Source organism: Alosa sapidissima, chromosome 10 (genome assembly GCF_018492685.1).
Source record: "Alosa sapidissima isolate fAloSap1 chromosome 10, fAloSap1.pri, whole genome shotgun sequence".
NCBI classification, from domain to species: Eukaryota; Metazoa; Chordata; class Actinopteri; order Clupeiformes; family Clupeidae; genus Alosa; species Alosa sapidissima.
Genome location: NC_055966.1, coordinates 4,991,579 through 5,063,667, shown reverse-complemented (window position 1 = coordinate 5,063,667; position 72,089 = coordinate 4,991,579). Strand labels below are relative to the sequence as shown.

General features: G+C 41.0%; 1 protein-coding gene and 1 long non-coding RNA gene across 2 annotated transcripts; one reads left to right on the top strand and one right to left on the bottom strand.

Annotated features, from left to right (window-relative positions):
• Positions 1-13,924: 13,924 nt before the first annotated feature.
• Positions 13,925-63,222, bottom strand: LOC121720679 (aromatic-L-amino-acid decarboxylase-like). The gene is made up of 14 exons (XM_042107035.1): positions 63,140-63,222; positions 61,856-62,064; positions 60,127-60,240; positions 59,479-59,598; positions 57,053-57,187; positions 53,863-54,006; positions 53,237-53,303; positions 52,988-53,082; positions 50,876-50,943; positions 50,643-50,719; positions 35,272-35,291; positions 34,869-34,967; positions 14,383-14,484; positions 13,925-14,201 (listed from the first exon to the last, which is right to left on the bottom strand). The coding sequence occupies exons 2-14, from the start codon at positions 62,054-62,056 to the stop codon at positions 14,001-14,003; spliced, it is 1,443 nt and encodes a 480-aa protein (XP_041962969.1). The 5' UTR covers positions 62,057-62,064; positions 63,140-63,222; the 3' UTR covers positions 13,925-14,000.
• Positions 63,223-66,049: 2,827 nt separating this feature from the next.
• Positions 66,050-69,396, top strand: LOC121720684. Its single transcript, XR_006034603.1, has 5 exons — positions 66,050-66,382; positions 67,484-67,540; positions 68,149-68,565; positions 69,042-69,086; positions 69,264-69,396. It is a non-coding gene; the product is annotated as an uncharacterized LOC121720684 (long non-coding RNA).
• The last annotated feature ends 2,693 nt before the right edge of the window (positions 69,397-72,089 follow it).

The following is a 72,089-nucleotide window of genomic DNA, read 5'->3' as shown; positions in this document are numbered from 1 at the left end:
CATAGCAAGTAGGCCTATACACTATTTAGAGACAGGCGCTAAGTTTACCGCGACAACAGCTGTCACTAATTCACATCGTCGTATGCTGCGCCGATGCACAGACTAAACGGTAAAAAAGTTAAGATAGCCTACTGGAAGCTTCTACCCTTTTGGGTGTGTAGAGTTGTAGGCCTAGGTGCACTTAGTTGTTAGCGAATGACCAGGTTGCTTTTTGAAATGAAATGCGTTTGTTAGGCTAGCAGATTGTGCCATTATAGGCCGTGCCTATAATTACACAAACGATCTTAAATCGCGGAGATAACATTCGTTAGACAGGCAAAGCTGTCAACAGCAACATGCATAAGAGCCTTGATAATGTAAGAGGGTCTCGCGGACACTCGCGGTCGCGGTGAACATTAGGCTATATTAATTCAACTGTGACATGAAGTGTTTGCTCGATAACTTTAAATTCTTAGTGGGACATGCACAGACAACTGGAATGCTGGACAGGTCGCTAGGTGTGCTGAAAAACGCGGTCCGGATTTGAAAACAAACTGGATCGGGAGTCCGGAGCGGGATTTTCCCATGCAGGATCGGGACATCCCTAATAGAGACATATCCAAACAGATTGATAGATGTAATTAAAGCAAAAGGAAGCTCTACGAAGTATTAAATCAGGGGGTTGATGACTTTTCCAACCCTGTTATTCTAGTTTTTATTTTTTTTAATTAATTTTCAGAACTTTCAGAACCTTTTTTCCATTATGTTGATGTTGTACAGCTAAATTTGTAAATAAAACTGGAAAAAAATATTTTTAAATGGGTTTTCATTTCAGGCTCTATGGCAAATAAAGTAACTATTTCAAAGGGGTATGATGATTTTCTATAGGCACTGTATATCCGTCATAGCCTTTCATTACATTTTATCCCTAAAAACATGGCAAAAATATTTTTTCTGACTGCTTACCGTATTGTTAGATTAATGGAATGATAAATCCTTATCATCAATCCTTAGAACATGACTTTATCCAATGTTTAGATTTCTGTTTTGGAAATAGTTTCACACAGTTCCACACAGTTTCACTGTTACCCTCCGAAGAGGCATCGAAAAAAGTAAGATCGTCGAGTTGCGACGGTTCCATGTGAACTCCCTGCTACTTGAAAACAAAGAAGATGGATGCTGCTGCTGGCGAACAGCGCGACAGGAGTTAAGCTTTTTAAGTTGGCAAAAGTTTGATCAACTAGCCAACTAGCTCTGCTGGTGGGAAAACGCATGGGACTCATGAGCTGTAGCTATCCTATTACGTGCAGAGGGAATTTGAAAGACAATCGTTTATCCCTCCCCTCGGATTGAGCACTGCGAATGGTGAGTTCCCAGACCCTATCACCCTTATGCTCTATGAATGAACAAAAACTGTTGGGAGATTCCATTTAGATTCCATCTAAAAGTCCATAGCCTGTAATTCATATTTCAACATAATTTCAGCACCTAAATTGGTCCCTATTGCTTAAAAAATTATGCATGGGAAATTACACCATATTTCGATAATAGAGACCCCCTTCTTTCAATAGACTTCACCCATGAAAAAATCCATTGGGCAAAAAATGTGATTTAAAGGCACACTATGCAGGTTTTTTAGCTTAATATGCAAGTTTTTTTTTTTTCGGGTTGAATGGTGGCCGTCTCGCTTCCCCCTAGCGCCTGTGAGCGGAAAAGAAATCACCCTTGCAACTGTGGGCCTGCAGGCCGACGGCCTCAGTGTCACGAAGTATAATGAGTGTAACAAATTGCTTTACTGCATTCAATTACACATATACGCCAGGCACCGGCTAGAAAAAGGTAGCGATGGAGTTTCTCAGACTTTCGTCATGACAGAGCCAGTGAAAAAGAAGCAAAAACCGAGAAAACAGTAAGGAAATTGCCAATACTGCATAGTTTACCTTTAAAGTGCCCATACTCACTTTTTCTGGGATTTGATGTGTTATTGTGTGTCTCTGGTGCTTCCACACGCATACAAACTTGAAAAAAAAAACACCCATGCTGTTTTGAGTGAAATAAGGGTTTCTGGATGTATCCTGCCTTCAGGGTGAGCTGGTCAAAATCGGCAAGGCGTTTGTCACAAGCCGAAACATTTCAATATTCCCACCCACCACCTCTTGGGTGCTCCTTGTTGGTGCCCCCCCCCCCCCAATCCCAATCCTCCTCCACCTTTCTTATGCAGCCCTTGCCACTTAATTTACTAAACCCCTCTTCTACTGCACTTTTTACCCCCCCCCCCCCCATACATGCACAAATAGGCTGACACCAGACATAATTTCACTGCATTTCTTACTTCCAGTAACTAGTAACAATAAGCGCTAACCAGTAGGCCACGGCTGCCCCCCAGTAATGCTTTTATAAGGTTTTGAATATTGTTTTTATGAATTTGTGCCATGTCAGAGTGCTTTTGTTATTTGTTTTGTTACCTTTGTTCTATTTCATATCGGTTATCACGCCACAGTATGAATCATCCTCTCCGAGAGGGTGAGCTGTTAGGAGACAGAATAGCAAATTAACCACTCCCCGCTACGTGCATGCAGCCTCAGTCTACATATACAGGTGCATGCACGCCGGCACTTTCTCTTTTTGCCAACTGGCATCATGCCAGTCCCCGAGTAACCACGCAGTGTGGCGTGTTGACCTTCATTCACAGAACCTGGGTTACCTGCCTAACCCTTCGTTCTCCATACTAAATGATTGCAAGCCTTTTACTCTTTGCTTTCTTATAATATCCCTGCTGAAAAAAAAAAAACAGCCTGACCAGCTTAAGGTTGTTTGCTGGTTGACCAGCGTGTTTGACCAACCTATGATGGTTGACCTGCTAGACCAGCAAAACTCTTGGGAAAACATACCTTCAGCTGGTTTACCCAGTTTACAAGGATAATTCAGCTGGTTTTGCTTGCCGTACCACCTCAAGCTGCTCATTTTAGCTGGTGTTGCTGGTTTAACTGGCCATGCCAGCTTATGTTGGTCATTCTAGCAAACCAGCATGACCATCTTACACCAACAATGTCAAGCTTGACAGGCTGGTTACCAGCATGACCATCTTGCACAAGCTGTATCCCACACGACAGGCTGGTCACACCAGCAAGACCAGCTTCCTCAGATGGTCACGCCAGCATATCCAGCTGTGGCCTAACCAGCTACACCAGCAAAGACCAGCTAAAACCAGCTACCAGCATAAGCTGGTTTGTAGCTGTTTTTTTTCCAGCAGGGATGCTAGACTAATTGATTTTCCGGCAGACAAGGTTGTGCTGCCGATCCGAAAGGGGGATGGTAACCAGGGATGTAGTGGAGGCTAAACGCAAGTAAACACAGTTTATCCACCTCTGAAATTTTAGAAATAGAGTGTATCCACCTCTTATTAGAGTTTATCCACCTCTCAAAAGAGTTTATTCACCAATTGCAACTTTCAACATTCAAAAAACACTGTATTATCCACATTCACAATATGTATACTCATCAACACTCTAGGAACAATTTAATACCACTAGTATTGTTATAAACATTGGACAAAAACCTCCACCATCATCAAACATGTTTTGAATGCCTTTTAAAAAAAATTGATACCGCATGGCGCAGTTCACCTCACCGAGATCACAGAATTCATAGTTCACCCACCTCTTATTTATACATCCCTGATGGCAACATGTTTAGATGTTGAAAATGTGCTTCTCAAGAACACTTCTTACTGAATATAGAATGTTTTGGTATTTATACAACTTAATGTGATGCCTACACTGTTACTATCATCCCTAGAAATGTTACCACTATCACAGGAAATGTTTACATTATGACTAGGAATACTGTTCTGAGGTGTGACAGGCTTCAGAGTTCATATACTGTTTTGTTTGTGTGTTTGGAGTTATAAATGAGATGTCAAAACAGGCCTGAATCCAGCTGACTTTCTCTTTGGAAGATGTTGAACTCCACTCAATGATCCTGTGCTTATTAGTACTGGGATGACTTGTTACAGCTGAAAGCTATTTTCCAAGCTGTTTTCAAGATCTGTTACAGACTCTGACAACCACCTGGAACAAAGTCGCAGACCCAGGAACATCCTGGACGCACGTCTCACTTCCTCCACTGGCCTCTCACAGTTGGGACAGAAATGTGATGGTGAAAGCAACAATTTCCATTATATCAAAATGGGGACGGCAAGAAACCCTTTGATCTCCTGTGAGCCTTTAAAAAGGGATGTTGAGACATATGTAACCTGCATTGTGTTGAACCTACGCACTTCAGCCCTGCACACGCTCAGACTCGAACCCGCGAACAGCAGCAGCTCAGATCTAGTGTCGAGCGTGCTAACAATTGAGCTAAAAACTTTTCCCCGCTGAAAAGGACAGTGAATAACCTTATAGCATCAACATTTTACTTTTTCTTTCAAATCCTTAGGTCAGACCACAATGGAATAGGTGCCTTGACTTGATGTAGACTATGGTCATTTATAACTGAAGTTCGGTCTGGCATTGCTCCATTGTGGCATTGCTCCATTCTGGCACTGCACAATGTTTGAAACAAAAACGCTGTGGCTAGAAGGATACATGGCTTTTAAGACCCCATATGGAAAATGCATATTATTTAATGAGGTTTTATCACTGAAAACGATTATTTCTGAAAACTTTGGCCAAAGTTGAGATGTAGGAAAACTCATGATTTCACTTGTTCCCTCGTTCGTTTAAAATCTCTGATTGACCACCTGTTCGACCTGTTCGGATTTGCGACAGCCTTTCCCAGCTGTTTAACATGTTTGTAGCATATCAGTGTTCAACAGAATTATTTTTAAAAACGGAGGGGATATCAGTTTTTTCCTAATAGCCTACGCCTACTAAGTATCTCTTAGATTTCGCTAACTTTTACAAAAGACCAGAAAACAATGTTAAGGCATTTGTGGAGAAGAAGGATGGTGTGTTTTCTTCCTACACCTCACAGTAAGCTATTTCGTTGCTGTGATTGGTTAGGTCTATCCAATTGAGTGCAGAGGCATTCCCCCCCTGTATCGGTTGAAACACGCCCCATAACATAATTATGTCCCAATGGAGCAGTATCAGACTCATATTCTGACTAATTGAGTATGACTACGTCAGGCTATTGACGTGATTAATAATGACCACACACACACACTTTCATGATTATTTTCATTTTACATCATATGTTTATTGTATAAAGATTTATTTAAACCCTGGCAGATGTATGTAGTGTGATCCATAGCATTTGGATGGGTATTTGGTACTATCAAAATAAATGTTGCAAACATACATACACATATACAAGGCCGTAGCCAGGATTACCAAGTCAGGGGCCAATACCAAGGTCAGGGGCGTCGCTAGAAATTTTTGGCACCCCAAAATGCTAGGAGGTTCTTCCGAGATCCGCCCCCCCCCCCCCCCCCAATTTTGCCAACAACATATATTTGTTCAGATTATAACATGTTTTGTTTATAACTTGAACCAACACACTTTTCCACAATATTATTATTTTTTAGATGCACCTGTATATCTGAGCCTTTTCCCAAATTGGCTTTGGATATTTATACTGGACCCTGCTCCTTCTGTTATTAAGAATGAGCTGCTTCTCCTCATCAGTGTAGCAAATGTTGCATAATTTGCAGGGTTATAGGCTGCAGATCTTGTAGGCTACCTTCACACAGTGAGTGTCACATCTTGACTCTCACTTGGGAGGGCCCTTCACCTATCATTTCCCTCTTCTCCTCTTTCTTCTCAACTGCCTGATTTCTATCCCCTGTCTCCTGTGTTGGATTTCTTAAAACAGCAAGTCTCTAAATTACTGAACAATAATTGATATAGCCTAATTTGACAATAAGTAATATTTGTGCCATGAGATAATATCCTTCACAACATTATCCATCCTATATAACATTGATATAGCTTCGTTTTCAATGCAGGTTAGCTAACTGCATCTCCACTAAATTTCAACATACATTTTTTCATTATTTAGCATCTCATTGGTAACCTGACCCTAGCCAGATGAATTTCGTTCCGCTATAGCTCCGCCTAGCTTCACTCACATCCATCTGGGACCTCTTCAATAGAGCATCACAGTCCCGCCCCTCCTCCGAGAGAGCTTAGTTTCCGGAAGTAAATTTCCCATTCATTTCTCCCATTGATGTTTTGGAAACATCCGTATCTAATGAGTTTTAGAGCATGTCTTTGGCTAATCAGCTACGGCGTAATAAGCATACAACATATCATTTCGAGTGAAAAAACGAAGAGAAAGTCCAAAAAAAGTCAAAGGCACAAGACTGTGTACATATTTTCATTTCCGAGCGAAGGAACTACTCATCCCATAAACCACCGCGCCTCACTGAAAAATATATAAGCAGCACAAACTAGCACCGAATCATTTCCAACCGGCGACAGCACGCGAACCCTTTCCTCCAAACAATGATTTTTATATAGTTAATAGCAGTTATTTCAAGAGTAATCGTGTAAATAATAGTGTTTTGGTATTGAATGTTATTTACCATCGTGTATTTTATATTGTGTGTGTGAAAGCGGTTAACGTTAGCAACATTGTGAGAGAACAAGGGAGGAGATGAGAGGAGAAGAGAGGGGAGGAGAAGAGAGGAGATGAGAGGAGAAGGGAGGAGAAGAGAGGAGAGGAGAAGGGAGGAAGAGAGGAGAGGAGAGGAGAAGGGAGGAAGAGATTGATACACTGAACTTGTGCCCTCCGAACCAAATCTGACAGCAAGCAGCTTTGGAGTTTTTTTGGAAGTAGGATGAAATGAAACGTATTAAATATGCAAACACAGATCCGGTATAAACACTGACACCCCCCCGAAAAAATCTCCCGTTTTTGGAAAGCTAAATGTTGACAGGTATGAATTAAAATCTAGTGACCATGCTGTCAACTAAAGCAGACATCCATAGACCGGACATAAGGACATTCAATTTGCATGTATACAGTTTCGATTGTAGATGCAATCTTTTAGCAACCTCCACATTCTTTTTTCTGATTTAAAATTCACAACAATGTAAAATTCGCTACAATTTAAATGGACATTTTAAACACTATTCCTCTCGTTTTCTACCTCGCTAACTCCAAAGTAAAGGCGCATTCTTCCGGCTATTGCGCAAAAGCCTTTTGTTCTGATATTACATTACATTACATTACATTACATTTGGCTGACGCTTTTTTAACCAAAGCGACTAACAACATGGTAAACAGTAAGTTTTAGAACAATTCTCACAATTTTAGGACAGTTTAAAAAAAACACATTAGAGTACAGTAAGAATAAGTGTGTCGGTGAGTGCTGTATTTTAACAGTTACTTGTCAGTTTAACGGCTGGTGAGTGCTAGGATCAGTAAGACTTGTTGTAAGTGTTGCTATGAGAGTAGATGTTCTCTAAAGAGCTGGGTCTTCAGGAGTTTTTTGAAAGTGGAAAAGGATGTCCCTGCCCTTGTAGGAACTGGCAGTGTGTTCCACCAACGAGGAACAACAGATGAGAAAAGTTTGGATTGGCTTGAGCGTACCGGTGGTAGAGCTAGACGTCGTTTGTCAGAGGAGCGCAGCGGTCTGGAGGTAGTGTAAGTCTGTATGAGGGCATTCAAGTAGGTGGGAGCAGAACCGGAGACTACTTTGTAGGCAAGAGTTAGAGACTTGAATTTGATACGGGCCGCCATAGGTAGCCAGTGTAGCTGGATGAGCAGCGGGGTAACATGTGCCCTTTTGGGTTGGTTGTAGACCAGGCGCGCCGCCGCGTTCTGGATCATCTGAAGTGGTTTCACTGCGCAGGCTGGGAGACCTGTCAGGAGGGCATTGCAGTAGTCGAGTCGTGAGATGACTATTGCCTGAACCAGAAGTTGGGTAGCATCTTGAGTCAAGTAAGTCCTGATTTTCCGTATGTTGTAGAGTGCGAAACGGCATGACCGGGCGACTGAGGCAACATGATCTGAGAAGTTTAGTTGGTTGTCGAGAACAACTCCTAGATTTCTTGCAGTCCTGGTCGGTGAAACAGACAGGGAGTCAAATTTGATGTTGATGTCGTGGTGTATGGTAGGTTTAGCTGGGATGACCAGCAGTTCAGTCTTTGAGAGGTTCAGCTGGAGGTGGTGTGCCTTCATCCATGTAGCTATGTCTGAAAGGCAATCCGAGATCCGTGCTGAAACCAGGGGGTCGTCAGGTGGAAAGGACAGATAGAGCTGTGTGTCGTCTGCATAGCAGTGGTATGAGAAGCCGTGCGAACGGATAATTTGTCCCAAGGAGGTGGTGTAGATAGCAAAGAGGAGGGGGCCCAGCACTGAGCCCTGGGGGACCCCTGTGGTGAGATGGTGAGGTGCAGATAGCTGACCAAGCCATGATACGTTAAACGAGGGTCCTGTGAGGTAGGATTCAAACCAGGAGAGAGCAGCTCCGGAGATTCCCATGTCAGCGAGTATAGAGAGAAGGATACGGTGATTAACTGTGTCAAAGGCAGCCGATAAGTCAAGCAGAATGAGTACTGATGATCGAGCGGTCGCCCTGGCTTCTTTTAAGGCTTCTGTTACAGACAGCAGAGCCGTTTCGGTAGAGTGGCCGCTTTTGAACCCAGACTGATTTGGATCCAGAAGGTTGTTCTGTGAAAGGAAGTCAGAGACCTGTTTGGAGACTGCTCGTTCAATGCCTTTGGATAGGAAAGGCAGTAGTGAGACAGGGCGGTAGTTCTCGACTTGAGCAGGGTTGAGAGAAGCTTTCTTAAGTAACGGTGTTACCCGGGCCATTTTGAACGCTGTTGGAAATGTGCCGGAGGTTAGCGAGGCATTGATCACATGTGTGATAGCTGGAGCGATGGTCGGGCTGATGGACTGAAGTAGGCTCGTAGGTATAGGGTCCAGCGAGCATGTGGTAGGACGGCTGCATGTCAGGAGTCTGGACACTTCACTCTCGGAGAGAGGCGTGAATGCTGAAAAAGATGTTCCAGCAGTCCCTAGAGGTTGTAGGAGTGCGGTATCTGAGTCAGATGCGTTGAGTGGGCATGTAGAGAATTGACTGCTGATTGCCGCCACTTTGTTATAACGACTATACAATATAATATAATACAACAATACAATATAAAGACTTGAGTTATTTGCTGTTTACATCGGAATTTACGTCCACAGTGTTATGGACCCATTTGTCTGCAACGCAAGGTAGCCTACTTTTTTTTTTAGAAATACAGGAACAGCTTATGCTGACGAATGCGCAACATGCGAGAATTTCCCCAATCTTTTCAGTAGTCATTTCCAACTTTTCACGCTGATGGTGCTCAAAATGCAACACACAACCGTGTTCAAAGCAGGATCTATCTATCTAGATCCTATAGGCTATATCAATGTATGGTTGTGGAAGGCATAAAAAAGTTGGAGAACCTGTGGCCTAAAACAATATTGGTGGTTGCAGGGTAGATTTGAAGTGAAATGGGTCGCGATGGTATGTCATTTTAAAAAAGTGGGTCCCCAGAAAAAAGTTTGGGAAACACTGTCCTAGGCCATCACGTGACGGTCCGTTGATGCAAAGATAATTGTCTCGTCGGCTAGGCCTATTTGTAGCCTACTTAATAAATGAGACGAAACGTAAAGAAAAAAAATACCGAGGACATGACCTCAGTGTCATATGGTAGCTACGGCCATGCACATAACCTTTTCCACCCTTTGCAAAAATACATACAAGCACCTAAACAAACTTTCTTACTCACCAAACACACATATAGAGACTTTAATGCAGACAGTAAATGACATTCAGTGTGCAATATATCACCAACATGAAGGCCAATGAATGTTAAAAAATACATATTTGTAGGCTACGTATCATAACCATACCCAGGGGTCACCAAATGGCGGGTCCGAGTCCGGACCCTGACGTGATCCTATCCGGACCCGGACCATAATAGCCTAATTTAGATTTTCACGTAAGATTTCAAAGCTGCGCTAAATGTTTCGTTGGTTAGGATAACAGCATTTACTTCAGGAGCTTCAGGAACCATCATTTTGCTTGCTGCTACTCAGCCAGTTAAATCTGTGAATTCTGATGAAGTCAAGTCAGTGAGTAAAGTATGAGTAGGGAAAGAGACTCACTGATAACGAGCGAGGAGGAGACGGGACAAGAAACAATCAGATGGATAAGTTAACGATAAGTTATTTTCAAATCATCGATTGCTCAAAGAGGAGAAAGCTAGCCAGCGAGAACAGAGCTATATATATAACGATACGGGGGCAATACCACGCAAAACTGTCACATCCGTAACGCCAACTAAATATGGATGTGACAGTTTTGCGCGGAATTGCCCTGGACCTCTTCTACATATTCTGAGACAGGCGATTTTTAAAAGCGCCAATTTGAAGCACCTCTACTCAGTGGTGGAATGTAACGAAGTACAAATACTTCGTTACTGTACTTAAGTAAATTTTCCACGTATTTGTACTTTACTTAAGTAAAATGTAGGCCTATAGTGCATACTTTTGACTTTTACTTCGTTACATTTTACAGCAATTATCTGTACTTTTACTCCGCTACATCGTTCCTTTTTACGATACATTTTATGATCAGTTTTTTTTTCTCTCTGACAAACACGTTTGTTTTACCAGGGGGTGGGGTTGCTACCAAAGATTCTGGAGCGCTACGTGCATTCTTAGAAACATAAGCTTTTAGTCTAGACCAGGCAAAGCGTGAGCTTGTAGCCATCTGCATTCAGTAAGCTATATTCACCAGACCCATGGCTACACTGTACATGCAACTGTGTTCTGTGCCTTTCTCTGTCTGTTATCTGCAGCGTTAGGGCCTCCGCTCCGATGAGATTGCTATCCGCGGATCAGCGAAGTTACAGTCTATGCCCATGCTTCTGTCACACGTCTGATCATTTGCGGCACAAATGAATGGTAGCCTAGACCAGTGTTTCTCAAACTTTTTCAGACCAAGGACCACTTAACCAATGAAAAAAAACCTCACGGACCACCTAGCTAAAAAAAAAGAAGAGTAGACGTACTTCAACAATACACAATAGGCCTCACCTTGCTTATTGTGTCAGAGGATTCATATGATTTAAACTGGCGTAGCATACAGTTGCAGAACTGTTTGAATTTACATACAAGTTGGTTCAATATTGCAAACAACTCATCTATATTATATTTTACCACGTCTGCTTGCGGACCACTTGGGATAGCTTGCGGACCACTAGTGGTCCCCGGACCACACTTTGAGAAACACTGGCCTAGACTATTAATGAACCGGTGGCCGAAAAAAACGTAACATTTTCCAGATTAGGAAATATTCCTTAATTGTGTGTGATCAAATAAAGATGCATAGCCTACAATTGGGGGGTAGTAATGTGAGCGCTCATTCAATGTCTATGCGTCTGCGCAAGTGAAACTGAACCTAATCATAAAGACACCTTTCTCAGCAACTTTTCTGTTCAATCAGCATAATTGGCATTACGATCCACCCGACGTTTCCCTTGTCTACCCCGTTAAACTTCAGGCTCTCGTGTTTTGCTGAATAATATTACTCAGCAGATCACCCTAGTAACCAGAATTACAGTCTTGTAGGTCAGAATGTAAACTGGGCCACAGATGGCAAGCACAATTGCATTAGCTTAAAACTATCTAGTTGAGTATAACCTAAAACTAGCTTAATTAAAATGTCACAGCCCATACTGATTTTTCCTTTTAGAATATAGATATTAAGAGAATAAATCATTATGCAAATACTTTTACTTTTAATACTTAAAGTACATTTAAAAGCAGGTACTTTTTACTTTTACTTAAGTAGGGTTGTCATTGTGGTACTTTTACTTTTACTAAAGTAAATATTTCTCTGTGTATTTGTACTTTTACTTAAGTACTGAGTTTCAGTACTTCCTACTAGACAAAGCATATATTTTGAGCAAGCATAGGGTAGGCTAGGCCCATTCAACAGTGAACTGAGACCACAGAATATTTTACGATTTAAGAAGGCAATATATTGATCCACCACAATCTAGTTAAGCCTACATACATTCACTGCCCAACAACGTTATGTTGGGTTTCCAGGATTTCGGGTCAACATAAAAAAAAATTAAACTTGCTGATTAATGGGTTCAAGGAACCAGCTGTGGAATATCCATCCTTGTCTCAGCTCAAATTTTATTATGTTTATTTATTAGAATTTTCTCAGTTTTCTCCCCAATTACTCTATCTTGCCTTATTTCTCCTCATTTCAAATGTTGCCTTTTAGGCTACTTATTTTATTTCACATTAAACATTAGGCCTAGGCCTACAACTAGGCTCCATCCTAATATATATATATATATATATATATATATATATATATATATATATACATACATACATGCATACATAGCCTAAACAGACGCGTTAAATATTATGATGCTCCGGACCTTTGCTTGAGGAAATTTTCCGTAACTGGACCTCGCTGAAGATTAATTGAATACCCCTGCCATACACCATCATTCATGGCTTTACATGTAGGTTTGTTTTAACACAGCATACATTGCAGTTGATAAATGATAAATGACATTGGTTCCTTTGTCTTCATATTTTCTCAATATGTTGGTTTGGCATTTGGCAACACCATTGCAAGGTGCACAAGACAATTGTGTCCTATTTGCGCTCATTTTACTACCCCCTTTAAAAAATTAAGCATCGACAGCTTTGTCCACATGTGTGCATGCATTAATGTTGAACAGCTCCTCTATTTTTTCTTTGGTATATTGTGTATTAGCTGTGTAGTAACTCTTCTCTGAAAAGTAAAACATTTTCTTCATGGGAGGTTGTTACAATATTTACATTTTCTCCAGTGGCCATTAACACCTTAAAGCTGCAGTTGACAAGATTTTCTTGATCATAGGCTATTCACTGAAACCAACACTATGCTCTGACAGAAAAACAAATCAGCCGGTTTTAGAAAAAAAACCTGCACTTCTACCTCCACCTAGAGCCTATTATTTGTTTTGCAAAAATCCACAGCTCCCGGTTCTTCTGGTCCAATCAGAGCAGGGCTGTGTGAAATCTGACTGTCAATCACAGTCTGGTGCAGTCTGGTGCGCACTGACGAGCACAAACTCGATGAGAGGGTGCTCGGTGCTAGTGGGGGAGGGGCATGAGAGTTGTAAACCTTCAAAATTTTGGCTGTCCCCTCAATCTGTCAGACTTGCCAACTGCAGCTTTAAATGGTGAGACAATAGAGCATTAAATTACTTGAATTCTAATTCAGTCTTCTAATATACCAGTCTATACCTTCAACCATTACACATCATGTGTATGTATATGACGGAGTATTCATTTTTGGGCATATTCACTTCCTTTAGTTTTGATCAATTTAAAATGATCAGCTATCATCAAACCTAACTGTAAAGTATATAAAACATTAAGATGTCATCCTACGGTTGCTGAGTGACATTCGAATGAGTTCACGGTCATTAAAAACATTTGAATACTGTATGACAGTCAACTCATTCCAATGTCACTCAGCAACCGTAGGATGACACCAGAGAATTTTTTTCCAGATCTGTGTGTGTGTGTGTGTGTGTGTGTGTGTGTGTGTGTGTGCAGGGGTTAAAGTGGGGGGGAGGAACCTCAGATAAATGAATAATAAATATATTCTTTTACACCAACGGTATAGCGCGATGATATTGTTAAAATAAATAGTGAGTTAATTTTTCACTGTACAGAGGTGACCAAGAAGCTAGTAATTCTTGTCCAAAAAGTATTGCTACACCACAATACTCAATATGTTGTCAAATGGTGAGTCATTTTTCCCCGTTGCACCGATTTTAGGGTTCCCCCACCTGCCAAATCTCACTTTAACCATTGTTTGAGTCACACTGAATCACATTTGAGTATGAGCAAGAAGCCTAAAGGTGTAACCTTTTTATTCCACCAAACAGTAGGCATTTATGACTCCTTCTCAAACACACGCACATTCACATACACACACCAACAGTTAGGAGAGTGGCAGGACGCATAGTAAGACAGTATGTGGTTAGTTAGGGGGCGTCTATTGGTAATCAGTGTCGCTGCTTTAGCAGCAGCTCTGATGCCAGCTCGCCGATGTGGTGCCATGCCTCCTGCACGTGGCGCAATTCTGTGGTGCGGGCACAGATAGCAAAACGGAGCACGAAGGTGCCTGCCAGTTGGCAAGGGACTAGGTGGATCCTCCGGGCACTGTTGATCTGCTTCAGCAAAGCCTCATTCAATTCGTTTGATCCCTGTTGAAGAATGTGAACACTCTAAAAACAGTAACATTCTAAAATCTTAGTTACAGAAATATGACAAAGTATGCTTTTTAATATGATTGACATAATTATTATTAACAAAAGGTTTAGCATATATTATATCTTAGTTGAGATATTGACAGGGAAGTGCTGATTAGTGATATTGCACTGTTACCTTAAGTCTAAAGCAGACAAGGCCCAATATAACATCTGCACTGATCTCAAATCGGGGATCATTCCGCACCATGCTTTCAAATTCTTTAGCCAAACGCACATGCTGTAAGAGGAAAGAATGGTCAACGAAAGGAATGCATTTAAAATACAAATGGTGGTGTGGTAGGAAAAAACCTCACTGATACAACAGGTTGAGAAAAAATGTCTGAGCCCAGGTCACTGAATGTAAAATAATCTAAGACTATTTCTAACAGATTTTTTTCAATGCAACCACTGGGTGTCGATATTACCCATGTTTTCCATGGAGTAAATTAGATTAGATTAGATTAGATTAAACTTTATTGTCATTGTGCAGAGTACAACTACAAAGCCAATGAAATGCAGTTTGCATCTAACCAAAAGTGCAAAAAAGCAGAAAAGTGCAATGTGATATACAAGGTATAGACATATACCTTGTATATCACAAGGTGCAGACATACAAGGTATAGGTGGTGCATAGGCAGGAAAAGAAATATAGTCAGCAGTGTAGACAGTAGTATGCAGTTGGTTTACAGAAGGTGGTTTAGAGTAATATAAATTAGATATAAATATGTGCAGTGTATTAGCAGTTACTTTATAAGAGCAGAATAAATATGGCTATGTGATATGAACAATGTGTGAACAACATGTACAGATATGTGCAATGTAGTAGCAGTAACAATATAATAGTAGTAAGAATATATAGATATATGCAGTGTATTAACAGAATATATAAATATAGCTGCAAGCAGCAATGTGGGGGCCTAGCAGTACTAGCAGGAAAGGCGTTGCCATGGTTTGAGCAAGCACACACAGCAACTTTGATGCCAATTGGATAAAGAACAGCTGAGATATAAGCTCAATTACTTTATTACAGCACCTCTAGAGGCCAAAGTACGGAAATTTCCGGGCACGTTCTCACAATCAAGTACTGAGTCCCTCTACCAAGTTTCGACTTCATACATCAAAGTGTTGCTGAGATATGAGCTCACTTCCTGTATTGTAGTGCCCCCTATAGAGGCCAAATTATGCCAATTTCCTAATGTGTCCTCACAATCAGGTACCAAGTCCCTATATCAAGTTTGGATTTTGTACATCAAAGCATTTCTGAGATACGAGTCCACTTCCTGTATTGCAGCACCTCCTATATAGGCCAAATGATGCCAATTTCCTAGTGTGTCCTCACAATCAGTTAACAAGTCCCCTTACCAAGTTTGGACATCATACATCAAAGCATTGCTGAGATAAGAGCTCACTTCCTGTTTGATGGCTTCATCAGCATATTTGATTGGCTGTCACTGGCAAATAAACTTAAAATAGAAAAATCTGACAAGTATCGTTTGTGCGGCTCGGTCTGAAGATAATCTCCGTCAAGTTCAGTGAAAATCGGATGAAATTTGTGACCGCTGAAACTTTTCGTAGAGTTTGCACTACATCCAATATGACGGAGGTCCAATATGGCGGAAAGTGATGCGATAGGGGTCGATGAACTCAGGATGGTCCAAGGATTCAGACGCTACCTGAATTGTGAAAATCGGACAAAAGAGTCAAAGATCACATGTAGGAACCCTTGTCCAACATTGAACTGGTGGTGGCACTAGAGCGTTCAATGTATATGCATAAAAATCGCTGTGAGTGATTGGGACAATGTCCTGACTAATGGTATCGAGTTTTGTTATGTTAACTCAAAGGGTCACCGAGATAGATAGATACTTTATTGATCCCCAAGGGGAAATTCAAGGTCTCAGTAGCATACAGACATCACACACAACATGCACTTACAGCAGAAATGGTAAATATAAGTATAAACATAACAAAACTCCACTGTACAATAGAGACAGTAGAATATAAGAAAAACTAACAAAACTAAATACTAAATATACTATATAAATTAAATAAAAAAATCCACAGTGTGCTTGAGGGTGATCAAGCATGAGACGCATGCAGTGACAGGGCCGGGGCTGGCCTGTAGTTCTGTGTGCATGGTAAGGTGCTCAAGAGAGTGAGTGTCATGGTGAAGGTGCAAAAAGTAGTCCAACAGTAGTCCTATAGTTCTGTGTGCATGGTAAGGTAAGGTGCTCAAGAGAGTGTCATGGTGAAGGTGCAAAAAGTAGTCCAACAGTAGTCCAACAGTGCAAGAATAAGGTCTAGAGACCAGCATAATGGACAAATACGAGATTAAAGTATAATGTAGACAAGGTCATATAAAAAAATGTCAGTGCAAGAATAGGTTGAGGTAATAGGGTTACAGCCATTCAGTATTGTAGCAGAAAGTATTGGTCATGTGTGCTAATATAGCATGAAAAACAGTGTAGCAGTTAAACAGTAGTAAAAACATTAGGCTGTGGACAGTAGTAAAACAGGAGTAAAACAGTAGTAATACAGTAATGGGCAGTCAGTACACAAACATGGAGAGGGTGGAGAGGCAGACAGACTATGCAGAGAAGTCTATCTCTCCTCTTCCCTTAAGTGAAGCATTGAACAGTTCAATGGCCCTGGGGACAAATGACTTCCTCAGTCTGTCTGTTGTGCAAGGCAGTGAGCAAAGTCACCAGCTGATCAGGCTCTTCTGCTTTACAATAGTGCTGTGGAGGGGATGACACACAGGGCCAGATGTACGTACATTTGCGAACGTAGCGTTATCAGCGCCATGGACACACCGCAGATTGCGAACGCTGTCAGACCCAAGTTTCCATCGTATTTATCAATCGTCCACAACTGAATGGCAGCGCCTACAAGCGCAGTTGAATGAAGTTAACTGATGACAACATTAAAAAGAATCAAACGTTTAGCGATCATGAAATAATACCATACATGATAAGATGTCAACAAGCAGGGAGATAATGAAGATCAGTAGTTCTACTCAAACTACTTGTGCACGTAGGCTATGGAAGATTGGTCAAATCTAGCAAGTAGGAAAGTTTAAGTGAATGACGTGAAAGTGAAAGTAAGACATGCGAAAGGCCAACGAAAGTTAAAGTTGCTTTTGGTAGTACAAATACTTTCACCACAAAAACTGGTGTTCTAAATAGCGATTCTGTTGTCTTTGAAAGGTTCTCTTATTGACGCATTGAACTGCAATGTGGATTAACACCTGCTTTTACAAGGCGGAAGTATTTAGGTGCAGAATAGACGTGCGCTTTCAGGAGCAGTCTTTGTACATACCGCGGAATACATAACTAGGCGCTCTTTACTCCTCTCCTCCCATCTTTTTACGCTAAACTCCCACTTTCCCCTGGATCCTCCCATGAATGCATATGCATGACATGACAATCGCAATCTGCCACTTTCAGCTCCCGCGACAGGCAGTTTGCGCTTTTACATCATTGCGGCCTGTTTGTACATACCTCGCAATGATTTTACACGCACATTGCGAAACAAATACGCCTGAAATGGGCGCAAAAGCATTAGTACATCTGGCCCTCATTGTCCAAAATGTTGATCAGTTTGTTCAGGGTCCTTTTGTCAGATATTGAAGTGATGCACTCCAGTTCAGCTCCCACTACAGAGCCAGCGTTTCTTACCAGCCTGTCAAGTCGCCCAGCATCTTTCTTCCTTGTGCTTCCTCCCCAGCATACCACTGCATAGAAGAGGACGCTGGCAACAACAGACTGGTAGAACATCCTGAGGAGCTTGCTGCACACATTGAAGGGCCGCAGCCTTTTCAGGAAGTACAGCCTGCTCTGCCCTTTCGTGTAGAGTGCGTCAGTGTTGGCTGACCAGTCCAGTTTATTGTTCAGGTGGAGACCCAGATACTTGTGGGTGCTTACCACCTCCACATTGACTGAATTCGTTGTCACCTCATTGTTCGTGATCGCCATGTGGGGGAGGGGTGCAATATCCAGTGATGGTGGGTGTATGATAGCCTGTGATGGTGGAGGTGAGACTGGGAGACTGGGAGGTGGGGGTAGGGCAGGCACGCAAACAAGATGTTAGTCCACTTCCTGTTTGGCGGCTTCGCCGCCATATTTGATTGGCTCTCACGGAAAAACAAAATTGAAATTGAAAAATCTGGCAAGTCGTTTGTGCGGCTTGGTCTGAAGATCATCTCCGCCAAGTTCCGTGAAAATCGGATGAAATTTATGACCGCTAAAACTTTTCATAGAGTTTGGACTAAATCCAATATGGCAGAGGTCCAATATGGCGGAAAGTGATGTAATAGGGACTCAGGTCGGTCCAGGGATTCTGACGGTGCCTGATTTGTGATAATCAGACACCGTTCAATGGTCACATAACATGCGTGAATGCGAGTCCAGTTTCATCTGCCTCCTTGTTGTCCCTGTCAAGGTTGCCAAGTCATGGACACCTCAACAGACACATGCACATTGGGTGGGGCCACGGGGGTTGGGGGCTTAGTTGATTGGTTGTCACCGGGATGCAGAGTTAGAGGTTAGAGTTCAGTAAGGTGACAGCCGCAAGAAAAGAAGCTTCCTCTGAACCTGCTGGTTCGGGTGCGGAGAGACCTGTAACTCCTCCCGGAGGGTAGTGGGGAGAGCAGTCTGTGGTTGGGGTGAGAACAGTCTTTAACCCTCTGTACCCCGTCGCCGGCCGTGCTGTTCTTCCCCGTAACGGCCGTGAGCGGCCGGTGTTTTTTCATGGATGAATACAGGTGATCACTTAATTTCTACAGCTTATGTACACTACAGATCAATATTTTAGATCCCCTTCGATGTATTGTCATAATCAAACACATATGTTTGTATTGATTTATTTTTAGATATTTGCGTTTTTTTACGATATGTGCCTGTTTCTGCTCCGTGGCCGCTGTGGTTCAGCTGATATGAATGATGGCATGTGTCCAAGATATCTAACAAACGTCACTCATCTTGCCATGATCAATTTGGCACAGCAGTCGTAGGATTTGTAACACTTTACTCTTTTCCCCAGCCATCAAAACAAAAAAATCTGCTTGTAGGCTTTGATATATGTTGATCTTTTATGCTACGAGATGTGCCTATCTGCTCCGTGCGGCCGCAGCAGTTCAGCCGATATGAATGAGGACTCAAGTCTCAAAGTTACAGTAGTCTATGCTATCTGCCAAATCGTCACTCATGTCACTGTGTCACATCAATCATAGGATTTGTTACAATTTACTTCTTTTCCCGCCGTCAGGACCTACAATTCTAAACATTATAGCCTCCGAAATCACGAGACAGAGTAACAGGCAAAGAGATAATGTCTTCTGCACCGAAACGCCGCAGGTTTAGTCTGGCCGAGACGGTTTTGATGTGCACTGATCCATCTCAGGTGCTGGAAGAAGATCTTCCCATATTGGATGGCAATGACACTGATGTAAGTTGTAAATGTAATGTTGGCAATAAAAGAATATGACAGTTAACAAAATATGTCAGTGATCGCTAAGTTGATTGCTAAGTTTAGCGCTAATTTCACTAACGTTGAACACTAACACTAGTTAGTGTAACACTTCAACAAGTGCAGTGCGGCGCTGGGATGTCTTTTACCTTTTTGCCGAAAAATTCAGAAAACATGAAATTTCTTCATTCCTGTCTTCTAATCTGCTAGATCCATACAAGACATTGGCATAGATTTGGCATTACTTCCATACGTTGTTAGCTAGCTCACTATGGCAGTCATCAGAGTAGGCTAATCCATATCGAGTGACAACAAAACTTCTGAATGGATGTCAATTGGTTACGTCAGGAGTGTTCACCTTTGACCTAGATTTTGTTGCGAGAGCTGGATGGATGGATGGATGGATGGATGGATGGATGGATAGATAGATAGATTTATTATTATTATTATTATTATTATTATTATTATTATTATAACAGACTGTAGATAGGGCTAATATTGAATCTGAACAGACTTTTGGTGTGCAACTTTCATTGTCAGATCAATCTGTCGGATGTGTCAGATCACAGCTCTCAAGGTGAGGAGGACAATGAAGTAGGAGAGGCTATGCGAGAAGAGGAAGAGGTAATGATGGAGAGAGAAGAGGTGGAGGAGGCAGGTGAAGCAGTGGATGAAGAAGTGGAGACCAGAGTGAGAGCCAGGGCAGAGTATAGAAGAGGTCGAGGGATAGGAGGAAGAGGAGGAGGAGGAGGAGGGAGAGGAAGAAGAGGAGGAAGCTTGGGAGTGAGAGGGAGAAACAGTGGGAGAAGGAGACAGAGAGGAAGGGTATAAACACACGACGATCCACCATGGTCTGACTCTATCCCAGTTCCCTCCATCCAGCCTTGTATGGTTGATCCTGGCCCCAGATGTATCTTGACCAACGCGCTGGATATCTTGTGGCAGATGGTTGGGGTGTTATTCATCTCAAATCTAGTGCAGTTTACAAATATGTATGCTGCATCCAGCAACCCCCCCGCCACGTGGTACGATACAACAGAGGAGGAGATGAGGGCCTTCATTGGTTTCAATATCCTCATGGGTATCCATCGTTTACCCTGCCTCGCCGACTTCTGGAGCTCTGATCCATGTGTCCGAGTGCCATATATCGCTGACCGGATATCTCGCAACCGTTTTGAATTAATTTGCCAATTTTTTCAGTGCAGTTCACAAGGAGAGGATACAGATAAGCTGGCAAAAGTTAGGCCATTTATACAAGTGCTACAAGAAAATTTCCCAAAACTGCTTGTGCCCTGGACTGCGCTGTCTGTGGATGAAGTGATGATTAAATTTGATGGGAGACTGCGTTGGAAACAATATATGCCGAAAAAAACAGTGAAATGGGGCATAAAGTTATGGTGCCTTTGTGACTCTTTGACAGGTTATTGTCTCGCCTTCAGTGTTTACACGGGAAAAGATGACGTACAGGGAAAAGGTTTGGCCTACCGAGTAGTTATGCATCTGCTTAGAGGATATTTGGACAAGCACTATCATGTCTATGCAGATAGTTTTTTTTCTTCCATTCCCTTGGTGAGAGACTTGCTTGATCATAACACCTACTATTGTGGCACCATCAGAAAGACCTCCAAAGGCTTTCCAACGCAAATCACGGAACCAAAATTAATGATAGGGGAGAGCAGAAAAGTGGGAAGGGATGGGATGATGGTATTGAGGTGGATGGACAAAAGCGATGTGTATATAGTTTCAAGCAATCATGCAGGCAGAGACCAAATGAAGCAAAGATCCAAGTTTAATGCTAATCTAATCTCTTGCCCAGAAGCGGTCCTTGATTACAACAGGAAAATGGGAGGGGTTGACCATCTAGACCAGTTTCGAAGCTATTACAATGTTGGGCGAACTGGAAAGAAATGGTGGAAGTACCTGTTCTGGGGACTGTTTGACATAGCAATTATAAATGCATATATTGTGTGGCAGCTTCAGCTCAGGCCACTTCCTAAGGGCAGGAAGCGGGGTGTCCAGGGCATCAATACCCTGGGTATCGACTTTGTAGTGAGTAGGAATTTAAAAGAAGGCCACTCACTTGTGCGCTTTGAGGGGAGGAAAAAGTGATGTGTAAGCTGCATTAGAGCAGGGCGCCGCACCAATAGTGGGCGGTGCATTGAAACTTCTTTTGGCTGCTCAACTTGTTCTGCGCCATTGTGCAAAATGCCACCATGTTTTCATGAATTTCATGGTATGTTATAGTTTATTGAATAGTTAATGAAATGTAATCTGTTAGGTTTGTGTTGCTTCGGTCTAATTAATATAATACTGTTGTTATAATAATAAAAATATATATATATAAATAGATAATGAGGTTTTAGTTGGAAGTTCTTTCTTGCTGTTTTTTATAATACCTTTATTATTATTATTATTATTATTAGTAGTAGTAGTAGTAGTAGTAGTAGTAGTAGTAGTATTTATATTACTTTTATTTTATTGTGTTGTATCAATGTAATGGTCTCTTATCACTAATAATATTGGCCTATTCTAACTGCTGTAATGTTCTGAAATGGTAGTCGCTAAATGAAAATGACAAAATTCCATCTGCTGCTCTTTGCAGACTAGATAAAAACAATATTAACCCCTGAACTACTCAACAGTTTCATATTTTTGCAATGTAATAGTTAAGTTGGTCTATCATATATTTTTAGATGATATTTTAAGATTGAAAAGCTTCTCTTTTAGTCTTTTAGTTGTCATCATATCACAATTTCTATCATTTAATTCAGATCAATGGCAGTCTATGGAAATTGTGCATACATAATTGGCAATGAATTATATATCATTTTAAAAAGCAGTTTCTGACCTTTAATATGAATGTAACTTGCATTTGACACTTTGCCTTACTTTTTAAGTTATTTTTCATTATTTAAAATATTACTGAAATTGCCTTTTTTTCCTGGAACTTCCAGGAATTAGAGGCATTGTTGTAACATTCTATTGGGGTATAGAGGGTTAATGATGCTGTGCACCTTACGCAAGCATCGCTTGTCCTGGATGGCCTCGATGGAGGGGAGTGAGGAACCGGTGATGTGTTGGGCAGTTCACCACCCTCTGCAGTGCTTTTCAATCGTGGGCAGAGCAGTTGCCATACCAAGCTGTGACACAGTTGGTGAGGATGCTCTCGATGGTGCAGCGGTAGAAGTTCACCAGGATCTGGGAAGACAGGTGGACCTTCTTTAGTCTCCTCAAAAAGAAAAGACGCTGGTGAGCCTTCTTGATCATGGTAGAGGTGTTGAGGGTCCAAGAGAGGTCCTCAGAGATGTGGACACCCAGGAACTTGAAGCTGGTGACACGCTCCACCTCAGTCTTGTTGAAGAGAATGGGTGTGTGTGTGCTAGCTTTACACTTCCTGAGGTCCACAATGAGCTCTTTTGTCTTTTTGGTGTTGAGAGCCAGGTTGTTGTCAGTGCACCACGATGTAAGGTGCTGGACCTCCTCCCTGTAGGCCGTTTCATCGTTGTTGCTGATGAGACCAATCATCGTAGTGTCGTCTGCAAACTTGACAATGGTGTTAAAGTCATGTACAGGTGTACAGTCGTAGGTGAAGAGGGAGTAGAGGAGAGGGCTCAGCACACATCCCTGTGGTACACCAGTGTTCAGGGTGATGGTTGAGGAGATGTGATTATCTAACCTAATGGACTGAGGTCTGTTGGTTAGGAAGTCCAGAATACAGAGGGAGGTATTAATGCCCAGTTCACTGAGTTTGGTGAGTTGGGATGATGGTGGGATGATGGTGTTGAATGCTGAACTAAAGTCAATGAACAGCATTCTGTCATAGGTGTTGCTATTGTCAAGATGAGACAGCGCAGAGTGAAGTGCCGTAGAGATGGTATTCTCTGTGCTCCTGTTCTGACAGTAGGCGAATTGGAAGGGGTCCAGTGAGGGTGGTAAGCAGGTCTTGAGATGGTCCAGGACCAGCCTCTCGAAGCACTCCATGATGATGGGGTGAGTGCAACTGGACGGAAGTCATTAAGGCTTGTTGCAGTGGAGTGTTTTGGCACTGCCACGATGGAGGTGGTTTTAAAGCATGCTGAGACAGCAACCTGGGCTATTGACACTTCACATTACACGTCACTACGTACCAACATTGAGACTCAGCTCAGGTTCAGCTACACAGCATTCGGAAAAAGTACACCATTGGTGGCCACCGATGAAAGTAAGTAACATGTTTGGCTGTGTATGTAGCTGATCAAGTTTTCAATAATTGAATGAAACCGAATGAAAAGTTGTCAAATGTTAACGTGTAATGTAACGTTCTGTAATTTTCCTCTGGGGATGGTGAATAAAGTATCTATCTATCTAACGTAGCAATTATGCTAGCTCACCTTTAGCAGGTTAGCAGCTAGCTTCTAACCTTTAGCAGGTTATTTAATAAGCTAATAAGCTAACCTCTAGCAGGTTAGCTGCTCATTAGCCTACCTTAGTCTACGGCAACATACAGTTTATGAAGTTGTGCATCTGTACGGATGCCAGCTAGCTTAGCTGTGCCTGTGGAGCATTGGTAAACCTCACTCCCCGATGCCTCAAGAGTGCTGCTGGCATGTGAGCCAGTAGCCTGGGCTGTTGACTCAACTGTCTAAGCACGCTCGCCTCCCGATCCGAGGTGCTGCTGTTCGTGGGTTCGAGTCCGGGCGTGTGCAGGGCTGAATCGCGCAGGTTCAACACAGATAGGTTTACTGCAGATATGTGAAATATGTAGCACTTACATTTTGAGTTTAACGTTAATGTATACAAACTAGGGAATGGATTTTATCAAATTGTTAGCTGATGTAATGCTTTGTGTAGCTTACAATGCAATTAATTTACCGCATTTTAGGCTATTATTAGTTTGTTTTGAATTTTGAAACAATATGATTGGAACAATTTTGCTTAGGCTAGCCTAGGCCTACTCTGATGATGTTTTGAACAATATGCTACGGGATATGGCCATTAAAAAAAATCGTATTAGTTTATTATGAAAAAGACACCGTAGATGTGAAAATATCACATCTAGCCCGTTATAAAGGTCCATGTCTACTTAAAGAAGCCCTATGCAGGTCTGGTTATTCCGTCGCTGTTTCTGGGTTTTTGCCTGATTTGGGCACGCATTTTTCACAACATAGCTTCCCCTGCAGCTTCGGTAGCAAGTGACTGCTACGCTAAACCCCCACTAGCTAGCGAGCTAGCCATCAAGAAACCAAGCTAAACACATACAGGGCTCACAATAGAACGGTCGAGCAAACACATTGTTCAAGAGACTATCCAACCACATTACAAAAACGAAGTTCACCCAAGGGTAGGCTACTTACAATTTCAACAGCAACAAAGCCAAGTCGGCATCCATTTTGCAGTCTTCTTAGAAACTACAATCTGACTACATTTTCGAGGCGCGATTGGAGACTTCCGGATACCCGGTCCGGGTTCAGAAGGTTGCATATTGGGTTTTTCCGCGGAGAAGCGATAGGGGGAGACTAAGAACCCACCAACAACCCAGAACCATCAGAACGACTCAACCTGCATAATTAAGGTCATTTTTGCTAAAATTGTTGCATAGGGCTTCTTTAGCCTATCCCAAAAATAAGGAGAACGTAATATCAGGCATGACTGGTCAAATCGAGAAATGGGTCTGACGGTAAGTAGGCTAACAGATTGTGTAATTGTCAGGCAAATCATAAATGTGATTTCATGTTACAACAATCTCTCTCCAAGCAGCCTATGTCCATTCATATCGAAGCATTCATGAAGCCTAACGACTTAGAAGTACGTTCCCTCAAAGTCTCGGGGACGTGCTTTAGACGTCCCGAAAAAATGTCCGCGGGACGTCGGCGGGGACCTGTAGGGGATGTCGCCGGCACTTTATTTTGTTTGCTGGGAATGTCCGTGTGGGAGTCATGGGTGGCCTGAGTTGAGAACACTCCTGGAGAGTTCAATGTTTTCAAAACGCTGCTGAAGTGCCGAGTCAGCTCCCTCTGGCCACACTTTGACTGTTCTTACTGTTGGTTTCACACGTTTGTGGAGTGCTGAATACTTGGGAAGTAGAAACAATAAGAGGTGATCTGAGTGTCCTAGGTGGGGCAGGGGAGCGGCTTTGTAGGCATGATTTGTAAAGCCAGCTCTACTACTGATTCATCAATTTCTATTCAATTAATGGAATAGGTCATCATATCATCATTAGCAGCTAACTGAAGTGAATAACTGACCACATCCTCTTTCTTATCCCCCCTTGAATTTCCCCTTGGGGATCAATAAAGTATCTATCTATCTATCTATCTATCTAACTATCTAAGATTGAGGTTAGGAAATGCTGTGGTCTTTAATAAGGAGTGATTCAAGAGCTGTGGCGCTTGCACAGAGGGGTGTAATGTTGTTATGGTTTCATGTCAAACTGTGGCTTGATTATGATGTTATTGGTACTTTCTTTCTGAAGTGATGAAATTAATGTGAAATGCTGGGCTTTCTTAGTCTCAGCAGAAACCAGACTTGGCAGTGCTACTTGCTACACTTAAGTACAAGCTTAGATTAATGTTCTTAATCTCATGTTACTGAACTTAAGATAACTCTTTTATGGAGAGTCAACAACCTCACTGAGTTTTAGTGGTGTCTATAAACCGAGTAATGCCTTTATTGTAACTTAGATTGTAGGAGCCATGAAGGTGTTTATTATTAGTATTATTATTATTATATACAATCAGATTATTATGTAATGTTAAGTAATATAGTTTAATTGTTTATATTTGGGTTACTTGGATTATTATATTTTTTGTTACTTTTGTTGTTTAATTTGCATATCACCGTAATTGGGGGCGGTAGCATTTAATTAATTTAATGGCAGGTGCACAGGCACGGGCGGAAGTAGCCTAACTAGAGAGAGGGTGAGTTACGGGGAGGCCGTATTTCTTGTTGACCGCTGTTAACGCTGCTCCGCTGTTGAACTCTGTTTTGCCTACTTTTTCTTTTTACTTTGAGCACGTTATTATCACTGGATTACTGGATTAAGTTGGACTACCTTTTTCAATAAACCCGTCAAACGCATCTGGATCTCAGCAGATATTTTGTTTGGTACAGCGCGTCATACAATCAGCTACACCTATACCTTAGCCTCTCAGCGACTAATTGGCTTTTTGGATACAAGTCGCTACATTTTTGTCAACAAGAATCGGCATTAGGAAAGCAATTGCGGACGTTTCAAGGATCAAATGGGAGAAAGGACCATCGGAGATAAAGGACGGAAGACTGCACTGACTTTCGATCATTAGGCCACAGCCTCGGAAGACGCACTCAAAAGCCAGGTAGGCTTGCTGGTGTTTATGCGCATTAAGCTGTATACATTGGAAGGAATGCGGCACGCATATGCTGTTGTTTGTCCATTGGGGACATTATTGGATTGAACACCGTTTAAGTTGGTCATACCGATCGCTGGCATTGATAGTGTGGATTCGGTGCTGTATATCCCCGTACTGTAAGATGATGAATCTCCGCTTTGTCTCTTTGAAATTGCCGCTGCTCTGCTAATGTGCGTGACGTTTCTGGATTTGTGAAAGTGTTTGGGTGCACTGTACGTAGCCTACCTCTATGCTACGTTGAATCTCCTCTTTGTCTCTTTGAAATTGCTGCTGCTCTGCTAATGTGTGTAACGTTTCTGGATTTGTGGAAGTGTTTGGATGCACTGTACCCTACCTCCATGCTACATTGAATCTCCGCTTTGTCTCTTTGAAATTGCCGCTGCTCTGCTACTGTGCATGACGTGTTTTGTACATGTTTGAATGTGGAATGTTGAAGTTGATGCACATGTATTGAGAAGTAACTGAAAAAAAAAAAGGAAATGAGTCAAAAGGGTGTTTCAAGTTCTGAAATGGAGAGTGAAAAAAGGCAATCTAAGCCAACAGCAAAGGCTTTGGCAAACAAAATCGAAATGCTTCAAAATGAAAGGAGAAAGAGTGTGGATAAAGTTAAAGGGTTCATACAACAAATGAAAACATTCATGAAAAATAAGGAAAATGTTTCACAAATACAATCTCTTTTGGAGAGTTTAATTGATCAGTGTGGAAACGCCACCAAGTCACATGACCTGCTGATTCCTTTACTCCCTGAAGAGCAACAGAAGATCCATAATGAATGGTTTTCTAACATCATGACCTATAGCAACACATTTCAAAGGCGTGTTGAGCAGTGGTTGATTGAGCCGGATGAATTGCTTGAGTTACTTGATCAAACTGATTCTGGTGAAATGAATGAACAGGAGTTGCCTCCAACACCTGATGAAACTCAGCAACAGGCTGCCTTAGTCATTGATACAGATGAGCTGCAAGACAATGTAAAACCAAATGACAGTGTGTCAAATGTGGGCAGCAGGGTGTCCAAATCACAAAACTCTGCCACAGGAAGAGAGTCTGTTGCTTCCAGTATTTCTTCTGTACGTCTCAAAGCAGAGGCTGACTTGGCAGCTTTAAGGACAAGACAAAAATTATTAAAAGATAAACATGAACTGGAAGAGGAGGAGGAACGGCTGCGTAAAAGGAAAGAACAATTTAAGTTGGATGAGGAAATTGCAGCAAACATGGCAAAACTGGATGTGCTCAAGTCTCGGAGCATCTTAAGTGAGAGAACCTCTGTATCAAAGCGCTCTGATGGAATGAACTCCTATCTGGCAAAAGGACACAAACTGATCCTCAATGCTAAAGCAAAGTCATTTGTACCACAAAGGTCACAACATGAAATCAACCATGCTTACCTGGATGCAGGAACAAGACCTAAGGAGAGAAATCCATCTCAGTTAATTCATTCACATGAACCCAATCTATATGCAGTGAATCACAGTACTCTAGAAGGGATACAAATGCAAGATGGAAATGCCTTAAACATTGGTCCAAATGAAGATCAAAGCAATGTGTTTGGCATTATGTGCAAACAAAATTAAATAACATCACTGTTGGTGCAGCAGCAGTGCCTTTCATCTTTGCCTAAGAGGGAGATACCAATCTTTGACGGTGATCCATTAAAATATCATGCGTTTGTGAAGGCTTTCGAGAACGGTGTGGAGAGGAACACTGCAAATCACAGTGACAGACTGTATTTCTTGGAACAGCACAAAAGGGGTCACCCCAAAGAATTGATCAGAAGTTGCCAGCATATGGATCCTGAGAGAGGATATGCTAAAGCAAAAGTGTTATTAAAAGAACAGTTTGGAAATGAGCAGAGGATTTCATACGCATACATGGAAAAAGCTCTTTCATGGCAATGAAGATGCAAAAGCTCTTCGTGATTATAGCCTTTTTCTCAGAGGTTGCTGTAACGTTATGGAAGAGGTGCAATATATGCATGAACTGGACATACCTGCTAACATGCTAACCATCATAAAAAAGTTGCCCTACAAATTTCAAGACAAGTGGCGTTCTGCAGCATGTGAACTACAGGATAGCCGCAGCCAGCGAGCTACATTCATTGAACTCACAACTTTCATAGAGAAACAAGTGCGGGTTCTAACTGACCCAGTGTTTGGAAACATACAGGACGTTCCATCACTGACAACTAATAGAGGAGTGAACAAGCCAAATCTACAAACTCGTTCTGAAATTAAGGGAACCAGCTTTGCTACCACTGTAGCTCCTGTGATACACAAGACTCAGCCTGGAACTAGAGGAAAGGAGCGTGTGGAGTTTGCGAGGAGAACATGCATCTGTTGTGGAGAAGGACATGCTTTGGATTTGTGTCCACAGTTGGGGAAGAAGGCACACAAAGAGAAGATGGGCTTCTTAAGAGAGAAGGGTGTCTTGTTTTGGCTGTTTGTGTATTGGACACATGAGCAAAGTTTGCAGAAAACGGATTTCCTGTGCAAAATGTGGTCTCAAACATCCAAGTCTCAACATTCCACAAAAGGAAAAAGATAAGGATCCAGACCAAGCTGAGAGGAAATCAGGTGTCTGTCGACAGTGCCCTGATGTCAAGTGGGCTTACAGGGGCTGGTGATCACGACTGCAAACTTCCAATAGTTCCAGTGCAAGTTAAGTCCAAGAAGGGCTATAAAATTGTCACCACCTATGCTTTCTTGGACGCAGGAAGTACGGCCGTGTTCTGTACAGAGGCACTAAGGGAAAAACTTAATGTTCCAGGAAAGAAGGTCCATATTCTCCTACGGACGATGGGCCAAGAGAAAGTGGTGAGCAGCCACGTAGTTCCAGGACTGGAAGTGGCCGGTTTGACTGGGGAGCATTTCTGTGAGCTGCCCAAGGCTTACACGCAAACACACATGCCTGTTCACAAGAGAAACATTCCAAAGCAGAGTGATATTCAGAAATGGCCTTATTTGAAACATGTTCACTTGCCTGAGATTGATGCAGGGATTGAGCTGTTGATTGGGACAAATGTCTCCAAAGCCTTGGAACCCTTGCAAGTGATTCGCACTGTAGGAGATGGACCCTATGCAATCAGAACAATGCTGGGCTGGACAGTGAATGGGCCTCTGGATGAAGACGGTGGCAGTGAGCAGCCAGAGTTAACCGTGAACAGAGTGTCAGTTGTGACTTTGGATGAACTTTGGCAGCAGCAGTTTAAGGCAGACTTCCCTGAATGCAGCGTGGAGGAACAGCCTGCCATGTCAAGAGAGGAACAAAAGTTCATGGAGCTGGTTACAAGTTTAGCAAAACAGGTCAATGGTCATTATCAGATCAACCTGCCATTGAGGAATAAGGACGTTAGTATTCCAAATAATAGGAAGATCATTGAGCAGCGTGCCTTACATCTGAAGAAGAGGCTTCAGAAGGATTCCTCATTTCATGCTGACTATAAGGCCTTCATGGAAGATCTGGTTGTCAAAGGCTATGCAGAAAGGGTGCCTGAAGAGGATTTGGAACGTAGTGATGGCAGGGTTTGGTACATCCCGCATCAAGGTGTTTACCATCCTACGAAGAAGAAGATCAGGGTTGTTTTTGACTGTGGAGCAAGTTTCCAAGGAACATCACTTAATGCTCAACTCTTACAGGGCCCAGACCTCACAAGTTCACTAATTGGAGTGATGAGCAGGTTCAGGAAGGAACCAGTCGTCATCATGGCGGACGTGGAGGCGATGTTTCACCAGGTCAGGGTACCACCTGAGGATGCTGACTTCTTGAGGTTCCTCTGGTGGCCTGCTGGAAACTTAAGTCAAGATCATGTGGACTTCAGGATGCTGGTGCATCTCTTTGGGGCAAAGTCCTCTCCCAGTTGTGCCAATTTTGCCCTCAGGAAATGCGCAGAGGACAACAAAGAACAATTCAGCGAGGAAGCAATGGATAAAGTCCTACATAGCTTTTACGTGGATGACTGCCTAGTATCTGTGGCTTCGGAGGAAAGAGCTGTATCTCTTTATCATGAGCTCATCGCAATCTGTGCCAAAGGTGGGTTCCGACTCACGAAGTGGATAAGCAACAGGCGTAACGTCCTAAACGCAATACCTGAAGAGCACAGATCCAAAGACGTGAAATTGTTGAACATGGACCAAGAGTCGCCACCAGTGGAGAGAGTGCTTGGTGTGGAGTGGTGCATTCAGTCTGATACTTTTAAGTTCAAGATTGTTGTCAAGGACAGACCACTCACTAGGAGAGGAATCCTCTCTACAGTTAGCTCCATCTATGATCCTCTTGGGATCGTGAGTCCTGTCGTCTTGTCTGCCAAGAAGATCTTAAGGGACCTGTGTAGGAGAGCACTTGGTTGGGACGATGTCATACCCCAGACTGTGGCTCAGGAGTGGACAAGTTGGCTGGATAAACTCTGTCATTTGGAGAAATGTAACATCATGAGGTGTCTGAAACCATCAGATTTTGGTGAAGTGACTACAGCACAATTACATCATTTCTGTGATGCAAGCGAGGATGGCTATGGAGCAGTAACTTACCTGCTGTCACGAAATGCACAATCACAGGTGCACAGTTCTTTTGTCATGGGAAAGGCAAGGGTGGCACCATTGAAACCTGCTACCATCCCCCGAATGGAGCTCATCGCTGCCACCATGGCCAGTCACATTGACATCTTGTGGAGGAAAGAGCTGCACATGCAACTTCAAGACTCTGTGTTTTGGACCGACAGCACTTCGGTGCTCAAATACATCAGGAATGAGACATCCAGGTTCAAAGTCTTTGTTGCCAACAGAGTCACAGAAATTCGCAAGGCTTCACAACCCTCTCAGTGGAGGTATGTTGGAACAGCAAGTAATCCAGCCGATGTCGCCTCCAGGGGTGTGAAAGGTGATTCATTTCTCAAGGATGCAACATGGGTGTCAGGGCCTCGTTTTCTCCTTCAACCAGAGGATGAGTGGCCTGTCAACCCTGAGGATATTCATTGACTAACAGCAGATGACCCTGAGGTCAAGAAGGAAACCACAGTGAATGCTGTACAGGCCAGTGAGGAGGCTGATGCAGTATCTTGCATGATCCACCACTTCAGCTCTTGGATCCGTCTGATAAAGTCTGTAGCCTGGATCTTGAGATTCAAAACTTGGCTCTCATCTCTCTGTCAGAAGAGGAGACAGTTGAATGTGGCTCTTGCACAATCAGGATTGGATGAAGAACAACAACGACGTTCATTGGAGAGGGATATGGAAACATTCAAGAGAAAGACTCTCTCAAGTTGTCTATCAGTGGAGGAGTTGGAGAAATCGGAGATGGAGATCATCAAGTTTAGCCAAAGGAGAAGGTTTCCAGAAGAATTCGCCATGCTGGGAAAAGGCGAAAGTGTCAAGGCTCACAGTCACATCCACACGCTCTGCCAACTATTGGAAGATGGGGTTCTGAGAGTTGGTGGCCAGCTCAGCAGGTCATCTATGCCAGCGGAAGCTAAGCATCCCGTAATACTGGCAAAAGATTGGCATATCTCGACCCTTCTGCTAAGACACGTCCATCAAGAAGTGGGACATAGCGGGCGAAACCACATGTTGTCCAAGCTGCGTGAGAAATACTGGATCTCCGGAGCTAGTACAGCCATAAGGAGTGTTCTGTCAAAGTGTGTGAGCTGTCGACGTTTGAATGCTCAGCCAGTGTCTCAGCTAATGGCAGACTTACCATCTGAAAGGGTGACTCCAGATGAACCTCCATTTACTCGGGTAGGAGTAGACTACTTTGGACCGTTCGAGGTGAGGAGCAGAAGAAGTGTAGTGAAGAGGTATGGAGTCATTTTAACTTGCATGGCCATAAGAGCAATCCACATTGAAGTGGCACCTTCACTTGACACCGATGCCTTCATAAATGCTCTCAGGCGCTTTATAGCAAGACGTGGTCAAGTACGGGAATTGCGCTCAGATAATGGGACGAATTTCAGGGGAGCAGAACAAGAACTGAAAGCATCCATTGACCAGTGGAATCAGATGCAGATTAATGATGTCCTCCTTCAGAAAGGGATAAAATGGACTTTTAATCCCCCAGCTGGCAGCCATCATGGTGGTTCTTGGGAGAGGTTGATTCGATCAGTCCGTAAAGTCCTCAACTCCACCTTGAATGTGCAAAATTTGGATGAAGAAGGTCTTCACACAGTTCTCTGTGAGGTGGAAGCCAACCAATCAATGGCCGACCGATAACGAAAGCTTCCATGGATCCTCATGACCTGGAAGCATTGACACCTAATCACCTGCTGCTTTTGAAGGCATTACCATCTTTGCCACCAGGAGTCTTCCAGGAAGCCGACATGTACGCACGCAGGCGATGGAAGCAGGTCCAGTACATGTCAGACCTGTTCTGGAAGAGATGGGTTAAGGAGTACTTACCTCAATTGCAGGAGCGGCAGAGATGGTCAGGAGCGAAGCGAAACCTTGTTCCTGGAGATCTGGTGCTTGTAATGGTCAGTACAGTACCTCGGAACTCCTGGGTCGTAGGACGAGTCCTACAAACCTTTCCGGACCGAAGGGGCTTTGTGCGTCAGGTGCGCATCAAGACTAAGAGTAGCTGCCTGAACCGGCTTATAACCAAGATATGTCTGCTTCAGGAGGCCGATCCTGGAGGTGGGGCAGCTGTTGCAGATGACGAGGCCTAGACCTCTGACTAGACGTCTGACTTAACTTTTGACGCTTGACTAGTAGTGACTGTGGTGAACATAGATCACAGGGCTATGTGCTGGTAACCTCTGGCCCTACCGACTGACTTTTCAAAAGATCATGAAGACGGAAGAAGAAGAAGAATGTAATGTGACTATGTATTCTGTTTAGTTTAATTATTTCATGACTCCTATTGTGTGTAATTATTAGGTAATAGCTTAATAATTAGGGGCTGGTGTGTAGGAGCCATGAAGGTGATTATTATTATTATTATTATTATTATTATTATTATTATTATTATTATATACAATCAGATTATTATGTAATGTTAAGTAATATAGTTTAATGGTTTATATTTGGGTTACTTGGGTTATTATATTTTTTGTTACTTTTGTTGTTTAATTTGCATATCACCGTAATTGGGGGCGGTAGCATTTAATTAATTTAATGGCAGGTGCACAGGCACGGGCGGAAGTAGCCTAACTAGAGAGAGGGTGAGTTACGGGGAGGCCGTATTTCTTGTTGACCGCTGTTAACGCTGCTCCGCTGTTGAACTCTGTTTAGCCTACATTTTCTTTTTACTTTGAGCACGTTATTATTACTGGATTAAGTTGGACTACCTTTTTCAATAAACCCGTCAAACGCATCTGGATCTCAGCGGATATTTTGTTTGGTACAGCGCGTCATACAATCAGCTACACCCATACCTTAGCCTCTCAGCGACTAATTAGCTTTTTGGATACAAGTCGCTACATAGATGTTTGGTAACCATTTGGAATAAGGTTTTAGTGTTACTGTGTGCATTTATCTCAGAACTGACACAATTATTTTCTAACTGGTTAGAAGTACTGGTTAACTGGTACAACTGGTTCAGAACTACTGTCCAGGTATAATAAGCCAAGATAGGCAGCTGACCTAACGTGACTAGATGTTACACTGCTGCTATTATGCAAGTGCAAACTGTTAGGGTGTGCATTGACCAGCACTTTCCATCAATGACAAAGGCACTTCACATGTTGTCCACTTGCAGTGAAACAGACCAAGGCTTAATGACTAGCATCCTTGTACTGCTGGCTAATTTAGCACGGAGACACCCTGGCAAATTTGATTGACAGGAGCCAGTGAGTGGCTGCTACCTGACGTATGTAGTCCTGCAGGCCTTTGACTCCATACATGCGGAAGACAAACCACATCTTCAGAGAGCGAAAGCGTCGGCTCAGTGGAATCTGCCAGTGCTGCAGGGGCCAGAGAGATGCTATTAGAAATTACATGTCTGGAACACACGCACATTTAAAGCATGTCTATGTCTGCATGGGAAAGTAAGAAACGAAATTTCAATTCTTTGTATGACCAGTGCATGTAAAGAAATTGACAATAAAAGCCGACTTGACTTGACTTGACTTGATATGAAGGATTCAAATTGCAATGTGTACCAGTGTTTAATTCAAATGAAAAAAAAAACATACTGTTGATGTTACACATTTGGATGAAATAAAACCAAAAATAAGTTAAACATAAATATTAGATTCAGCCACTTACTCTGTAATCTGTGATCAGTCCTGAAAGAGCAAAATAAACAGAGGTTAATCATTCTTTGTCAAAGCTGATAATGGGCTGACAATTCATTAGTTGATGTATCAGACATTTGAATTTACACTACACATCTGCCGTAGAGAAACTGAATAGCTTGTTCATTTGTTTTGATAGTGATGACAAATGTCACTTACTTACTCCTAGTTCTTTTTTACCCAAATAAGCTGCAACTGTATGAAAACTGGCTTATTTGGTAGTTATTCATTAGCTGTGCTCTTGTACTGCACACAAACCACAGATTGACTGATGTCACTGACAGCAAAACAAAGAGAAGCCCTCAGCTCTCCAGCGAAGGCAATAACCTGTAATCTCATTTGCCTGTTTTGTTTTCACTCTCTCTCTCTCCCGCTTTCTCTCTCTACAAGAATATCCACTGGCTTTGTCTGTGAGCCCAGTAAGGGTCAGCTGCCTGGCAGGTCGTGGGAGGGAAGAGGGTCCGTCTTTTGTCTTCCTGTCAGCACAATTATGGTGAGGCAGCAGGCACAGCTGCAGGCTAGCCTCCACAGCGGCGCTGCTTTTATCTGCATCTCATTCAGGAGCGTCACGGCGGCAGGGGGATGAGCACAGAGCAGGACGACATCAATACAGGTAAAGGCAAGAGCCTCTCTCGCTACATTCCAGGTAATTCCACTGCCAAGCGGAGAGGCAAAAACCACTCATACCGTTTCTTAGCAGTTGAGAATGTTGGATTCAGAACTTATGATTTTTATATTATTTTAGTTTATGTCCTGGTGTTTCGATTGTTCTTCCACATATGAGATGACTAATTTTATTTCATTCTGTTCCTATCCTGTCCATGCAGGGCTCTACACTAACACTTTTTTTTTCAGGAGCACTTGTGCGCCCAAGTTAAAAAATTTAAGAGCACAGACAAATATTTGGGCGCAGTCAGTTCTGTACTTAACTTACACATAATCTAACATTATACTGCAGCTAACAGTTAAACATGCGAATATTAAGAATGACTGACAACATTTAGGCTACAGGAAACAGGATTTTAAAGATCAGTGCCTACTTTATTTTCAGTCTGTTCTATTTTCCTACATTTTGTTAATGTAAAATAATATAATACATTGTCATATTTGCATTTAGCCTGTATATCAAGTATCCTGCCAAATGTAGGCTAATTTATTTATTTGTGAATCCATCTATAGCTAATCCAAATATGCCCATGGTGACCTATCTGACAGCATACTGCCTAATACTACTACTAAAACAGTCCATTTTCTCTTCCACAAAACCCAACATAGGCTAATCAAGGATATATGTTTTATACTTTTAGTTTTTATTTGAAATATCTGCATTGATGGGGGCAGTAGGCAAACGTTAGGCCTACTTTCGTTTTGCACTTCAGCATGTATTCGGTGTAAACAAACCGCATGTAAACAAAGCATGCGTGGAAACCTGGAGTTGTCAGTAGCGTTCTACCTTTGAATAAAATGGGAGTATTACGGGAGGCTACTTTTGTGCCGGTTCACTACAGCTACATTTTGCATATTGCAGCCACAGGGCTCTCAAGTTTTGAGGACAGGCAAGAGTGACATTCCCCATCGACAATTCCCCCCCCCCGTCCGGGGGTTAAAGGGGTGGCTGGTCAGACGGGTTGCGAGAATGGGGGTGTTTCATTAATAATACTACAACTTTTTGTTGCTGTTTAATAATATGCCTTCAGATGTTCCAGAGGTTGTTTTGTCCGCCGCTCACGGCCCTCGAAGCCGCCACCTCAACACACCGGCATGGGAGTCGAGCGCTCTAACCACTGAGCTAAAAGCCCAAGCTTCCAACTCAGCAGTTAGAGCCGTTCTTAAGGTTAGGAGTGTGAGGATTTACACGTGCAACTAGCATCACCAGCTAGCATACACCAGCCCCAGGTCGGTCAACAGTTGATCCAATATTAGTTGTGCAGAAATATAGCCCATCTCATACACACCAATTGAATTGAAATAGAAATTGTAAAGATTTGTATTTTTTGTAATTATTCCATATTTAGTGTAGTTATATCAGAACCTGAAGTAGCCTACAATCCAAATGCAAGCATGAAACTTCAGAGTATTACCTTTCATTTGAGGCCAAGATTATGCTTATAAGGGGTTCATACAGTATGCAGTAGGCATTTGATTGCCAGTAGCCTACTGTATGCCTTTTGGATAACCCAAAGTCCTATGGGGAGTTTTCATAGGGCATTTTACAAAATGCATGAGCATATCTTGGCAAATAATGATCTACTATGAAGTACTCATGTTGTCATTCTATATTGATCTACTTTTGCACACAACATGACAAGACCTAATGCTAGGACTCAAGTCATATCAAGTCAAGACCTAGAGGGCTGAAATGTGGTCAGTTCAAAGATGCTTGTTAGTAGAAAAAGAAAATAATAATCTAGCCTTTGTAACTTTGTGTCAGTAGGCTACATCACACAGTTACTCTAATTGTTTTCCAACAGTGTCTCAGCTTTCCAAAAGAGAGCAGGCATTTGATTATTGGCTACAGTATGTAGGAGCAATGCCCTCCTAAGTCAAAATGGGGCATAAGTATAATTTATAATTGCTCAGATTTGCAAAAGAAAAGATTTGACACATGGCACTGACAATTCAATAATGGGCTTTTTCACCACCTCTGAGCATCCACTAACCTGAACTTTTTAGGGGGCTTTCCTCTCAGGGTGAATGAGAGGATGCTTAATTGCTTTTTACCTGACATTTTTGAATGCAGATGCAATGATTAAAAGTGACCTATAACAATAGGCTATGCAATGCTCTTTAATTTGTTTAGTGCTAATAAAATGATTAAGCCTATTTGGAGTGAGAGATGTTTAGAATGTGACAATATGTCAGTCATCGTGTGAACGAAAGTAGGCTATTACTAGGCATAGGCTACTTGTTCTGAGCAAGTGTTGTCAATGAACAGGCTGTGAAACTGTTGGCTAAGTTAGAGACAGTCATGAACAACTGATGCTAATTGTCTGGGAAACATTCTCTAGCAGTCACGTTGTCATTGTTTGTGTCAAACAAGTTGTGGATTTGTTGTAACATTAAAAGATGACTTACTCTTTGCTGAAACCATGAACTGATGCTCGAAGCTTCAAGGTGAACGAAACAGGTTCGCGTTCAATAATTCACGTTCAACAATTCCAGGATACACGTTTTTTCATTGGTTGTTGCGTTAAATCTTACCCAGATACAATAGTGCTATTTTCTGATTGGCTATTGTGTAGCCCCTCTCGTTATTTTTGATTGGCTGATAAGTGACAGGCTCAACTCCAGGGGAGACGCGCTTGATTCCTGCTGGGTGAGAGCGGCGCGGCCAGAGACATTTTGGGCGCTGAGGCAGCATACTAAATATATAAATAGTTTTTCTGCGTGAGAAATACAATGTGTGGCGGGAGAGCGTGACAAAAGACTGAAATGAGTGACTGTCACGCTCAATGAGCCCTGCAGCCAATACATCAACTGGGCTTAAAGGCATGTTAGGTTACCTTTCCTTCTCTCACTGCATTCTCAGAATCTCATCCTGTTCCTCCTAAATGAATTCGGTGGATAGAAAAACAAATTTCTTCAATCTTTGCATCTTGGCTGGCTAGTCTAACTTTCCGCTTTTTCTGCGCGCTCTTGGATTTGATAGAAGCGACTACTAGCGAGTCACAACGCGAAACTGCTAACGTTGATGGGAGGTGTAGTTTTTATGCTGCATTCACGACGTGATTCTATGGTTTGCACCAGTAATGTTTCTCGATGTTGCAGTGTATTTTGTAGACAAACATTGACATGGTTAGAAGTCATTCGCACCAGTGCGCCTAAATATTTTTTTGCACTCGCACGGCATCATTTTTACTCACATGTGCGAGTGAAATGGGCGCACTGTAGAGCCCTGCCATGTGTATATCTGTGTGTGACTATCAGTTTAAAGATAAAAGGGAATATTATGGTTTTGCAGTGTTTCTCTGTTCTGCATGGGTGCATCAACACAGTCTTCCTGCTCAAGGCAAGCATGGGATAGCTTTTAGGTGACTAATGAAAGTGTTGTGAATCAACCTCATTTCTGTAAATGTACATACTGCGTACTTCTTATGGTCATCTGTGATTTTTTGTACCTATGTGTACCCTGTGTGTGTCTTTGGTCTGTATGCAGTGTATCCATTGTTTATCCTTGAATGATTAGAATTCAATGAAAGCCTGTCTAGAGGCCTTTTGCTTTTCACCAGGTGTGAAATGTTAATGTTTGTAGTAGGGCTTTGACTTTTGCCCAAAAATCATATTCAAAGTTTGTTTGTTTATTAATATTAAAATTCGAATATATTCGAATATGTATTCATAATATTTTAACCATTAAATGTCTTCAGTAAGACCGATATTGGTATCAAACTTAAGTTCTATATGTTCTGTCCACCAGAGGGCAGTGTATCAGTCAATCTCAATAGACTACGTGCACGAAAGGCTGAGTAATTAAGTGTGCTTGGAAAGCAGCACACTTATTGTTCTTCTTAAGTTTTATTATTGGGGGCAAAGCTGCGAAGGCACCCGTGGTGTTTGCACCTCGAGCACTCTAGCGCCACCAACAGGCCAAAGTTGGACGTGCGTTCATGCAAGTAACTTTTGACCCGTTGGCCCGATTGTCAAATATGACGTATCGTTAGAATCTTTGGACCAAGCCGAGTTAAACGCACCCTATGACGTCATTTTATGCCATGATGGATTTTCCGCCATATTGGATTTAATCAAAAACACCTAAAAGTTTTCACAGGTCACAAAGTTTGTCCGATTGACACCAAACTTTACACACATAATCTTCCGTCCAAGGCTCAAAAAAGTTATCCCTTTTTGTCTTCAAATCTAAAACCATTTGCCCGTAACAGCCAATCAAAATTGCCAGCGAAGCCACCAAACAGGAAGTGAAGTGATATCTCAGCAAAGCTTTCACGTATCAAAACCAAACTCGGTACATGGGGTCAGGACCAAATAAGGAGGAGGCTCAATAAATATAATGACTTTTGACCTATAGGTGGCGCTATAATTAGCAAAATTACCTTTTGGCCTGTAACGGGTGTTGTGTTTGTAATTAAACCTTACTAATGGTGATTTTTAATACTGTGGGAGGTCCGACAGATGTGAATTTGTGACGTCAACGTAATTGATCCGGCCGCCATATTGGATTTAATCAAAAACAGCTAAAAGTTTTCACAGGTCACAAAGTTTGTCCAATTGACACCAAACTTGACACACATAATCTTCAGTCCAAGCCTCAAAAAAGTTATCCCTTTTTGTCTTCAAACTTAAAACCGTGCGCCCATAACAGCCAATCAAAATTGGTGGCGAAGCCACCAAACAGGAATTGAAGGAATATCTCAGCAATGCTTTCACGTTTCAAAACCAAACTTGTTACATGGGCTCAGACCCAATTAGGAGGAGGCTCAAGAAATGTGGTAAATTTTGACCACTGTGTGGCGCTATAATCACAGGAAGTAGGCTCATATCTCAGCAATGCTTACACATATTGAAACCAAACTTGGTACATGGACTTGAGACCCCATCCTGAAGACACAATAAATTTGGAGTCTTTTGACCACTGGGGGGGCGCTATAATCACAGGAAGTAGGGTCATATCTCAGCAATGCTTTCACATATAGAAACCAAACTTGGTATATGGACTTGGGATCCCATCCTGAGGACACACAATACATTTGGTGACCTTCGACCACTAGGGGGGCGCTAGAGATACAGGAAATTAGCTCATATCTCAGCAACGCCTTTATCTATCAAAACCAAACGTGGTACATGGACTCGGGACCCGATCCTGAGGACACACAATACATTTGGTATACTTTGACCACTAGGGGCGCTATAATTAGGAAGACTTTTACGCATCGACACCAAACTTGATACGTTGATAAACACATCCTAAAGACCCACAATAAATTTGGGGACATTTGACCACTAGGGGCTCTATGATTAGCAACACTTTCACCTATCGCAACCAAACTTGGTATGTGGACTTGGGACTACATCCTGAGGATGCACAATTAATTTGGTGTGCTTTCACCACTAGGGGTGCTATAATTATCAACACTTTCACCGATTTAAACCAAACTTGGTATGTGGACACAATAAATTCGGTGACCTTCGAATCCAGTCCAGTCCAATCCAATTCAATCAAGTCCAATCCAAGCAAGTCCAATCCAATCCAATCTAACACAACACAGTCAAGTCCAGTCCAATCCAATCCCAACTTGCAAAGCAGCACACTTATTGTTCTTCTTAAGTTTTATTACAGTGCATGAAAATGCACTGTACTGTTCTTCCTAGGTTTCTTCTTCTTCTTCTAACGCAATTAATGCAGCTTCAACCGCTTAACGTAGAAACTTCATTCAAACTGTGTTACGTAGGTCTTACTTAGGACATCTGTGGAATGTATTTTTCAACTTTGTAACTTTTATACTTTTTAAACTATTAATTAAAAACTGTTCAAAATTTCCCCATAGACTTAACATGGGCTGATGACATCACAATAGAGCCGTTAAACAATTAGAATCCTATGCCAGGTGGTCAGGCCACCTGGATCAACTGCCAGTCTCAGGCTTTAAGCATACAAACTGGCTCTATTAAGACTACACACCCTGTTCAACTGCTTCCTCTGCCAAAACCTGTTTCAAAATAAAAGTCCTCACTACAATATTTCACTGTTAAACAATTTAACCCTTTAAACTACTGAACTTTTTAAGTTAACTGTTCAGCCATTGTAACTGTTACTTGTCATCAACTATAACTCCTACCCACTGTAGCTAGTTAGCATGGTTAGCATGTTAACATTGCTAACATTGTTAGCGTTTTTAGCAAAACTGCTAAAAATGATTAGCTAAGTTAGCTAAGTCACATGGTTAGCATAGTTAGCATGTTAGTTAGCATAGTTAACATAACTATTAAAAATGATTAGCTAGGTTAGCTAAGTCACATGGTTAGCATAGTTAGCATTTTAATATTGTTAACATGCTAGTTAGCATAGCTAGCATAACTACTAAAAATGATTAGCTAAGTTAGCTAAGTCACATGGTTAGCATAGTTAGCATTTTAACATTGTTAGCATAACTACTAAAAATGATAAGCTAAGTTAGCTAAGTCACATGGTTAGCATAGTTAGCATGCTAGTTAACATGCTAGTTAGCATAGTTAGCATAACTATTAAAAATGATTAGCTAGGTTAGCATAGTTAGCATTTTAGTTAGCATTATCTTGAATTTAGTCACGATAAGTCGAGCAACGAGTAAGAATGAACAGGTATGATAAGGGATCAGATTCCAAAAATAATTCAGTGAAAATGCATGGATTCCAGTTTCTTCCAGTAGCAGCAACTGGAATCCATGCATTTCCACTGAATTATTTTTGGAATGCAGGGGACTCCAGATTTTGGAGTGCAGGGGACAAGCCGAGATGGGCTATGAGACATACGTTCACACTCAGTATCATGTTTCAATACACTTTAGGTCAATATCACACCGGAATTCTCCTTTAACATCATTCATTTCTTGTGTGGCTAGAAGCTGGCTAGCTATGTCATAGGGAGGAGATGTTGCTGTAACGTTATGGGATTTATGTTGCTTAGCGTAATGCCATGGTCATTTCATATGAGATGCTTGTAAGCTACTCGTAGCTTCGTCACTGGTAACTTTAGGACTCCTATTTTTTTTTACTAAGAGTAATTCAGGAAGCATTTTAGCCCTAAAAGTAGCGCCTGAGTCTGTGACAGCTTAAGCGAGGACTCCTCATAAGACCGATTCACATATGTTTTGTGGTGGCATTTCACAGTCGCGATGTTTTGAAATGCGTCTAACAATCACAAGGGAATAATTTTGCATTGTAGGCATAACTAAGGGATGCAGTAACACCAACAACAACCAAAACTAGCCTACTCATTGTTTACATGTACATTAAATGTAACGTTTCATTGTGAATCAAATTAAAAGATTCTCCTCTTTGCAAACGTTGGCATAGGCATATGGTGACAGATTAATTTAATAATGTTGCTGCGTGAATCACGGTAAGCGCGAATTAAGTGGCCACTTCTTAATGGGAGTCACTGTATGGAAGTAGGCTAAGTAAAATAGAGATGTTTAAAATAAGATAAAGTTAGGATATGCCCGCTTGACAACGGCAGAGATAACTGGCCTTTGGCCATAGCAACCATCCATTTAGAACGACTAGCCTTCATAGCAACCAAGGATCTTAGCTGTGATTCATGTAGCTACAGTATGCATGCAATGTGATGCAAAGTATAGAAAGGTGATGAAATATACAGAGACAGGTCAAAAAAATATAGTGCAATGTAGACAGTAGTATACAGTTGATTTACAGAAGGTGGTAGAGTAATATTTATTAAATATCTAATTTAATAAATATCTAATTTAGATATTTTACATTATCCCATTGATCAAATGGTAGAGGCTCTCAATCGTGAATTAGGCGCTCTGCTTGACAGAGTGGCACCCTTAAAGACTAAAAAAAGGCCCTGTAGCAAACTGACACCTTGGATGAACTAAAATATCCATGATCTAAAAAGATCATGTAGAAAAGCTGAGAGAACATGGAGAAAAACTAAGTTACAGGTTCACCGTGCCATTCTAAAATAAAAAAAAATATATATATAATAGAGCTATTCGGAATGAGAGGAGGAACCACTTCTCTAAGGTAATTGCTGAAAACAGTGGGAACTCTAGGGTGTTGTTCTCTACCATTGATAGGCTATTGCATCAAACACCTTTTGATACACTCAGTCAGGCATCCTCTAAGATGCGAAGAATTTGCAGACTTCTTCAAAAACAAAGTCATTTCTATAAGGGAGGCTATTGGTAACACAAGTAATATGTTTGATAGTACACCCAAAAACAGCCTCCCAAAATTAAGGTCCTTTAGCACTATTACTCAATCTGAGCTTGGTAAAATTATAACTCAAACCGGCTCCTCAACATGTGTTTTAGATCCAATCCCTACTAGATTCCTCAAAAAAGTATATGATAGCTTAGCTCCCTTTATTCTCAAGGTAATAAATACCTCATTAGAAACAGGTATATTTCCAACTGCTTTTAAAACCGCTGTTGTGAAACCTTTACTTAAAAAGTCAAATCTTGACCATACCAATCTGAGCAACTACAGGCCTATATCAAATCTACAGTTCTTGAGCAAAGTACTTGAAAAAGTTGTTTGTAAACAGTTAAATACCTTCCTCAACGAAAACAGTATCCTTGAAAAATTCCAATCAGGTTTTAGATCAAATCACAGCACAGAAACGGCTCTAGTAAAAATAGTCAATGATCTCAGACTGGCTACTGACTCAAACAAAGTCTCAATCCTTATTCTTCTGGATCTGAGTGCGGCATTTGACACCATTGATCATAGCATCCTAATTCACCGCCTTGCGAAGTGGGTGGGTCTCTCTGATAATGCTCTAAACTGGTTTCAAACCTACATTACTGGCAGAGATTTTTATATCAGTCTAGGAGATCATGTATCTGAAAAACATGACTTGCCTTTTGGTGTGGCCCAGGGGAGCTGCCTTGGTCCCCTGCTATTTTCTCGATATATGCTTCCATTGGGAAACGTCATAAGTCAACATAATGTAAACTTCCACAGCTACGCAGATGATACCCAATTGTATATTTCTGTGGAGCCAACTAACCCAGATGGCCTTTGCTCCCTCACTGCATGCCTAACCTCCATTAATCAGTGGATGAGCAAAACAATTTTGAAACTAAATGATGACAAAACAGAGGTACTTCTGGTTGGACCAAAACTAAAGCGAGATATTATTCTTAGTAATCTGGGGAACTTGGCGCACCAGGTCAAACCAAAAGTAACAAGCCTCGGTGTCATCTTAGATGCAGAGTTAAGTTTTAAGCTACTCAGACAGCCTATTTCCACTTTAAGTTACTCAGACAGCCTATTTCCACTTGAGAAACATGGCCAAAGTTTGGCCCTTTTTAACTCAACAAGATGCAGAAAAACTAATTCACGCCTTTATCACTAGCAGGTTAGACTACTGCAATGCACTTTTCACTGGTCTTCCCAAAGAACATCTAAAGAAATTGGCACTCATACAGAACTCTGCGGCTAGACTTTTAACTAAGACTAAGAAGAGAGAACACATCACCCCTGTGTTGGCTGAACTGCACTGGCTCCCTATTTCCTATAGAATTGATTTTAAGGTTATGTTAATTACTTACAAAGCTCTGAATGGCATAGCACCTTCATATATCTCTGAGCTTTTAATATCTTATCAACCACAAAGGAAACTTAGATCATCCAATTCTAATCTTTTAATCGTACCCAAAGTGCTCCACAAACAAAGTGGAGAAGCTGCTTTTATCCATTATGCCCCCAAACTATGGAACACCCTGCCTCTGTACATCAAGCAGGCGAGTTCAGTAAATATTTTTAAAAAAGATCTGAAAACATACCTGTACAGGAAAGCTTTTAGTTAACTCATCTTATCCTGTAGACTACTTTTTCAGATTATTCTACATCTGCTGCTATTGGAGGGCGCAGCCAGCCAGAAGCAGATGGGCTCCCCCTATTAAGTCAGGTTCTGCTCAAGGTTTCTTCCTGGAATATGGGAGTTTTTCCTTGCCACAGTTGCCATATGGCGTGCTTGTGGGGGGTAAGAGGGTTAAGGCTGCCAGTCTTATGACGTCATTTTCTATATTTTTTATATGTTGCTGAGTGGATCATAAACGGCCCCAGCAATGAAGAAAAGTGATTGATAATGACTGACTGACTATTATTGTGTTACATGCTTCAAATGTAAAGCACTTTGAGCTGCATTCTGTGTATGAAAGGTGCTATACAAATAAAGCTTATTATTATTATTATTATTATGAATTAAATATAAATATGTGCAGTGTATTAGCAGTTATCTCATACAATAAGTAGAATAATGTATATAGATGTAGCAGTAACATTATAAAAAAAACAATAAATATGGATATTCAATATGACAAATATATAACAGATATGTACATAACATACAGATATGTGCAGCGTAGAAACAGTAGACGTCTGAAGAAGGGTGATTACCCGAAACGTCACGGAAAAATAAAAACAAGTGGGAGCAGAAAACTCTGGTTGAAGCGGACTTTTTCTCTTTTTTGTCCAGTGTGGAAACAGTGGACAATCTACCCACTCTCCCATCACTGACAGCCCCCCCCATCCACCCACCCACCAGCCAGCCAGCCCCCAACACCGCCCTATGGAACTGCACTGTGACTGTGCAGCCTAACGTGTTGCTGCTTCACATCAAGCCTGATATACTTGAAATTACTGCATATTAATGTAAATATACAGGTCACACAAGCACAAGTTTAAACTTCATGTAACTGTTAAGACTATGTAAATATACAACACAACTACCTCTATTTTTTTGATATATGTCCTATATTTTGATATATGTTCTATATTTCAGTCTCGCACTTTAATTTAATGTTTTTTGTCTATGGCTATGTCTATGTCTAAATTATGTCTATGTCTGTATTTAAAGTATGTCTATGTCTGCATGGGAAAGTAAGAAACGAAATTTCAATTCTTTGTATGACCAGTGCATGTAAAGAAATTGACAATAAAGCCGACTTGACTTGACTTGACTTGACAGTGTCATTGTAGTGCAGAAACAATATAAGAGTAGTAAGAATAAGTCTATGTGCAGGATGAATAGTATAAAGATCAGTAGAATAACTATGTAAATGTAATTACGGTAGGCCTATATACATTTGTAAATAAATAGAAAACTATGGGTGAGAGGGATGAATTAATTTTATTTAATCGTAAAAGTAAATTGCATTCAATTAAATTGCAATTAAAAATCTTTCCAGTAGGCTTTAATGTCACGCAAAAAGTACAACCAAAGCTGAGCTTGATCAACTAGAACGTCTAAAGAACCAGAACTTGAGTAGTTTTTTGCTGGGTCCCAGGCCATGTTGGTCTGAGGGGAAATGAGAAAGCGGACAGTGCTGCTAAGCAAGCCCTCAATGAAGAAGTCACAGAATGTCAAATCCCTGCCCCAGACCTTAAACCTATACTGAACTCTTACATCTCAGATAAGTGGCAATCTGAATTAGCCTGGAAACCAGACTCTCTGACTTCGCAGAGAGTCTGGCCTAGATCCATAGGCATTCATTTATTTCCGGGTGGGAGGGCATAGTTTGAGGTTTAAAATCATTGGAGTTCCTTTGAACCAATCACTAACAACCGGCGTTTCGTCATACAGAGAAGTTTCTCTGCAGCACGCCCATAACAAGCACGGGTGCATCTTATCAGCAAACAATCACACGTTTCATCTGCGTAACTCTCGCCAAAATGCATCTTATTGTGTTTTGTGAATGTACCCAAGTCAAACTTTCATATAAATGCATAAATACGTCCAAAGCGCCACTTTTAAGCGTGTATGCGTTGTCGTTTTTGGGTGAAATTACCTTTTGAATGGGATTCCTATAGGGCTACTACTTTTTTGATACAATCGCGTCAAAATCGCTATTTTTCAAATACTATGAAGGCTCGACACAACATGAAACTTTGATCGAAGTATCATCAGTGTCTCTACACATGAACTCGAGCATTGAGAACATTGTTGGTGTACACAGAGTTTACTAAAAGAGAGGTTTTGAACAACTCACTTGTTTTTTCTGCTCGCTGCCATCTTGCCATCTTGCAAGGAGTGAGTTGTCCAAAATCTTTCTTTTTAGTAAACTATGTGTACACAAACAATATTCTTAATGCTCGAGTTCATATGTAGAGACACTGATGATGCTTCGATCAAAGTTTCAAGTTAAGTCGACCCTTCTTAGTGTTTGAAAAATAGCGATTTTGACCCGACCATGTAGCCTACTAAACTAAAGTTTGACTCGGGTATGTTCATAGCCTATTTCAAAATCTATGACTAAAGTTTAGCTGACAATATAACATCCTACTCCACTGTGACTTCGTTCATGACACTCCTGTTAATAGGCTAAAGTATTATTTACATTTGCTCAAAGATTTCATAAGTATAAGTCATTTTCGCTCCCTACGTTGATGTATTCCAAGCGATCTGCTTCAGGGACGGGGACGTAGTAGAAACACCTTGCCTGGGTACGTAATCGCTCTCAGGGACGCCCACTGTTCGCTGGTTGGTCGGCTGCCCAACTGCCGAAGTAAACGAGCGTGATATCAACTTATTCCAGACGGAGTACTGTAGGGAAAAGAAATCGACCGGAAGTACGTAGACAGGCCAAGGCCAGGCTAAATCTGAATGGGATTAATGTACCAACAACAAGCAAGGAATGTGAATTTTGGCACATTTTCCTGATCCACTGGGTTGTTATGGGCCACACAAAATACGATGTTGCTAAAATTACTCCTATTGTGGCTATTAGAGACATGAGTTCATGAGTATCCAGCTACATTCAATGAGTTAAGTAAAATACATTCACACACACAAAAAAAACATCACTAATGTTGTAGACATTCCTTTATTCTGAGATACATCAATAGGCTCTCAAAACAATCCCAAACAGACATAAGGTCTTTATAGAGCAAATCCATATAGATTATTTGTCAAAAAAAACAGTAAAACAGAATTAGGGGATGGAATATATTAAAATAAATCAGTGAAAAAGTATCCTGACAAACAAGCAGCATTTTAATGCCTTAGTCATATTTCATAATTTCAATTTTTTCTCTAGGTTACCTGATAGCCCAGTTTGAGAGGTGCAAGATGCGTGATATTATTTATTTTTGCAGCCAATCACTGCTGTTGTTTTATTTTATTGATTTGATTTTAGTCATAGAGGCTAAATTCGAAGGCAGGCCACAGGTAAAATCCAACGAACCGCATTCACCCCGCAAGGCAATGAATAGAGCTTTTGAGGTATTGCTACTGCTCCAACACTGAAAGGCACTGTTAGAATGCTTGGATCAAGCCAGGTTCAGCATAGCGTATGTCACTGTCTGCTCACGTTGGTGACCGGACCAGGGCAACCACACTTTCGCAGTTCCCGCCGGAAATGCAGTCTATTTTTTTTTGTATACTTTAACTAGAGAAGGAAATATTGAAGAAAAAGGAACACAGGGTGTGGAGGAACGCCTCCTATTAATAGAGCCAAGCACCGCCCTAAGCACATTTTGCACACACATACTGCACACGCACACACATTCTAAACATTGTGCACCACATGAAAGCAACCCACCTGTGATTTTATTCTATTGCATTGTGCACCACAAGGAGAATGGAAACTGGCTTTGGTTGCATTTTCTTAGCTGTTTCTATGGTAGATGATGTCAGTCTTTCTACTGTTGTTATTTTTATTCTCTCATGATCTGTAACCTCCTTCCACACCCTAAAAGTCCTCTGTTTGTTATAAGCTGATTCATATTTTATGTGAATAGTTTAATGATTCAAGTCTTTATGACTTGAAAAGGGGGATTTGAAAGTGTTGTGAATCAGACTAATTTCTGTAAATGTACATACTGCGTACTATTTATGGTCATCTGTGATTTTTTTTGTACCCATGTGTACCCTGTGTGTGTCTTTGGTCTGTATGCAGTGTGTCCATTGTTTATCCTTGAATGATTAGAATTCAATGAAAGCCTGTCTAGAGGCCTTTTGCTTATCACCAGGTGTGAAATGTTTGTAGACACAGTGAGGGGTCAGGCCTCTGAGAAACTTCCCAGGAAAGGGGGTAGTTTTAATTAAAAGACAATAGAAGCTGACCAGACCTGATGAAGGCCTAATCCTCATCCTCCCTTTCTATTGCATATTCAAACTGGGTTGGACCTAGAGGTCACTCCTTCTTTTGTTTGTAACATAAAGTTAGACTTGTTTCTGTATAGTTAGAGAATACAAAGAATACTGGTGAAACTCATGATGGGGTGACACAAACATGCCATCTCTCCCTTGGGGGGCACTGGCCCTTCATGGAAAAGAATAAAGCCTGGATCCTGATATTCTATCGTCCTGACTAAATATACTATCAGTTAAGCAGACAGATTGTTGGCCATGACGTGGACATGAAAGTAATTGCTCATGCTCTCTACAGGAGGTCAGGAGCCTGTACGTCTTAACAGCTATTGAATCATTTGGTCGTTTACTAGTCAGCTAGCCTCTGGTTTTCAGCAATCCTTTTCATGATGCACCATCATCAAATATGTATCATCATTAGACTATTGTAATGAATATTGACATCAGGAGGGAGGTACTTCCTATGGGTAAACATAATGTTTGAATAAGGTGAAAAACTTCACTCTACACCTTTTGTGCATAACTGGTTCTCCTAGTTATTGTAAAGGTCCTACATGCATTACCTGATTCATCGTGATCATGTTTAAGGTAGAGAGGATCCATTTTGAAGGCCCCAATCAGGTCTAATCTCCTCTTCACCCTTTAGAAAAGAAAGTGAACACACTATTATTGTATGATGTACAAATAACTAGACATTGGAGTGAGATGGAGAGCACAAATATGACATTTATACATCTACATGTATTTCATGTATTAGAACATTATTTTCCTGAGAGAAAACATTCTGTGTTCTCACCACATTGTGGAGCAGTCAAAGTTGACCAAAAGCCATTTGTGTGCGTTGAAATTGAACGAGTCTGCAAACTGGAAGGAAATAAAAAGATCTTGCAGTAAGGTACTGTACATAAAGCATAGTTCAGCACAGCCAGCACTGACGCAGTTAATGGTGTTTTTGGGCTTCACTCATTTCATCATTTCAGCTGAGACTGATACTATAGTACCCCACATTATATTGCATTAATTACAAACATCATGGCAAATTGTGTAGAATAAGAAAATAGAACTGGTTGCACTAATTGCATAATTCTTTTGTTTAACAATCATGAATCACACTTGTCCATTTTTATAAAGTGGGAAACACTAGTATCTGCTGTTTCATCTGTTTGTTGTTCTGCTTTTCAAATATTCTCTCCATCTGCCGCAATAAAACCAGCCAGTGGAATACAAGGACAGCACAGGCGTGATGAGAAGGCTTCTGTTTGACTGGGTGCTGTGTGCCACTTGACTTCCTGGAAACTGTTACTAAGCCAGTTTACCATTACTTGAACTCATGCTGACAATAAACAGTGACATCTCTGCTTGTGAGTTATCTAAAGGTCTACTAGTGCCTCAGGAAATTACTTTACCCTTATCAGGGTGCACACTAGCAATACGCCCCAGCAGGAGGAGAGGCCTTGAAATTCAATGGAAGATTAAGGATTTCTAATTTTGCACAGATTTCTAAACACATCAGTCACTCTATGAAGCGAAATACACTGAAATAGAAGAGGAGACAGCCCAGCAAGGTTGGAGTGTGCGACTAAAGCCTATTGAAATCGGCGCACAAGGGTTTGTAGCAAGATCTGCTATTGGCTTGCTGTCTGAATTGGGCATTTGTGGACGAAGTCTAAGGCAGGTAGTTAGTAACATGTCCTTGGCAGCAGAACAAGCAAGTGAATGGTTGTGGGTAAGGAGAAGTTACACTTCCTGGGGCGCAAGCTAAGGTAAGCTAACTGGCTCATTTGTTTGTGTTTGTGACTAGACCATGCCTAGGTTTGTTAAGAGTATTTGGATATTTTAATGTGGTAATATGGTGGCAACATGGGGCGCAAGCTAGGGTAAGCTAACTGGCTCATTTGATTTGTGTTTGTGATGGACCTTGCCTGGGTCCATGGTGGTTGGTTAGAGTTTTTAGGGTTATGGTTCAGTCCACATCAATGGGACGGACCAACCTAACCAACATACGTAGACCATGCCTAGGTTGGTTAAGAGTATTTTGGATATATATATAGGATATTTCAATGTGGTAATATGGTGGCAACATGGAGGGGAGTGTCTCCAGGACACTGGTTTCACTGTTAAGCCTTCATGAGGTGTCTTGGGCCTAACTTAACGAAAACATCGGTGAATGAGGGTGCCCACTTGATAACCCCAATGACATGCTGCATACTGTATACTGCTATTAGATTGGCCATTTGTCTTGTGTTTGTGACCATTGGTTGGCAGATTGGTGGTTAACATGCTTTTTTAAGTTAATTTGGGCAGGGGCTTGTTTTTACCTTGGATTTTGGCACAAGGGATTATAACACCTAATCCTGTGTATTAATGTAATGCTCTCTTGACATTTAAGTGCTGCTCTGTCCACACACATGCAGACAACCCCTGTTAGCCCCAGAGCAGGGAGAGTCTTCCTTTGTGTTTTGTATTTGTTTGTAGGGATGAATTATTATTATACAGTATTATTCTAACATCTTTGCAAATAGCCACACCCATCTGCACATTATTCACTATATTTACTCTGAACTTCCATTTGAAATGTCTTAACATATTAGGGATATATTGTGTAGATATTATATATGTCAAATTCTCTAATTTAATACATGCACAAATGGGTTATGTAAAAAGTAAAATACTGTAAAAATGACTTGTCAGTCAAAAATGTCAGTCATAGCTGGAAAATGAATAAAATAATCGTAACATTAGACTAGCCATGATCTATACATTGGACATATAACACTGTTTGTGGAATCTTTCTCATATTAAATAAACTACCACTTGTAGGTTACTGAACAAATCAAGAGGTTTTTGGTACATTGTGTAAACTGGCATCTTTCATTATACTGTACATGTGATGGACTGCTATTGTTACCTCGACACCATTCAGGAGAGGCCTGAATTCAGGACAAATGAAGGAGCTTCCTGCATACGCTGCATCAATATGCATCCACATGTTCTCTGCATTACCTGGAACCAGAGAACCCAATCAGTGTGTAGAACCTTGGCAGGCATTTGATGGACAATATTTTCAGGTACCAATTAAAGGTGTATTCTGCAGATTAGCTACCCCACAGATAAACACAGAGAGACATGGGTAATGTGAAAAACATGTACTACTCACAAATAGGTCCCAGCTCTGTGATGTGATCAAAAGCACATGATGGAGTTGTCCCCAGTGTGGCACAAAACTGTAAACACAACAGAGTGGAGAACTAACATAACTAACTGTGTGGGGAAATCCATGTCATGTGTACTATAAAATGGTTCCTGGTTTCATTTGATTCTGCAATGTCAATATTGTTTCTTGGAATAAACTAAAATATATGTTTTATGTACTGTGCACGTATTACAAAGGCCTGTTCACCAGTGTTTAAAATCAGATGGTGACCTCCTGATTCGTTTATGGTGGCAAGAAAACCTTCACTATACGTTAGTGGTCACAGAGTCCTCAGGCAACAGTTTCAGAAGGAAAGCAGAGGGAGGGGCAATTACATCTGTAAACACAGCACCAGAGTGTGTGGGGTGCCAGATAAGCTCGTACGCATGTCATGAAATGCCTCCTCTGACACATTCAAGGTTTGTTGGGTTAACATCACATTATGTGAAGAAAATCACAGAATAGGGAGGCATCTGCACTGAATGGAGACGCCAACTGAATCAATCAATAACCCTCCCAAAAAATATGCTTAGTGGTGGCCTTGACTATGAAGAGCCATTGTCAGCTAATGAGAAGTCTTGCTCACTCACATAGGTTGGTATTAGGCCAGCATTCTTGTCCTCTTCAATGATCCTTCGGAAAGCTTCTCCCCGGACAGCAAATTTCTCATCAGTAGGAACCTTACGCATCCTCATGCTACCGATCAATCCAGCTCGCTCCACAGAGGAGTGTGCCTGCATTATAAAAACATTATTGCTATTTTTTATTAAGCCAAAATAGGGGTCAACGTTGAACAAATTGCAACAGAAGAAAACTTGACTGATTTTGTATCCTCAATATGTCCTGAGTAAGGGGAAAAAAAGCCCCGAAAAATCCCAATAGGGGAACGTTTATAAAAAGACCTAAATATACCCTATTCATGCAACTATATACAGTATTTTTCTCACGCAAATAGGGAAAAAATGTACAGTACCTTCACATATCACCATGACAATTACTGAGTTGATTACTTCACTAATCAAGACAAACAAAAAATGTATTATAAGTTTTTTGAAATTGTTTGTTAACATGGGCAAACAGGGCATAATGTAATTATGTATAGCTAATTTGCTAAATACCAAACACCTCGCGATTTGTTATACATGGTATGGAGGAAGATGGGACATATGTTGATTGATGATATATTTCATGTAAATATTCTTTTAGAATATGTATAGTTTTGACTGTTCTATGACTTTGGTAAAACCATGACCCATGCATAGGCATGCATTGTTAATTATTAATCTTAAACTATATTTATTAGTATAGCATGCACCTTTTTGCCAGATGTCACAATAGAGTCATCTTTTTGAAGGCTAGCTGCAGTTATCCCATCTGCACCCTTCTGTCGAATTTGGACATTATCATGCCTCTCTGAACGCCATCTTTTTCCTATTAAGAAGGGTCTTGACATTGCTGGTTATCCAAGGCTTGTTGTTAGGAAAGCAGCGTACAGTTCTGGTGGGAACAACAATGTCCATACAGAAGTTCAAGTAGTCAGTTGTGCAATGTGTGACCTCCTCTAAGTCCTCTCTATTCTGTAACACACTCCAGTCAGTGCACTCGAAGCAGTCTCTCAGAGCCTCATCCGCTTCAGGTCTCCACTTTCTGAAGGTGCATGTGGCAACCGGTAGCCTCTGTACTTTGGGCTTGTACATTGGCTGGAGATGAATGAGTTTGTGATCTGACTTTCCCAGTGGGGGAAGGGGGTTTGCACTGTATGCATCCCTCACGTTTGCATACATGAGGTCTATTGTCCTGTTTTTCCTTGTAGGGCAGTCAACAAACTGGAAGAAATTTGTGAGTGTGGAATCCAGTGTTATGTGATTGAAGTCGCCAGAGATCACAAAAAAGGCATCAGTGGGTTTGAAGCCTTGCAATTGTGGAGTGGATGATGTCACACACATAAACATACTGTGCTGTCTAATTACTGTTTTAGACAAAATAGTGCAAAGTAAAGGGGCATCATACAGGCCCCTGATTGGACAGTCTATCAGACAAACCCTGGGCAAGAGGTCAATTACTATAAGTCTGACCTGTATATGATCTGTATATGATATACTGTATATGATTCAGTCAGGCGCGCCTGCAGGTGTACGTCCTAATTCACTAATTCAATACTCATGATGGATCACAAGTTTAAACAACAGAAAGTATGGAGGCAGCAAAGCTAGAGGAGTTATTCCAGATGGGCAAGAACAAGGTAGGCAATTGGTGTGCTTGTCAGAACGTTGTCCAAATGAATAGGTCATAGTAGATGTTGTTGTTGTATTATTACATGTGGATGTTGTTATGCTATGTAGGCTAATTTTTTGCTGACCAATGCACGGCTAAACCGGGAAACGGACAAATATTGTCCACGCGTATTTATTTTTTTTTGCGGGGTGGGGGGGCGGGATGGGTCGGGTGTGCGTACCATAGCATTAATTCCTGCAGGCGCCCCTGGATTCAGTGACCTCTAAGTAAGGGATAAAGGCTGCCGAGGTGTCCTGTTATGTAAGGGATAATGTATATAACGGCGGTCATTATTGGGAAAATAAGTCCCGTCAGGACTGCGCGTCGAGGAGTTCTTTGCCCCTTGCCCTCGTCCATTAATTCCATTTATTATACGGCTCTTCACAATGCTAGTAGAATGCTCCATTGACTTGAATGGGATTTCCCAACGTTCTACGGTAAAATATTAATATTATTGCAAACATACAATTACCGCTGTCAATGGCAACGGGTTTTGTGCTGCTGATTTTAAGTTTTTCATATCACTCCACAAGTAGTCCGGTCACTTCTTGCATTGGAACTTCATTCAAAAGTGAAAGCAGACGGTTGATCAGCTGTGTTCTAAAGAATGTTTGATTCAAGTGTGTTGCGAACTATTTGTTTCTCAGCAAAAGCTGAGTTTATTTTTTCGTTTTGGCAAGTAGCCGTATAATAAGCGGGATAATGTATAGAACACCGGTCATTATTGGGACTATTAGCTCCATTGTGGTGTTTATGCAAATTAGCTATATGTAATTACATTATGCCCTGTTTGCCCATGTTAACAAACAATTTCAAAAAACTTGTAATACATTTTTTGTTTGTCTTGATGTAAGTAATCCACTCAGTAATTTTCATGGTGATATGTGAAGGTAATTTTTTTCCCTATTTGTGTGAGAAAAATACTCAATAGGCACAAGAATAGGGTATATTTTGGTCTTTTTCGAAACTTTCCCCTATTGGGATTCTTCGGGGCTTTTTTCCCCTTACTCAGGAAATATTGAGGATACAAAATCAGTTAAGTTTTCTTCTGTTGCAATTTGTTGAACCTTTTTTTATAAAATGACTGGACTATTAGTCGACACTTTTGTCCACAGAGACTTACAATGACAGAAAATCACATAGCCTTAAAATGACTGGACTATAAGAACTATAAACATAAACATAAAACCATGTCATGATTATCACAGTATGTAAAGGTTAAAACTGCACAGAAAATATCTTCCTCTGTATTTTTGGAAGTCCCTACACAGAGATATAGATGGGTTACAGCCAAGATATTTCCGGATGAGACATGTTCTCCAAAAACAATCTGATATTAATTTCGACATGGTAACTCCTCTGAACTACAATAATTATTTTAGCAGAGATTCTCATACAGATAAACTGTTTGGATAAAAGTGTCCTTAATGTAACCATCAGGACTGATTAGAGTGAATGTATATTTAGTGAGGAGCTCAGTGTTCATAATAGGCATTGAGGTCTTACCTGATCTGAGGTGTAGGCCACCAGTTTGGAAATAATGTCAGCCTCAGAGCGGTCAGGCTGTTCAGCCAGGATCTGTTGGACCTTCCTGCGTCGAGCAGCAAGGAGGGTCACCAGCGTGGTTTCACTGGCACTGCCCTGAGTTCACACCATGCATATTAAATATTCAATTAAATTTGCGTGTCAGTCAAAATTTAAATGTACACTTCTATTTCTATTATTTGTTATATTATATTTTTGCCTAATCATCTTTTTGTAGCTTAAGAAAACAATATTTTAATTTTAAAATGCTAAACTTTACCCAAGGCCATATTACAGACATGACAACATCCTTCACCAAAACCCCTCCCCCTTGTGTCATATTGCTTAATTAGTAAACAGTCAGAAATAATCAAGTCCAGGTGTATAGTCCCAGCCCTTTTTTGGGGGGTGGGTGTTGTAACCCATTGTGATGATGTGATGTGGCCCATCTGTATGTTACAGCTTCTTTCTATTTTTTTATCACCTTCTCGTCCTTAATAGACCAATTTCACAGTGTCCAGGTGTCCGGCCTCATTGATGTTAATGATACCTTAATTGGCAGGGTAAAACATCTTTCTGTTTCTGTCTTTCCTGTGGACTTTTCTTTTGCTGTCTATGGGACAGTGCTCTTCCACAGAAAGTTGATTTACACAGCGGCCCCATCTTGTGAAATAAGCTAATTACAGTGCATGAAAATGCACTGTTCTGTTATCTGAAGTATTCTTCTTCTTATTATTCTTCCCACCAAATTTCTGCGTCTAATTCAGCTTCAACCGTTTAACGTAGAAACTTCGTTCAAACTTTGTAACGTAGGTCTTGCAAAGGACACTTGAAAAATGTATTTTTCACTTTTGTAAACTTTATACTTTTTGAGATATTAACAAAAAACAAGCTTATTTTCCCCCATAGACTTTACATTAGCACTATGACATCACAATGGACTAATTAACTTGATTTGCACCTGTATCAACTTCCAGCTGCTCAACTAGGACCCATCAAAGGGCCAGTTAAACTGATTGCACCTGTATCAACTGCTTTCTGCTTAACTAGGCCAACTCTCTGTGTCTCTCCATTCTACAAGGATATAAGGCACATTCCATCCAACTTTATATCCATTCATTCTCTTTAAACCATTCACTCATCCACCCATTAAACTATCCATCAACATCCATTAAACAATCTGCCTATCAACATCCATTCAACTTTCTGTCTATCAACATCCATTACACTATCTACATTCAACTTTTAAACTATACTCTGTCTCAGGCTTTAAGCATACAATCTGGCTCTCTTAAAGGAGAATTCCGGTGTGATATTGACCTAAAGTGTATTGAAACATGATACCGAGTGTGAACGTATGTTGAGCAATGAGTAAGAATGAACAGGTATGATAAGGGATCAGATTCCAAAAATAATTCAGTGGAAATGCATGGATTCCAGTTTCTTCCAGTAGCAGCAACTGGAATCCATGCATTTCCACTGAATTACTTTTGGAATCTGATCCCTTATCATACCTGTTCATTCTTACTCGTTGCTCGACTTATCGTGACTAAATTCAAGATGGCTGCAAACGCTAAACTTCGTGAAGATACTGTCTGTATAAATCGTCTTGTAAGTAAACTACCAGTGCTTTTTCAAAGTTCTCAATGTCTCGTTTTAAATGTCAGGGCCTTCGGAAGTCTACCAATGAAGTGTGGAGATACATTGAGCCTCGTAAATGGGTGTAAAACAGTGATTTATTTGCATGGCTAGCCCGATGCCGAAGCACCACTATTGAAAAAGCTGTTGGTAGCATCGGCTAACTAGCGCCAGATTTTGGAGTGCAGGGGACAAGCCGAGATGGGCTATGAGACATACGTTCACACTCGGTATCATGTTTCAATACACTTTAGGTCAATATCACACCGGAATTCTCCTTTAAGACTACTATTTCCTCTGCCCACAACTGTTTCAAAAATAAATGTCCTCACTACAATAGTTCACTATTAAATAATTTAACTAATTAAACTACTCAACTATTTAACTGTTCAGCCATTTCAACTGTCAGTTGTTATCAACTATGACTCCTGCCAACTGTTTCCAAATAAAAGTTTGTTTGGCATTTTATGTTAATATACAGTATGTTTATATTCATGCACTGGTAATTTCCTCGAAATTACATTTTCTAGTTCATGTTTGAGCTAAATGTTGTAAATGTCAGTGAAATCTCTCTTCAACCTAAAGATTTGCTTTACTGTCATTATTCACACAAAACCTGTCATGCTATTTCAAACACATGGTGACAACAGACAAAAACCTGAATAACAACAAGCAAACAGCAATAGAAGATCACTACCACTGTGCAATCTCCCAAAAAGCAATAAAAGACAACTACCACTGTGCAATGCTCCGTTAACAGTGCAGCCCACCTGTATGACTCCGCCCCCCTTTCCAGAGGTGCCGGCTATGAAGTCCTCTGGGAGGTTCAGCATCTTCCCCAGCCAATCCAGCATCACTCTCTCCAGTTCAGTACAGGCTGGACTGGCAGCCTAGACAAACGGGGTCAAGATAAACATATACGTTAAACTAATTAATTGGGAAAACTCCTTCATTAAGTACATCTGTAGTTCTGTAGTAGTGCTGTGATATAATACTACACTCTAAGGTGTGTGTGCGTGTGTATGTGTAAAAGTGTCTAAATGCAAACAATAGGTTTATATAATTGTATTTGTGTATGACTGCTATTTCCCACTTGTCCCACAAAAGTAAATTATGATAAGGATGCTAAAATGCATCTCATCATAAAATTCAAAGATAAAAGACATAAAAAAAAACAGCACAAATTAGAAAATACACATACCACACTGGAAAAACACAAAGAATTTTAAGGCATTGATACATGGTGCAACTTTTTGAGCAATCTCGCTGGCCAACTACATGACCGGTTCCATTTGTTCTGATTGGATGATCGTGATCAGTTACCTGCTGATGATTAAAGTCCGGAAAAAAACCTTGATGCCCAATATCATTGTTGGGAATGTGCCAGAACAACAATTACAAGGCTGCATTAGTCATACCCAGGAAAAGCCGATGCAGCCAATCGCCCCAGACAGCATGTCAGCCAGCATCGCCGGAAATGAGCCGGCCGTGGGGAAGTAAGCATAGAAATATGGACTGTGCCAATGGGTTACCTATAAAGGAGAAGGATTATCACCATTTTAAGGAGACCGAAAAAGTGCAGTATGAAAACACTAAGAAATACTAGGGTTAACAACAGGATTCAACAAGTCATCTATCCTAACACTCTCTCCCTTGCAAAACAAAAATGGCCTCTAAAATGGAAAAAACATTTTTAACTAGAAATGTAATGCCAGAGGAATTACAATAGTGGATGGAAAACTGCTGGCTTAAAGGAACCATATGTAAGAAATGTATTTCAATTAATCATAAAATGGCCCTGATATGTCACTAGACATTAAGAAATCATGTTCATTTCAAATACTTGCATGAATTTTTTTCATGAAGTTGCAGCCCTCAATGTGTTTTGGCCTGATACGCCACCCTCTACCTATCTACTAATCACAAAGTCAGTAGTGTTTCGGCATCCGGGTTGGCAACCTCGAGTCAGGGGGGGGGGGATACACCGCTCTACAGTAATTTGTAAATCTGTATCTTACATACAGTATGCTTCCTTTAATGTTGGTGGGGAGATTCCTGGAAAAAAAACTTTGAATCACTTAATCTTTGAGTTCATACAAACCGTACCAAAAAACCTTGTGTGTCAAGGCGTTCTTGAGATATAATACTCAAGGTGTTTTTGACCTTGACATTTGACCTCCAACATCAACTCACTTCATCTTTGAGTCCATACAAACAGTTGTACCAAATTTGAAGCATAGCCGTTCTGGAGATATAATGCGCAAAGCATGAGATATGGCTGTGACTTTTATTTTGACACACAGGAAACACTTAAACAAGATGTGTAGTTTTAGGGAGCGCCAGATTGTATGCATTAGAAGCGGAGACAGTTGGATTCACAAGTGACACCTGTGCCAGTGTTCTGATTAGCCCGGGAACTACTCTGGGAGCTTAACGAGCGCAGCTAGCTTTAGGCCATTATGACATCACAGCCATTCAAGTGTATGGGGGAAAAATTAGCTTTTTAAAGGTGCCATGTGAAAGAATTGAGGTAAAAATATCCAAATGAGCTACACGCATCAAAAGAATGAGAAGAAATAAGGGCGATGATGTCATTAAAAAATGGCAAGGTATAGTGCTGCAGAGATATCAACCTGAATTAGCAAGCTAAATTACTAGCCACAGCCCGACAGGTGTCATAATATCTGGAGGCGGTATGCAGGCAACATAACCGCCAGCCAAACTGCAATACACGTGTCTCGATTGTTACTCTAGGGTAGACCAACTCACTTTCTGGAGGTATACTGCCCCCATCTTTTATGGAATGCGGAGTATGAATTGATTTATTAGCGGACATTACACATGGCACCTTTAACATTTTTAATCCCCTATTTCTCAAAAAGTATAAACTTTTAAGAAAAAAACGGTTATTTCAACATGTCTGTACGTTAAGCGGTTAGAGTCACATTCATTCTTGAAAAGGTAAAAAGAAAAGGTTATAAGAAGAAGAAGAAGCCAGGAGATTTCAAGATAGTAATTAGACCAAAAATCTGACCAAAATAGAGATTCAGATCTAAATATCTAGTAAAGAGTTGAACACAAATGTTCAAATGTGATGTGTTATGTGGGTGCCCTCCTTTTACAAACAGGTAGGCTATCTGTTCCTACCCCTGGCATGATGACCCTCTCGATGTCCTTGACCACATCATCATAGCTGTCTGGGTCCTCGGGAGCCTCTTGTGGGATCAGACCCCTCAGGTAGCCGGGCTCCACATCTGGGTAGACCTGCCTCTTCTCAATGTTTTCAAAATAGTCAGCAATGTAGTCCACCATCTCTCTCCCACGCCTCCGAAACTCTGTTGCATCCATCTCCACAGCTAAAATACAATGACATATATGAAGCATCCGCTTTTGGGTGTTTTGGGGCTTTGGTAAAGATATCCCATACTGTAAGAAATTAACTTTATCAGTGTTGTCAAATAGACATGTTTTGATCTATTTAGTGTAGACTCTGCATACACATTCATGCTCTAGACACACATTTGATCTGATCCCAATCAGCTTCAGAGTGGATAGTGCTGCACATTTCAAAATGGTTTTACACCTTTTAGCTCAGGTAGTTTACTCATGGAACGCTCAGTCAACGCCAAGCCTGGAAAGAGCACTTTCTTCAAATTAATTATAGGTGTGTATTTTAATGTCCATCTTACTACGTCATTAAACGTCTTGTATAGGCGCAAGCCTCAACATTTGGCATTACAGTTTACCTCGGTGTCACCACATGCCCCCTTTGAGCAAGTGTAATTACAAAGGCCTCTAATCCTTTCTCCTGTGCCCGGATTCACAGGCGTAAACAGTTTCTGTCTCTAATCCGATGTAATGCACACTAATACAGGTGGGCGAAGGGGTAGGCCTACCAAGTGAGGTTTAGGTTTCAAAAAAATCTCAAGCCGTAGTGTTGGGCATCATGTGTAGCGCGTTCAGTGACCGAAACGTCAATCAAATCCAAAGTGAAAGCAAAAAGAAAAACAAGAGCTATCTCTTCTCTCAATAAACACTACACGTCCTGAAATTTTACTGCACAAGACGATCGAGTTGATTTTCAGAGGAGACATATATGCCTACTGTATTATATTGTCTTTCCTAATTGTGGGCAGTTAAAAATCTAAGCTTACCATTTTAGTAGCCTATAGTTTAACTCAAGAAAATGAATGGCCTTGACAGCTTTCTACTGTTTTTGAAGACCACATAGCCTAATCAAATTCTGAACATTTAATCTGCACTATGCCAAGGGTTAAAAAACAACAAACTCCGGTCGATCTGCAGCTGCAGCAGCGCCAAACGGTCTGTTTTAGTGAAAGCCTTTATCGTGTAGCCTCATCAGATCGGATCAGTGGCTAGTTGGACACGGTGAAACGGCCAAAAGTTATTAAATATTAGGATTAGACTTACATTAGCCTAATTCAAACTGTCGCTGAGATAACCTTCACTAGGTAGCCTACTGCCCGAAACGTGTGCATCGCATGCCACCGGTGTAGTGGGCAAATAGGGTCTGCAGTATCCACACAGATCGCGGATGCATGAAAGTGACTTTTTAGGTGTAGGCTATCACTTGGATTGAATTAAATTGCTGGGTGAGTAGAAATGATCATGACAAACTTTGGGAAATATATCAGACTAATCAGCTGCGTGAATTAATTCCTTTGCACGTTTTGTGTCTTGTCTTCACTGTCTTTTAAAGGTCCTTGCATATGAATTTAAACCTACGATTTTTAGAACATTCAGTGATCTGTAGCTTTCCCTTATTGTTGATAAAATAAATGGTATATTAGTTAAATATATTTAGTAAAAATTGTTATAGCCAAATATTAGGCTATCATAACACATGCTCCTGAACAAATAAACAAAAGATAGTCTATCTCCCACATCCAGTCATTAGAGCCAAACAGGTAGGCTACATTGACCTTTTTTCTAACTGGCAGGCTAGTGAGTTTTCTGTGGACATTGACCATAGCTAATAATCTCCTCATTAGAGTGCATGAAAATGCACTCTACTGTTATCCGAATTCTTATTACAATGCATGCACTGTATTGTTATTCCTTTGGCTTCTTCCGACTTATTATAGTGCATGCAAATGCACTGTATTGTTATTCCTTTAGGTTTTTTATTACAGTGCGTGAAAATACACTGTTCTATTATCCAAAGTCGTCTTCTTCTAGCCTGGCGAGCCAGACCCACATTAAAATGTAGGGTCTGGGCACTCACCGTTAGCAGTGCTCAGTCCAAGGGGCGGGATAATCAGTTGTCTTTCAAATTCCCTCTGCACGCAATAGGACGCAATAGGATATTTGTTTTCAAGTAGCAGGGAATTCAAGCCAAACCGTTGCAACTCTGCCATCAATCATTATGTTAAGCCCACCAAACAACTCTATATACGATTTCAAAGGCCTGATTAAGTTTCGATTTCTGGAGCTCACAAGCCAACGGAGAGTTGCTAGACTAGCCCTGGCAGCCGCTATAGGGGCGCGTCTAGATTTCTAGGCTAGTCTTCTTCTTCTTCTTTTTATTACAGTGTAGTGTTCATTTTGTTATCTATTTTTAATTTAGTCTTAGTCTTGTGACGAAATGTCCTTTTTAGTCTTTGTCATATTTAGTCATTCAAATATCATTTTTGTTAGTCAAGTTTTAGTTGACTAAAAGTCTCGTCATTTTAGTCTAGTTTTAGTCAAAAGAAAACTAAAGGTATCTTAGTCAAGTTTTAGTCAAAACATTTTAGTCTTTCTTTTAATAACAAATTATTTCTGATTACCATTTTAATCTAAATTTTCCAACAATATTGTGTGTCCACAGGGCTACTCATCTGTTATAATTACTCATTCTGATTTTTTGTCAGTCAGTAGTCGAGCTACAGTTATAACTTGGCTGGGATTTGACCGACAGTAAAAGATTTGACTGGACCACTATCATGATCTTCGTAGACCAGTGTTTCTCAAAGTGTGGTTCGGGGACCACTGGTGGTTCGCAAGCTATCCCAAGTGGTCCGCGAGCAGACGTGGTAAAATATAATATAGATGAGTTGTTTGCAATATTGAACCAACTTGTATGTAAATCCAAACAGTTCTGCAACACTGTTTATGTAAGATATGCCAGTTTAAATCATATGAATCCTCTGACACAATAAGCAAAGTTCAGCAAGGTGGTTCAGTGAGTAGGGCTGGCCTATTGTGTAGGCTAATATACTGTTGAAGCAGGTCTATTTTTTTTACATTTTTTTTTAAGCTAGGTGGTCCGTGCGTTTCTTTTTTATTGGTTAAGTGGTCCTTCGTCTGAGAAACACTGTCGTAGACCCAAGTATTAATGTTTTACTCCGCCACACAAGATGGCAATATGCGCCCAAATGCAACACATTCCCCAAACTTTCCATCTTAGCTAACTTGCTAGCGAACTGTCCATATTAGCTTACTTGCTAGCAAACTTTGCATTATTAATGTTACTAGTTGACATTACTTGCTGAACATTTTTGTATGGACATTATGGGGGATGTTAATTTGTATATGTATGAGAGAAGCTTCAGCTTATGGGTATTTAGCGTTGTGGCATAAAGCTTATGTATTTAGCGTGCTAAACTCTGGCAGAAATCTCCAGTGTTCTTGTTCCATGTAGTTTCGTGTTGCAGCCACAGGGTTGCAGCAACAGCACGTAGACTAGCCTACAGGAAAGCTGCTGCGCATGAACTCATTCAGAATATTTTGAAAACGTAACAGCTATTCTGTCTTCTCATTTTGTAGACGAAAATGAAGAGAGATTTTATCTCGTCTTTTTTCGTCAACAATAATGCATCTTAAGATAGTCTTAGTCCGTGTTTCAGGACATTAGTGCAGTCTCGTCATCGTCTCATCTTAGTCATGGAAAAAAGGGTCGTTGACGAACATATTTCCTTTTGTCTCGTCTTGTCTCGAAATGTACACTATTACAATGCATGCAAATGCACTGCTCTGTTATCCGAAGTCTGCTTCTTCTTTTTATTAGAGTTCTATTATCCGAAGTCTTCTTCTTCTTCTTCTTCTTCTTCTTCTTCTTCTTCTTATACTTATACTCTTTGTTCAAACTTTGTAATGTAGGTCTTGAAAAGGACACTTGAATAATGTATTTTTCACTTTATACTTTTTGAGATATTAACAAGAAACAAGCTTATTTTCTCCCATAGACTTTGCATTGGCACTATGACATCACAATGGGCTAATTAAATTGATTTGCATCTGTATCAACTGCCAGCTGCTCAACTAGGCCACATCAAAGAGCCAGTTAAATTGATTGCACCTGTATCAACTGCTTTCTGCTCAACTAGGCCAACTCTCTCTGCACTCTTAAAAGTGCTGGGTTATTATTTTAACTAAAGCACTGGGTTAATGACATTTTTACTTTTTATTGGGTTATCATAACCCATGCTGGGTTATTGTTAAGACCCAGGTGCTGGGTTAGTGGCTGAGAGCACAAAAAATCATGTAATGCACCCAGTGCCTGGGTAATTTTAACCCAGTCATTGGTCATTATAATATAGTCTACCAGTTGGATTGACAATCGCAAAGACATGAAGACAACAGTCTTGTACCCCTGGAACAGTGTTCTAGAATATTTGATTGCAACCGTTGGTCCTCCACATCAAGCGACAAGCCGGCAGTGAAAGCTCGAAGGTATGTTGAATTTGTGTAAAATCCGTATGCCACAATTTATATGATGATATATGATATGATATTTGGTAGAATGCATAGACTAATCCGGTGTAGGCTAACTTTTTGAAGATAGTAACGTTATATTAAGGTTAACATTAACGGTGACGTTAACGTTGCTACACAAGCTATTTTTCAAGCTATTTGGTTATGTTAGCTGCTAACGTTAGCTGCTAACTTGCACACTGTAGGCCAACTGGCTAACTTAGGATAACACATAAGTAAACTCATTGTAGAAGTGTTTTTAATCAGATACTGTATTCTATGACGTCTGTTGTGGTTAGAAAGTGCTTTAACGGGATGTGTTTTCAGCAAACGTTAGGTAGGTAGAAGCTAGCTAGTTAGCGTTAACGTTAGCTTGCCACTTCGCTGGCCATTGCAGGGAGTCATAGCAGAGGTGAAGTTCGGCACTTCTTTTGAATCTGAGGGACTAGAGGTGACTACATATTTGGCATTTACGTTCAATTTAAACAGAACAGAAACAGTAAAGCGGAACTTCGTAACTCTGCCAAAATGCAGCCTAGGGTGTTTTTGGGAATGTACCTGAATCAAACTTTAGTTTAAAACCATAATTACGTCCATTTTTAAGCTTCTATGAGTTGTCGTTTTCGGGTGGGGTGGCCTTTTGAATGCACTACTATTTTGATACATGATCGTGTCAAAATCTGTATTTTTAAAACACTAAGAAGGCTCAACACAACTTGAAACTTTGATCGAAGTATTATCAGTGTCTATACACATGAACTCGAGCATTGAGAACATTGTTCGTGTACACATAGTTTACTAAAATGAAAGGGTTTGTTTTTAAAATAGCGCTAGCGATTTGATGCGATCATGTATAAAAGTAGTAGTGCTCCTATCATCAAAAGGCCATTTCACCTGAAAACGACAATGCAAGCTTAGAAGTGGCGCTTCGGACGTAATTTTGCTTTTATGACATCCTCTACATTCACATTGCACAGTAGCCTAGATCACAATCTACATATTTGTCATATAATGTATTGATAACAAGGTCCTCAAATTGTCTATAAACTAATGCTCCCTACATGATTATCTGTTCCACAGGCAATGTTCAGCCCCACTCATATTCCAGATCCTGCCCAGTTTACAGCTGCAACACAGGTACACAGTAAAACCTTGACCATCATCACCCTAGCATCTATAATTTGGTTCTTAGCTGAAGTTCACTTTGGTTTCAGTCATGTGAAGTTTGTCATCAGGAACACAATATATGAGCAGATAGATCTAACTAACCTACTATTCAAACATTTCCTTACATACTGAAATCCACTGCTTCATCAATCCCTTATTTAATCAAATATATCCCTGTTTGTTCCCTACATTTACTATCTGTGTCTGTTTCATAGCCATGTACAGTTACTCCCAACAGCAGCAATTGTTTTTTACTGGATGTATTGTACAGCTCAGCTGTGCTGTTGCCGTTTTCGTTGCTGTGCTGCTCAATAATGGAATAATAACCATAATTTAGGTCAAAATTGAAATCACCTAGACATACTTGTAACAAAACAGGGCCTGGTAAATAGCCTATTGTTAACATACTGTATGTGAATGTTAGCCTCTTATATTGACCTGGGTTAAGATGAGTTGCATGTGTGGCAATTACTCAGCCCACTGACTTTAGTTTATCTAATTGTGATAAACTTGACGTACTGTTCACTCCAATAATTTAGTTTTTCTTTATTTTCTAATGACACCGGATAATGACGAAGGACTGTTACAGCGACCTCCACACCACCCTCTTCCAGAGCTCCTTCAGAAGACTAACAATAGTAAGATATTTTACATGTAATGTATGTTATCATTTCATAGTGACAACTGTTAATTGGCAGAAGGAAGCCAAATATGAAGGGCTGGGCTCTCCTGAACGTAAGCTATTTAGCATGCAGATGGAGAACACACTGACACAGGCACACACACACAAAATACACAGCACAGTCCTATTCAAAATGGAGAATGACAAAAATTACAGAAAAAGTTTGAGAACCACAGGTGTGGGGTCACTCGTTTAGCTCTGTTAGTTGGACCTGGGTGATGCTGTTATTTGTGTAACGGGCCCTTTTTCTGTATTTCCTAGTGGCACAAGATGATTGGCAACAAGAGACACCCAGTGATGAGCTCTCCTGAATGTAAGTTAATTAACACGCAGACACAGAACAGAGTCTGTAAAGCAACTTTGTAAGCAATTAAAGCTGTGTCACTCACAGACACTCATTTCGGTTACATTACCTGTACAGTCTAGTCTGTTCTCCTGCAATCAAACTAGCTGTCTTAGTCTAAAACTACATACAGTCAAGTTAGTTTGACCCGAGAGCATGGTGGCTAGCTAGCAGGTATCTTTATATTAAAGACAATGTTTCTACTACTAGGCTGATAGAGATTCCACTTGGTAGTCACTAGAGTAGCTGGCTGCCTGTTTCGGTTTTAATTTTGGGTAGGAAGAAAAGTCTCTCTCTCTCTCTCTCTCATAGGCTAGGCTGTGCAGAGTCCAAAAAGGCTGCCCTCATTCATACGTCATTCTGACTGAATCCGATATGATCCGACACTGATTACCTAAAAGAATCATTAATCTTTGTTTTAACCTTTTTAATCTTTGTGTTTCAAGTGTCCCATCTGTCCCGTCCAGACCTTCCACACAGGATCCCTCAAAGTAAGACATATTTTAGTGTATGATGTGTTTCATGTGTCTATACTTTTTACTCTGTGTTATGGTAGGCTAGAGGCTGAGAGAGGGTAGTCACTAGAGTAGCTGGCTGCCTGTTTCGGACAAGACACATTTCATCCATTGTATTTTTGTTAACACCTATATTTTTTCTGTTTTCCACAGGTCAAAGATTTCCCAGATCAGCTCCTGCAGGATGCACAGGTATTTTGGACAAGTTCTCTCTACTGTTGTCACTACACTACTGTATTATGAGCATTGCTAGTTAATTGTTTTTTTTTTTTTTAGTTTTTTGTAAAATGTTTTTTAGATTTTAGTAAAATTGTTGTTCAAAATGAAATGAAAGTGTTTGAATGAAATGAAACAGTGTTTTTTACTTTTGTACTGTAGCCCATTTGTGGCAATCAATAAAAAATATAAAAATTAATATAATGTATTCTCCTATGTCCATTTCAGCTGATTTTTTCAGCCCTATTTCACCTTGATGTACATAAGTAAAATAAAGTAAAGAAATATGTTTTTGGAAATTCATAAGCAAAAAAACAGAACACCCAATAGTGGGTCAAATATATAACCCAACAGAGAGGTAAATATGAACCAGTAATGGGCTGGTAGGTCATATCCATTTTTCTGGGTTATTTTGACCCATCATGTTAGTAAGAATGACCCATAGTTGGTTTGATAAAAGTAACCCAATTTAGAGTTAAAGTCACCAACCCAATGGATTATGTTATTTTAACCCAACATGAGGTCGGTCCAATAGTGACCCAGGTACCTGGGCTAGGAATAACCCAATTTGGGTTGTTTCCAACCCAGCATTTTTAAGAGTGTGTGCTTCTCCATTCTACAAGGATATAAAGCACATTCCATCCAACTTTCTATCCATCCATCTTCTTCATACCATTCACTCATCCACCCAATTCACTAGTTCACGTTCCGTAATTTGCAAACAGATATAATAGCATAATAGAAAAGCATGTTTGGCGAAGTCTCTGGCCAGGGTCCTGAAGTGATTTGCGGGATCGTGCAGGAGTCAACTGCGCAGGCAGGAGTCGTGCAGGATTCCGCAATACACCCCCTTATTCTTGAACTATGGAAGACGGGAGGCGTAAGGGGAGGTGGTGGGTTGCAAGCGGAGTGACGCCGATGCTTCAACTTCGGCAGATAGAGGCAGACTGCGAATAAATAACCTGTCTGATTAAAGGAGGCGTGGCAAATTCCGTCGTGCTCCTCCCGAACTTCCGTTTGTTACAAACGCCATTTCACTAGTTCACATTTCGTAATTTGCAAACAGATATAATAGCATAATAGAAAAGCATGTTTGGCTTAGTCTCTGGCCAGGGTCCTGAAGTAATTTGCTGGATCGTGCAGGAGTCAACTGCGCAGGCAGGAGTCGTGCAGGATTCCGCAATACACCCCAAAAAATGCGTTAAAGATGAGGGACCCTATAGCCAGGACCACGCGAACAAATTCGACGCGAGAGCGCTAGGTGCGCTAATTCCCTCAGATCAGAGAGACTTGATCTGATATAAGAGTGATAGGCGTCGGAGGACCACGGGCGAGATTTTTGAGCGCTTGATCGGACAGGACCTGCTGGGATTCCGATTTGCGTTAGAACAGCGTTGAGCTGCGTTTGAAAGCGAGTAACAGAGCGTCTGTAGTCTGGAGGGGGGATCTTTCCATGCGATGGAAAAACTAATTAGCCAAATTGTATAGGGCTGCAGGAGAGAGTAGATGTTGAAAATGACAGCCCAAATACGCGCGGTTGTTCAACATCTAATGCACCCCAATGTTTAGTAGGCTAGTAAGGCCTAAGGAATTAAAATAGGCTGCTGTAGCTAACTGCGGTAAGAGAAGTGGTGAGCAGCAACACATTATTAGAGAGTATTCCGAGGAACAGGGCAGAGCTACACGCAGGTGCAGGTGCTCCCTTGGTCAGATAGGGAAGGGCTTTAATATGCTGACACTCAATGAACACAGAGGAAGGCGAAAAAACTCCGACATTTAAAGGAGAAAAATTCCTTCCTTGCCCTCTTGGCAATAAGCGACAGAGCAACAGCTCCTGTGTATCAGCTGCCTTACGGCCAACGCTGGCATTGAGTTAAACGATGCTCCCTTAAATACATTTTGTGATCACCACATAGATTAAATTGTATTACTATTTAACAGTGGTGGAATGTAACGAAGTACAAATACTTCGTTACTTCGTTACTGTACTTAAGTAAATTTTCCACGTATTTGTACTTTACTTAAGTAAAATTTATAGTGCATACTTTTGACTTTTACTTCGTTACATTTTACAGCAATTATCTGTACTTTTACTCCGCTACATTTCTACAACACCATCGTTCCTTTTTACGATACATTTTATGATCAGTTTTTTTTTTTCTCTCTGACAAACACGTTTGTTTTACCGAGGGGTTGCTACCAAAGATTCTGGAGCGCTACGTGCATTCTTAGAAACATAAGACCATAAGACTAGTCTAGACCAGGCAAAGCGTGAGCTTGTAGCCATCTGCATTCGGTAGGCTATATTCACCAGACCCATGGCTACACTGTACATGCAACTGTGTTCTGTGCCTTTCTCTGTCTGTTATCTGCAGCGTTAGGGCCTCCTCTCCGATGAGATTGCTATCCGCGGATCAGCGAAGTTACAGGCTATGCCCATGCTTCTGTCACACGTCTGATCATTTGCGGCACAAATGAATGGTAGACTATTAATGACCCGGTGGCCGGAAAAAACGTAACATTTTCCAGATTAGGAAATATTCCTTAATTGTGTGTGATTAAATAAAGATGCATAGCCTACAATTGGGGGGTAGTAACGTGAGCGCTCATTCAATGTCTATGCGTCTGCGCAAGTGAAACTGAACTTAATCATAAAGACACCTTTCTCAGCAACTTTTCTGTTCAATCAGCATAATTGGCATTACGATCCACCCGACGTTTCCCTTGTCTACCCCGTTAAACTTCAGGCTCTCGTGTTTTGCT

Coding starts and splice junctions, on each gene's coding strand:
- LOC121720679 (XM_042107035.1), bottom strand. CDS start 62,056: ATGGATGCAACAGAGTTTCGGAGGCGTGGGAGAGAGATGGTGGACTAC. Junction 54,007..57,052: donor TGGCCTACACCTCAGATCAG/GTAAGACCTCAA, acceptor TTTATAATGCAG/GCACACTCCTCTGTGGAGCG. Junction 14,202..14,382: donor TTGTCTGCTTTAGACTTAAG/GTAACAGTGCAA, acceptor ATTCTTCAACAG/GGATCAAACGAATTGAATGA.